Raw genomic sequence first — 66,774 nt, 5'->3', positions numbered from 1 at the left:
ACAATGAAAATAATTAAAAATAAAAAAGTGGCAATTTTAGCACAATTTTAAGAAAATGCCTTTACTCCATTACCATACTTTCTTGCATTAACAGTATTTCAAAACCATCCTCTTTGCTTGGGAATGAGAGACAATGGCAGTCATAACTGTAGTAGTTACTATGAAAATGGAAATAATTAACTTCGACTATTTTAAAAGTAGGGTGTGAGCATGTATTTTTAGGGAAAAAGCTGATAGTTGTGGGGAATATATACTTTATTGGACCAAAGCCTAAATCAAGAAGCTTAAAATTGCACGTGTGGAGCTTCATGCGCACCCACATGTCAAATAATGCATTGAATATTTATGAAAAGAGTATATTTATACTCTTGGATAGTTTATTCCGCAAATATTCATTTTGTGCTTCTGTGTATATTGCTCTGAACTTTCTGTTACTTCAGATGAAAATATCGTTTGGCTCCAAATAAAAGACAATTCCTTATTGTCTGAATGTAATACAGTCTTCATTGTGCTATTCGACTCTTTGTTTGTTTCTTTCTCATTTGGTGCAAAGCCTGGGTGAGTCCTACTTAGACGATTGCTTATTTACGTGTACCAAATCCCGCACATTCCCATGGCACGTCCCTTAATTCTTCCTGGTCATATAATATATTTCCATTGTATCATATAGTACTTTGGAGTATTTAAAAGACTCAAGTTTTAATTCAATTCCAGTAATTCTTTTATTCTTCTAACCTATCCTTTACAACCTGACCAGGTAAGATCTGTTATCCTTAAACTGTTGAGCCTGCTAATTTCTTGTGGGACAAATGTGAGTTTTCCACGTAAAATGAGAAGAATTCAGTCTTTTGATTGATAAAGTTGAGTAGGAGATTGACGGACTGGGATAACTTCCTGTTTTAATGTAGATCCTTTGATCATTCCACAAAGACAACCTGTTTGCTTTCATGGATTTCGGATGAGACCTATCATTTTCGCTTAACTTCAAAACACTGCTTTATGTAACATTGCTGACCTATCCACAGGTCAGTCTGTTTGTTAGATGGAATTGACAAGTTACCATGAAGTTTGCGTGGAATGAGTAGTATATGTGGCTAAGAGGCATGACAATGCTATTAGCATCTATGGTACTCCAAAACCTTGAACTTTTTAGCTGTGTTCTCTTGCCACGCAATTCACCGATCATCAAACATTTTGTCCACAAAGATGCTTGATGTATGGTCAACTGGGAAACCACTCATGCTCATGGACGTGGTAATGCAGTGCCAGGAAAGCATTGATAACGTTCTTTGGTATCATTGCACATTGCCACATCCTATCACATACAGCAGGGCAAGAGTTAACACCTGGGTAATGAGGTGGGCGGATATGTGGGTTGTGGTCATCTGGAAACAGCAAAGGTCTTCTCCCTTTTGCATGAGATATATATTGATATATTTAAACTCATCTGGAGCGCTATTAATTGACAACCATGCATGAAGGTTTACCTGAGATTTTGCGATTCAAGGTTCAGGGTGGTAAGACCTCTGGTACCTGACACCTGACGGGGATTACATGAATGCTGGAATTTCTTAAATGACTTAATTCTCTTTTGTTACCAGATGAATGGGAATTAAAGACAGATTTACTTCTTTGTAAAAATTAAATTTACCTTTCATTTAGCGCATATATTTGAAGACATGGGATTTGCCAAGTTCTATCTGTTTGTATCCATCCATCCACCTGTCCATCTGTCTGTCTATCCATTCATCCCATCCATCCGTCTGTCTGTCTGTCTGTCTGTCTATATATCTGTCTATAATTTACCTATCTACCTGCTGTTAAATAAAGAACTAACTACGTGGTCTTATTTGCTTTCAATAAAGGTTTGTGTTCTTTGTTTAAGAATTGCAAACCTCTCTAGAATTTAGTGAATTTTTTCCCATATAAGCATCTATTTAGACCATCAAGCAAGCCACTTCACAAAAAATTAAGAGAGTACCTAATTACAGTTAATACACATTATTTATTTTTAAATGATTATATATAAAACTGTGAGAACTTGTGGTGGTTAGATATATAATATACTTGAAAATCTTCTATTACTTTGAAAGAAAATGAGATTTTGCTTCAGATGCATATTGAGGTCATGCACTTAAGCTCTTTGGACACAATGAAAGTGTCATTTCTGCATTTTTGCATGGAGTACTACTTGTGGCATATTTTCAATGGAAGAAGAGACATTAAGCTTTTCAAAGTGATCAAGGAAAACATTTAAACATTTAAAGTAAGTTATTCTAGAAGAGAATAAACGTCTAGAGTACAATAAATCAGAAATGTTTAATAATATGAGTAAAGCAACCACTTCTCCTGAAGGCCATTCATCCATTGTTTTATAATAACAAGAAGGTTATAAAATCCAATGTCAAACATACCTTCCATTATTAAAATAGGATATTATGTCATAATAGAAGAGCAAAATGGTAAAATGTGTGTTCTACTCTTGAGGCACATGAGAGGGCAAAGTCAAACAATCAACACCACACAAGCACACACACACACACACACACACACACACACACACACACACACAGAGAAGTGGGCACCAGAAGTCAATCACCCAGATAACTGGGAAAACACAATACAAACTTGTAACACTGGTAACTAGCTTCTAGCTCAGAAGAATATTGAAAATGAAGTTTGAAAGCAATTTTTATTTTTTCCTAGAAATTCAATGTTATGTATTTGATTCTTTCTCTATAAATAACCTTAGTTGAACAGAAGGAAAAGAAAAGGTTGTTATTTAGAAGTATTAGATCAAATATTCCTTCTATGAGTTTGTTCTTCCATTAACAAACCTATTAGGAAAATCAATAGCAAAATCACTCCCTTGATCTTTTCTCTCTCTCTCTCTCTCTCTCTCTCTCTCTCTCTCTCTCTCTCTCTCGGCCATTTTGTACAGATACTATGTATAAAACTAGAAAAAAACCTTGTCAGTTTTTAAAAGAATTAAGGTGTATGTGGAATCCTACAAACTTCCACAAATGTAATCTGACTTCGCTTTCAAGTCGGAGAAACTGTGGTCAGGGCAAGCCCTATTGAAAAAACTTGTGCAGAGAGTTCAGAGTGGAACATGCTGCTATCTCAGGAAGTTCCAATTGTCCCCTGCCATTGCTTTATTTCTTTATGCTGTCACAAGACACCTAGGGTTTTTATCCCCTCCCAATTTAAAGAAGCACATGCACACACACAATGCATGCCCACACACAAGGCTTATCTTTGCACAACTGATGCTTTCAAACAGTCTAGTAAACCTTAAAATATATTTAGTTACATTATCAAAAGTTTTAATTGCAGCATACAATACAAAAGCTTTATCTGTGTACTCATTTATAACTAATAACTTTGAACTGGCAAGTAGCTTTCAATATAAACAAATGTGTTTTCACTCATTATCGGTGATTGTCATTAATAGAAACTCCACATTTTCGAGATTGGTCTGCATGTTGGAAAATGGAAATTTTCACATTGGTTTGTGTTTTTACATGGGAGGACTCACATAAACTTACAAGGGGTTCCTGATGGAGGCAATAAATGTCAGCTGTTATCTCAAGTTAAAACGGACGTTAAATTTGCACTGCGGAGTTGTTTTTACTTTCTTTCATTCACAGGCACCCCGACATCTGAAACGCCATCCACCAAGTCTCACAGAGGCTCATATGCAGGCACCCCAACATCTGAAACACCATCCATCAAGTCTCACAGAGCAACATATGTAGACACCCCAACATCCAAGACACCATCCACCAAGTCTCAAAGAGGTTCATGTGCAGGTGACACCATCCTCCAAGTTTCACAGAGGAACATATGCAGGCACCCCAACATCTGAAACATCATCCAGCAGGTCTCATAGAGGCTCTGATGCAGGCACCCCAACATCTGAGACACCATCCACCAAGCCTCACAGAGGAATATAACACTTTATGCGACTGAAGCAAAATGTCCATGAAAAGAGCATTTGTCAAAAATAAACTTTCTGTACAGTAGCTTTGGGTAGGATTTCTCTTTTCCTAGGTAGCTGGCTTGCAGCAATCACTGAATACCCATGTGGCAGCTGTAAAATCTCTATGGCATCACAATCTGTAAAGTGAGCTGAAGTGAAAAGCTGTGGCTTGTGTTTTAAATTGAAGGGTTTTCCAAAGCTTTATTTCCTATCCCTGTTAAAAGTGAGCTACTTGTCGGTTTTGCTTAAAGGTTGGAAGGGACTTGGGTACTGAGATTCACAGAGAAACAGCTCTCTATACTTCTGTCTGTCAGTTTGGTCCAGCAGGTGGTGAATTCCTATCACATCACACGCATCACTACAGGATCTACAAGGGTTGTCACAGACAACTATACTTCAGCTGCTCAATGGAGGCCCAGCGTTGACTTCCTGCTTACAAAGCATTCAAGAGAGACCGAAAAGCTTTTAACCAATCTCATTTCCTTATCTTTAAACCAGCAATGTGCAACGCAGGGACTTTACCTGAGTTCACCTACACTGATAACCCTATATCTTTAAAAAAAGGGTGTTGGTGGCACACAGTAGAGAAAACACTTTGGGGAGCACCAGATAAAATGGTCACTTGATTTTATCTATTGTTGATGGGATGATCACATCCTTCCTCAGTGTAGGGAAGAGACAGACACCTTCCTGATCATATGGAGGGAAGAAAGTTTTATACACAACAATAAGATGAGCGCACACAAAACCTAGGGGTGGGGTGCACTCAGTGATAATTCGTTTTTCTTCTTCCTTTATTTCTTGTAATTCTGTGGATTTTATATGAGCTATTGGGGCCTTCGCATAAGATCTGACCTTTTGGTTGTGTTCTACATAAAAGCAGAAGTATTTGAACAAGAAGCAGGCTAGTGTTACTGGTATGCCTCAGTCCCATTTATCCTGCCTGGGAGTTCCTTGAACATCATTGTTAGACACTCATGAAATTAGAAGAGGCTAGAAATGTTGAGGTCTAATCCACTCTAAGTGCTGTCCATGACCCTTTGCAATCTTTAAGTCAACATTAGAAAGAAGGTTTTCTAATATCTAGAAGAAAGGCTTCCAAAGCAGTGCGGGGGAAGCTAATGATGCATTGCGATCATGGCACGGGTGGTTTTGCAGTCCTGTGAATGACAGATAATTGAATGTCAGCAAGCAGAACTGAGCAAATTTGACGCTCGTGATAAAACAGCACTCTAGCAACCACAGCTGTGTCATCCCACGGGAGAGGAGGGGGGAGCTCTGCATTACTGTTGAAAAAGAGAAAGCCAGCGTGCATGCTGAAGGGTGAGGAAGCACTTCCAGTATTCAAGAAGTTAGTATTTTGATCCAGTTAGTTCTGTAAATTATTAGCAAGGCTATCCCGTGTTTAGGTTGACAAGATGCACAGGCATGTTCCTAAGAAAAGGCAAAAACCTAAGCCAGGCCAAGGAAATGTGAGCCCCTGATAAACTATCCTCCTGCTGAAGAGTTCACTTGGACCACCACGTGTTCCATCAAGGGTTTGTCATTACTTGGAAAAGATACTGTAGTAGGATTTATATATTCATTCTTGTCTTCTAAAAACAAATTTGGGGGACAAAGCTTTAAAAATGTTAGCACTCTATCTGAGGATCAGTCCGTCCTTTCAAGGCTAGGCCCACACGGATTCCTCACTCATGACTGGTTCCTTGAATCTTAGCATAAGTGGGGAAACATTTGGTAGAGAGTTTATTAATATTTAACCTTAAATAAGTACATTATAGTACAAACAAAGCCTTTGTTCTACTGAGAGTACTCAGAGGTAGCTTTATATAATAAGTATGTTAAGGTAAAGTTAGATAGTGTATTCATTGATCAGAGTACACAGAAGATTTTCTTGGGAAAAAATAAAAAAAAAACATTTACTTCCTTCACTTACGAAAGTGGATCTAGCCAAAGAATGACTTATCTGTTGCTAAAAAGTCCTTACTTTTCTTCTGAGGAAATTTTCCTTGGATAAAATAGACTCTCCATAGACCAGTGGGCATGGGGATGCTCAAGGTGTCTCAGTCACATAAAAATGGCATGGGTCACTTGCTGTACTGTTTGGTCACTAACTCAATTAGTTCATTGCCAAAGACTTGTGTGGCTTTTGTTTGTTTTTGTGTTCTTTTTCCTTCCCATATGGCTGCTTTGGAAAGAATTATTTCATTTTAAAGTATTCTCTTATCTCATCTCTAATTAGCGAGTACTGTATGAAGCATCTTAAATATACTATATATGCTATAAATGTGTAAAGAAGAATTGTTTCCTTTCCCATTATTCATTGGTAGTCAGGCTTTTTTTTTTGTAACTAATTGGAAGATAAAATTAAGTGTCAAATAAGAAACCCAGAACTAAAATGCCCAGTTTTACCATAATAGCATGTGAACAAAGGCTTAAATCCACCAGCAGGAATAAGCATGGCCAGCTTGAAGGGGAGAAGCTTCAGTGTGAAGTTGGTTTATCGTCTTTGTAGGACCACGGCGGGCAAACTCAGACCAAATTGGTGGTTGAAACAATGGAATGAATCACACCTGAAGATCTGAAGTCTTAACCCATTCACGCCAGTTGGCCTGTAAGTGGTTTTTAGAGAGGCAATTTTTCTCCCAAAGTCAATTTTCCTCCTAAAAGGATGCTAGTAGACCCTGGTTCCTAAGCTTTCTTTTTCAATGCCTAAGGATTGGTGTACTTGACATGAGAGCTTTCCATGCCTGGCCTTTGTGATCCTCGGGTCCACCTGAGGGGTTTTGCTCTGTCTTTCCCCATCAGAAGAGGCACACCCCTTTCTTATTCTGCCGGGTCTGGGATCAGACTTCACTCAACCCTCTCTTTAAATTGCTCATCTCATTTAAATGCATGCCTGCTTTGGCACATTTTAGAATCTGTTTTTAGCATGCTTCATCCAAGTGAATATCGATAAATCTAAAGCAGCATTTTTATTGTTTTCATTAAATTTTGTCCTATTCTGTATCATCTCTGCTTTAATTTTATCAGCTCCTCTCACTTAACTCTGTGTTGGAATGCCCAATGATGAAGTACAGGTCTTGTTAACACAGTGTGTTGTGACCCAACCTCCTCTCTTTGTTTACCTTAAAAAACACAAAAATCTCAGAAATTCGCTGCTATGACCAGCTTTTTAAAAATATAGTATTGCTAAAAAGCACAAAACGAACTGAAAGAATACACAGAATTGATTACATTAAGTCTTCTTCCTTTTCACTTGTTTTTTTCCCCTACTGCTTCAGATTTAGAAGAAAACTTCCTGGTCATCCAGTTCAACCTCACCATTAGGAAGGATCCTGATAGAGGAGGGTCATCCGTCTTATCTGTTGTTTTCATTGGTTAATAAAGAAACTGCCTTGGCCCTGATAGGACAGAAAATTAGGTAGGCGGAGTAGACAGAACAGAATGCTGGGAGAAAGAAGCCGAGTCAGGCAGTCACCATAACTCTCCTCTCCAAGATGGATGCAGGTTAAGATCTTCCGGAAAGCCACCACCTCTTAATGCTACACACATTATTAGAAATGGGTTTATCAAGAAGTGAGAGTTAGCCAATAAGAGGCTGGAACTAATGGGCCAGGCAGTGTTTAAAGGAATATAGTTTCTGTATAATTATTTCGGGTAAAGCTAGCCGTGTGGGAGCTGGGTGGGAACACAGCCCGCTGCTTCTCACAACAGGATCCTGGGGTTGAGCAGTACTACTATACACTGTCAGGTAAACATGGTGATATCTCAGTAGGACAGTGTCTCTGTGCAGCTAGCTGAGTCTTCCAGCTGTGAGAATCTGTGAAGATGTATTTGATGAAAGCAGAATCCGGTTGGTTTTAACACTACTCATGGGCAAGAATAACTGCTCAACAGCAGTCATGGTTTTGACATCATTGTAGGTAACCTACAGGTTCTGGTTACCTGTCAGAGTGCGTGAGGAAGACGTGGAGTATGCACTACAGCACTGGGCAGGCACAGACACATCCAAAGGCCACCTAGAGCTGAAGAATTCCAGTCCAATGGTGACCTGTTTCCCTGAGTTATCATTTGGTACTTTAAAAAAATAACCTTCCATTTAAATGCTATTAAAATGGAAAACTTAAAATACCATGGAAAGAAATACAGTCACCAACTTTAGTCTCATTTTCACAGATAATCTGGAGGGTTAACTAGATAAACCATCTTTCTTTAGCCTTCATAGTATTGTTCAAATTTCCACTTTTGATATGGTTCCATTGGGTTACAAGTGGCCACTGTCAGGGTCTTCTGAGAAGCATTTCCTTCCATGCATAGCAACTGCTGATAGTTTTCAAAGACAATGTGATCCACCTGAGGAGAAAGGGGAGATGGGAATGAGCTACCGACTAACCTTGACATGTGAAGATATAATAAGCAAATTATATTTTCACTCCCCCAGGAACTCTCCTGAATTAAATTAGTGACATAAGCACAAGGTTTAGAAAACATCGAATTTGTCTCTGTCTCGAACTAGCTTCTCTAGTTTTAAGGTTTTAATTCTGCAGAAAGAAAACAGCCATTTTTCCCCCTAGTGATTTGATTGATAGCTATATTATTTAAAAGAAAAAAATCTGGTTGGCACATAATATATTGGGTAACTACTTCATTGGTGGTGGCAATGCAAAAAAAAAAAAACAGTCATGTAGTATAACAGGAAAGAAGTCTGTTGGTTGATTAATCCAGCTCAGGTCTTAGAATGTTCATGTGTGTAAGCAAATGCTAAAGATGGTACATTTGATTTGTGATCTCCCCACCTAACTTCTGACAACATAGAATGTCAAGTACTCAGATTTAGTTAGAACAAGACATGGGTATTTCAGATAAACTTAATGTTGCTTAACAGTTATTAAAACTGAAAGATAATCTACCTAGAACCAATTAAGGCCTTATAATTTTTAACTCATAAATCTCAATTTTCCATAAATATGATCATGGTCATTTTAGTTATCTTTGAGCTACTTTGATATACTTATGGTTTTTTAAACCAAATGGGAGATTTTCATGCTAAAACAAAATTATGACTCCCACAGAACCTTGGAAGTACGATGCTTGCATATATTTAAGGTTGTGCAAAGTAGGTGGCCTTGAAGCAGATCCTTCAGCATGGTGTACAATGCTCTGTGCCAAATGACAAGCATAGATTGACTTAGGGAGCACTTGAAAATGCAAATTTAGAACTATGCAATTTTAACAAGTTATTGTTATCTAGAGGTAATCTCTTAAAAAAAGAGGTTCCTGTTTTTCACAATCTCTTTCTCCGTTTCTCTTGTTCTTTAAGACTAACATATATCTCAGGGAATGCTATAGTTGTATCTTAAATGCTATCTCCCTCCCCAAAGATGACATGTTAAAGTCTTGGTCCCCAGGGTACAACTGTTGGGAGATGGTGAAATCTTTGAGATGAGGCTTAGAATCATCGTTCACTGTGAAGTGTCTGTGATAAGGACTGTGTGATTGTCTTTCTACTCTTCTTTACTTCAGGCCATGAACTAAGCTGTGTTCAAACCTGTGGTCTCTCTGTGATGAGTTGCCTTACCATGGTCCCCAAACAACAAAGCCAGCCTATGGTGGACTCAGACCTCTAAAATGGAGCAGACTCAATCCTTTCCCCTTTAATTGTCTAAGGCAGTGGTTCTTAACCTTCCTAATGCTGAGACCTTTTTATACAGTTCCTCATGCTGTGGGGACCAGCCACAAAATTATCTTCATCGCTACTTCATAACTGTATTTTCTACTGTTGTGAATTATAATGTAAATATCTGTGCTTCCTGATTCTTGGGATCCTGACGCACAGGGTGAGAACTGCTGGCTTAAGGTCTTGTTATCAAATGATAGTCAGTTAACCCAGGGACTTGAGAAGATTTGTATGAAAACTGTCAAAAGAAAAAAACAAAAAGGAGAGATAAAGACAGAGAGAAAGAAAGAAAGTCAATACAGGCTATCCTTCTCTGTGAAAGGCAGAAGGCATCACAGAGAAATTCTTAGTTTCTATTATCTTAGTACCTTTTCCAAGGCAGCTTAATGGGTAAGACCTACTCTTAAATATATCCTTGTAAATCCTTCCCAAGATTCACTGCAGAAAGGAAAGGTTTTGACTTTCATTGTCTCTCTTTCCTTCTGTCCTCTTTGTTTCCCACCTTCAGTGCAGTGTTAAAGAAGTAGGAGGTGTGATATAATTTAGTCGATAGATATTTATGAAATTTCCCCAAAAGTGCAAGAAATAAAAAGAGAAGTTTATACACTAATAATTCTCCATTTGGCAATATTAACTGGCAATAATAATGCTTATCAGTAGGAGGAAAGTGTCTCAGAAAATTAAAAGGTGCAGTCGGGTGGTGGTGGTACATATTTTTAATTCCAGCAATCAGGAGGCAGAGGCAGGTGAGTCTCTGTGAGTTGAAGGCCAGCCTCCTCTACAGGGTGAGTTCCAGGACAGCCAGGGCTACACAGAGAAACTTTGTCTTGAGAAACAAAGCAAAGCAAACCAAAACCAAAACCAAACAAACAAAAAATTAAATAAATAAAATATACTACTGGAGAATGAATGGGTATCTTGGATCCAATTTGGGCTCCCAGTAGAAAGAGAATGACTGCATATGACAACAGAAGAAGGATAACCTAATAAATGGGGACACCCCAAAATAAAATGAGTTTCCTTTGGGGCCAGCTCCGGGCAGAATCATGATCTCTGTACTACCAGTATAAAATACTGAGAAAAACAACGTAATGGGGCAATACTTTATTTCAGCTCACAGTTGAGGATACACCTCAAAACTGTGGAGGAATTCACAGTGGCAAGAGATGGTTACACCCCACAACTGTAGAGGAGTTTACAGTGGCAAGAGATGGGGGCCTCGTCATATTTCATGCACGGTAAAGAAGCAGATATTGAGAGACGAATGTCACAGCACCCTCACTTTCTCCATGTCTCACAGCCCAGGATCCCCTTCTGGGAGAATAATCCCACTCAAAATTAAGATGGGCCTCTCTCACCATTTAACATAATGAAGACAGTCTCCCCTAGGCAAGCTCCGAGGCCAACTCTAACCACAATACCAATGGCTGTAAAGCATTTGGTGTGCTAGTGAGGTGGCAGAAACCTGAGGAGGCAGTCCTGACCTGAGACCAGTCCTAGCATCTCAAGATTCCACGACAAAGTTTATGACATCAAATCCCATGTTATCATGACTGAGAGAAACTGAAGGGGCTTGGGAATAAACACAGTCACACCGGGACGTTTTGTTAGGGTAACAACTGTGTCGGAAACATTCTCCTCAAAACTGCTTTTCAACAGGAGCTGTGTTATCACTAAAAGTAAAATTGGCAACACACACACACAGCCAGCCTCCTGTAATCGGCAGTCTTATCTGTGGAGCCACACAGGAATGAGAAAAAGACCCCTTTCCTGGACAAAGAGCAGATGCGAAGTTCAAACCATTCTAAAGAGTAGCACTTGCAATAAGCGCGCAGGTTCTTGCTTTGTCCATAGATTGCACCTTTAGGCTATTCTGGTAACCAACGAGAATAAGTTTCATCAATACACAAGGTGTTGTTGATTGATTTAAATGAATTTTTGAAGCTAACATGATGGTGGCAATAGAATGGGAAGAAATGGGTGCTTTCGCTTAAATGACTTATTTGAAATCAATTTTGAAAAAAGCAAACAAATCCAAAAATAAAAACAAAATATTAAAAATTTACCAAGACCCTGTCCCTGAGTGAACCGTCACACTGTCTCTATTGTGAGCCAGCAGCTTTAGAGACTTCTGGCTGATGGGACTGATAATCGGAGCTTTATGTCCCCTTTGACTGAAGTTGACTCTGTGGTGAAGGGATGGCACGGATGTTTGCTTACCAGTTCTGGATGAAAGCCCGATGCAGATTTGTGCAGCCACTTGAGGCTGGTGTTTCTGTTATCACATGGCTGGAGTCTCAGGGGTCCCTTATCAGTGCCGGGCGCCAGGCACCTCTGTCCATGTTTAATCAGTCTTACCCAGGTGTAATTGAATTGTTGACGCTGTAGAGAATGGGCAGAGGGAAGGCCATTCAGAGAGCGAGCAGAGGCAGGGGATTTGCCAAAGACTTTTATCAACAACAGTGAGACCGTGGCTGCCCGATCCGATGAGTTATGTTACTTAACCTGCCCCCTGTCATCTTTCTTTTTTTTTTTTAAATTGTTCATTTTATTTTTATTTTTATTTTTTTAATTTATTTATTTATTAAGGATTTCTGCCTCCTCCCCGCAACCGCTTCCCATTTCCCTCCCCCTCCCCGATCAAGTCCCCCTCCCTCATCTGCTCGAAGAGCAATCAGGGTTCCCTGACCTGTGGGAAGCCCAAGGACCGCCCACCTCTATCCAGGTCTCATAAGGTGAGCATCCAAACTGCCTAGGCTCCCCCAAAGCCAGTACGTGCAGTAGGATCAAAAACCCACTGCGATTGTTCTCGAGTTCTCAGTATTCCTCATTGTCCGCTATGTTCAGCTAGTCCGGATTTATCCCATGCTTTCTTATTGCTGTGGTGGGTAGTGCGACTATCGCTTTTGGCTTCAGCAATGACTTTCAGGTGTCTGGTTCTGTGACAGGTGTTAGAGTTGTGCTTGTCTTGCCTCTGCTTCCCTAACAGCTAGAGTTCCGGGTCTGTGTCACTATGACTGACTTTAAGTTGGGATTTAATTTAGACTGTAAGGTTGTATTAAAGAAATGGTGGCAAATCTTGCGACTCAAAGTGTAGTCCCCAGACCAAGATCATGTCACCTGAACACTAGTTAGAAATGCTGGATCTCAGCCCCATCTTGGATCCTGTGAGTCTAAGTTGACCCTAACAAACTCCTCGGGTGATCATCAGTGTTTGAGAACCAAGGACAGACAACGGAATAGGAGGTCAGGTATTTACTAAGACACACTGCACATCACCTTAAATACAGTCAAATGTACCTGCGAAGACTTCTAGTTAAAGCAAGGGACAGGGATTGAGGGGGAAACTGAGTGTTTCATTTCTTTTGAGGGTTCCAGATGAATATAATTCAGGTATTAAAACTTACTGGTTCTGTCCCTACCAAATCAACTTCCTCTACATTCCTGTTCTTTTTGTTATTCAAGTCGACCATGAGGAAGGAGCAACTCAAAAGGAGCAACAGGGTCAAAGTGCAAGGAAGGCAGTGACCCTATTATTCATATTTTGGTCTTTCCTTCCCAACTCATTGGTATTCAAGAGCAGAAGTTGAGTTTCTTGTGAAATACTGATTTTACAGGTATGCTAAGTTCCTACAGGGATGGTCTTAAAGAAATAGATTATTTTCATATATTTTTGACTAATTCTGCAGTTGTTCTTTCTCCACTGTGAAGTGTGAATAAGCAAAAGTCGTGTCTTTCCATTGATTCTTTAATCTTATCTCGTCTCTTTCCTAATTATGAAAGTGTTTCTTCGGCGTCAGGTTTACAATCCACAGAAGAATTGCACTGACAGCTCTGTCTTCTACTCTAGGGGAAGCTTGGGACTGAGGCGTAGAAATGGGATGCTCTTGAAAGTATCAGCCACAGTGCTTAACTCAGCACCAAGAAGTAAGACAGCAAGCCGAGGCCATCATCACAAAATGATCTGTCTATCACAGTACGATCTGCAATCTGGGGGCTGATTTGTACACATGAATCCGTGTTCCTATGAGTCCTATTTAGCATCCAAAGCAGTTACCATTCCCATCTGGGGTGCAGATGCTGGAGAGGGAGGTGTAATCACTTGAACCTCATCTCCTGCATGGCGGAAGTAATCCTCTGTTTTTCCTGGCCCCGCTCCCTCTCCTATCCACCGTGGTCTGATTTTGTGGTTATTTTGTTAGAAGATTTTTTTCATCAAGGATCATAGTTTAGGGGATGTTCATCACTCCCTTAAGATAACAGAGGGAGGGGAAAGTTGGGCAGAAGAATGTAATCAGAGAATAAAATGGGTTCTTTTGGATGGCTCCATAGAAACTTCATTTCTACTTTATCTGTTGATAAAGAAAAACTTTACATTTTATTATTATTGTTGTGTGCATGTGTGTGTGTGTGTGCATGTGTATGTGTGTGTAATGCTTATATGTAGGCATGGACGTCACAGATGGTTTGTGGAGGGCAGAGGAGTAGTATGGAACTAGTTCTTTCTGTACACCTTCACGTGGGTTTCGGGGACTGAGCTCACATGGACAGACTTGTGTGGCAAGCACCTTTACTCACTGAGTCATCTCACCGGTCATATTGTAGGCATTTGGTCTTTTTTTTTTTTTTTTTTTTTTTTTTTTGGTTTTTTCGAGACAAGGTTTCTCTGTGGTTTTGGAGCCTGTCCTGGAACTAGCTCTTGTAGACCAGGCTGGTCTCGAACTCACAGAGATCCGCCTGCCTCTGCCTCCCGAGTGCTGGGATTACAGGCGTGCGCCACCACCGCCCGGCTAGGCATTTGGTCTTTACCATCACAACCAACACTTACAGCGTACCACACGTTAGGTAGTGCTTACCAGCCCCCAGCTTGTTGCCAGTTCATTTCAGCTTTAGAGTTAGGTATGATCTGCACTGCTGCTTACAAAGGTTTAAGACTGCGTACATTAAGCCAGTTTTGCAAGGAAAGTCAAGACTAAATCCATCATGGAACAATGACGTCAATGCATAGTTTCCTCCCTTATGTTACTTCTCTGTCGAGTGGCACTTCCTTATACCAGACCATTGATTACATTGACATTTGGGCATCTATGGATGCCTCCTGGACAGAGGTCAACTATCTGAGCCTACCTGGCTGCTCCCATCACAGTCTTCCAGCATGGCTGTGGTGTTTTCAACGGAAATGCACTTGCCCAAGGCCACATTCACAAGCTAAGAAGCAGAACACAGAATACAAACATTCATTAAGAACAAACACATCTTGATGTATACGAAGGCATGCGGACACATTTGGAAACTAGAAGGTGGACAGCCATAAGGTTAATGGATAGTCGACAGTTTAGTTAAAGTTTGCAGAAGATGACTGTCTTGGTCACAGCTCTAGCAGAGACACAGTGCGATCCTGTCTCAGCACAGTTTCAATCTGTCATCGTAAGCCTGTGATTCAGCCACAGTGGCAACAGACATTAGCTTCTCATTAACACTTTCCTGGGATGCTGAATGAAAGGGAGCGAAAGTTGCTAGAGGAAGGAGGTGATTTTTGTCTATTATTATTATTATTTGGCTTGAGTTTATCCCAATGCCTACCTTAAAAGTCAGTGTATACACCTCTGACTTCATTAAGCCAAGAGTCATGGGCTACGTTCCTCGGCTGACCCCTCTAAGCAATCTGACAGCTTAGACACCGACTCCTAGCTAAATTGAGTCAGAGAACAGCAGATCCCAGCTGACTCCCCATCAGACTTTTCCTAATGACTCAGTCAAGCTACGACTCATTACAAGGAAGTCACGGAAAGCTAAGGCAGAGCCAAGCATCAAGGCCCTTCCTGGCAGACTCGGGATTTTAATGAATTTACAGGGTCAAATATGGAGGAAGCTTCCCATCAGCCACCAACTGATGCAGGGAATGTTGATTCCCTTGCCCCCTCTGTCATTCTGGGCAGGACTTCCAGGATGGGAGGTTAAGAATGAAATTTAGACTTTTCAATTTGCTGGAGGTGTTCTGTAGAAGAGAAATTATGCGTGTTTGAAAGCCTGCTAAGCTTGAAAAATGGTGACCATGTTTGTGATTTTTTTTTTCAGCTTTTATGGGGACCAATACAGAGCTCCAGTTTTGGGGTGCTATGACAATGGAGGCCTTGTTGACCCCAGGATCACCAGATTTTGTAGGAAGGAGGGTGTCTAGTGGGTTGGTGCCTACTTGTGAAAGAATGCTTTAGCTTGAAGATAAGTAGGGAGTGTTTTATGGAGTCAGAAAATGCAGAAAGAAACAGTGAGAGGGGTTACTGCAATCTCTAAATGGGAAGAAATACCCTCACAGATACATACGGGGAGTGTGAGATGCGGGCATATGCCAGTCAAGGAACTGGGACAGAGCTCTTCCGCAGAAGGACAGCACCTAAGCTGTCCTTTGGCTAGTGGGCACTAGGAAAATGGGTTCATCTGCTAGAACAGGGAGAAAACAAAGATGCTAGATTCTCTCTGAGAATCTGAAGCCACAAACTGACCTTCATTTGGGTTTGAAATAAAAATGTGCCCCACCTGTTTGAGCTAGGAACCCTCGCTGACCTTCAAGGAATATAACCAGACATCAGCAGTTTTACTGGTCCGTCATTTCTAAGATGTCTGACACAGGGGATACAGAGCAATTCTAGAGGGACAGATCTCCAGTAAAAAGATCTCCAGCATGCTCCATTCACAGGATTCACAGGTTCAAATGGCAAGTCTGGGCACTTCCACCATCAATAGGTCTGAGCAACAGTAGCATGCAGAAAACATACAGTGGTCCACTAAGCTCAAGAAGCAGGAGGAGACATGCGGGTGGGGGGAGGGGGGAGCGATTCCGGAGGCAAAGAAGGAAATGGAAATCCTCGTTACTCTTTGGATTTTATCAGAGAAATGAATCCCATGTTCTCATGGCTCATTCAGAAATTATCCTATCATAAAACAGATTTGGAAAACTGACTCCAACACAGCTGAGCCAGGTGCTTTCTCCTAGACCTCAGAGCCTTCCAGGTGAGAGCCCACAGCAGGCGCTTGGGACACACACATGCTCCTTTCCCAGGTCCGCTTGGCTGCAAACTCCTGATGGCAGAACCAGCACTATCCAGACAGTGTTTGGGAAGGCTTAGTTTAGATGGTTTCATTGTTTTATTTTGTTTATTCATTTTATTTATTTATATTATTTTGTTTTTTTTTCAAACAGTTCCTTCCTGCAGGAAGGCCTTGGAAGGCACTGGAGTATAAGCAAGAATTTCTCCTCCTGGGTCTTTAATGCAAACCATTTCAATGTAATAATAATAGTAATTGTAACAATAATAAAAATAACATATTGTGTAGATTTTATATTTTCTGTGTTGAATTATTTGATTTTCCCAATGTCAAAGGTAGAGATCTCCCACACTGGATTAGATAATTGTTAAATCTTAGGTGTAGGCTGTTTGCTAACGATGTACTTCAAGGGAAAAACAAAGCTTGCTGAGACTATTATTGATTTTAGATATTATTGACTATGAAAAACTACTCTCAATAAAAAAAGACTTTCACTGGTGTGCAGTATCTAGGCGTGCAGGCTGAATGATGAGAAAATGTGAAACGAGAAACAAAAAGATAGATTTTATTTTCCGACAACCTTTTCTGGCTATCATCATCTACTGAGTTATGTCTGATATTAATCGGAAAAAAAATCTCAAAAATTTAAAACGGTAATAACACTCTTGTCGGAAGGGAGCAGAGGATGGCTTCATTAAAATTTGTTTACATGGGGCAGTGAAGAATGGAAATAAAAGAAAAAGGTCTAGTGTGGTCGCTTTGAAATGTATGCCCAGCATTTTAGAGCTCTACATTATAGAGCAGGCATGTGCAGGCTTTTTTTTTTTTTTTTTTTTTTTTCAGAGCTTTTCAAAGATAGTAGTGACAACTTACAGGGAATCAAAAGATAGTTCCATTGCGCCCTCTGGTGGCTCATGTTCAGTAATGCTGCTGCTGAGAGTCTAGAGCGAACTTCAGGAACTTCTCTAGCCACCTTAGTTAGGAGGATGGAATTTAAACATCTAAGCGGTAGGTCTGATGTGTCTAAGGCCAAGCTGTTTCTTCTTATTTAGTTATCTAAAGTAGCTAGAGCTACTTTGACCAACCCCATATCCTTCTATTCTCTTGTGAACTATTCACAACATTTTGCTATAAATAAACCAGGTCATGTATATTCATTTACTGGTTAAATCTTATTAAAATAGCACAAATATTCAGACTACTATCCTGTTTTTGATCCCCTCCCTGGATTTCCTTGGTGAGGACAACAGCATTATTTTTATTACATCTTTGTTATCTGGGGATTTGACAGTCTGGGAGAGAGGCTAGTCTATAAATCTGATTCTCGGAAGAGTTAGAGATGGCTGTTCTAAAAAAGCAGACATACTGACAGGTACATCAGACATCTTCCTGAACACAATGGCGTAGGGCTATGACCGGAAACAAAAGAACACTGGGGATATTTATAAATAAAGATGAAAAGCGACTTACTTTAGTAAGAGATTAAGCACAAACGTAAGCATGGGTTTCAGTCACAGGCTGTATCAGGAAGCTGTACTCCTGGCTGGACTCAGGGTTTCCCCGCAGGGTCTCAACTTCTCAAAGCCTCATTTTGCACTGATCCCCATTCAAACTATTTGCCCTTTGTGAAACTTCCCTTAGAGCCTTGAATATTTTTATTATTTCCAACAAAATTTTTACAAAACCCAAATTAAAGCTTGTATTTTGGTGGATGTCCCCATTGGTGAAGGAAGGAAGGAAGGAAGGAAGGAAGGAAGGAAGGAAGGAAGGAAATGAGGAAAATCACCTGTGAGGACACGAACCCTCTCTCAGCTCTCCACCTACATGTCTCCATCCCTGCCCTGATGGACTAACCTCTCCATATCGTGGCTGCCGCCAGCCTGTCCTGAGTTGTGTAGGAGCTGAACCCCCACCTCTCAGAGCTATGTTGGTTCTGTGTCTCAGGCCTGGCTTCAGATCTTCTGAGAGGATCTCTTGACAGCAGGCATTTCAATGGAATCAGCCCTCCTGGCCTGTTCCTTTACAAGAGCCTTTGTATTCTATATTCATACTTCACTTACTTATTATCCCTGTCCTCCACTCAATGCCAATTTCCAAAGGAAGAGGCAAAGTCTATATCCTGAAGTCATCTTTAACTATCAGTCAACACGACCACATGATAGACTTCATCAGATTCACCTCTAACAACTCACAGCGCTTTGTTTCAGCGGCATTCAAGTCTGTTGCTTAAAGTATATTACGTCATTCTTTCCTAAGCATATTTGAGGGGGTTTTTGTGTTGCTTTTGCCAAGGAAGACTTTAAGTGGCCACATTAACTTACCACACCACTAGCTCTCACAACGGGTGCCTTCAGGTCAGGGAAGACATTGTCCAAGTACCACTTGAAACCTTTGCACTTCAGCTTCTTCCGCAACTCCCTTTGCTGGGTCAGGTTGCCCACATCCAACCCTTGGTCTATGAGGTGATCCCCGTGGCCGTAGAAGAGGTCCTTGTACTCATCCAGCCAGACCTCAGCCACCCGCACCAGGTTCCGCTCCACCGTCTTCATGCGGTCTTTGGGGAAGGAGTACGGATTGTCGTTTCGGAAGATGTGGCCCACTCTGGAACAGGGAACAATCTCGATTTCACCACCACACATCCAGACCTGGGGATGAGTCAGTGAAAAGCACCAATTATCAAATGGTGGCTCACAAATCATAGGCAAGGAACCATGCCATGCTACTGCCTGGAAATAGTCCTTCCAACTCAGAAACACTCTCACAATGGGGAAGAAGACTCAATAGCTTTATTTAGTCTTATGCATGGTGGTGGACCATGTTCATTTCCCCTTTAGATTCATCTATGTAAAATTTCTCTTTATCTCCTTTCCAAAGAATTCTTTATAGAATGCCAACCTATAAAATATATCACTAATTTTCCTGTTTGGGTTCAATCAGGAAGAGGCTATAGATGCCCATTTATTCACCTACTTCTTTGGGAGATCTGTAGGTCTGTGGTACCTAACTCAAAACTATTCTTGGCCAGGACCTCCAAACTTATACCCATCTGAACACAGACCTCCCAGTCACATAGGGAAGCTGGTGTTAGTGTTCTATTTTTTTTAAGCCTGTCTCAGCATGATTCAGTGATGACTAAGTCATTATATACAGTCTCCAAAGATGCCACACCATGACACACACTTGGCTTGCTGGTGGCCTGCAGGGCTTTTTTGTCATTTGTATTCTCAAGGTCACCCCCACTACAGATATTTCCACTGCCTCCAATGTATTAGGGAACTATTCCAAGAGAGTCATTGTACATTGCAGATGAATCCCAAGGTAATTTGCTTTAAGTGTGAATTTCATATGATTTGTTCAAAAAAAGAAGAGTAACTCCCCCATAATTAGACATAGAAACACTGTTGTGAAATATTAATTCCAATGGTTTTACAACAGTGGTTGATTCTTCCACATTAAGTCTGGGAAATGAGACAATCTATAGAACCTGTGCCATAGTGAAGTTTCTTCCCATTCAGTCACATATGTGATTGTGTTGGTAAAGTAAAGCCACTTGAAAATCATAAACACATGTGTATTTGTGTCCATATGTTGTGGTGCTTGTGTATGGGTGTTTACATGTATGTGTAGGTAACAGGTCAACAGTGTCTTCCTCAAGTACTCTCTGCCTTCATTTTTGAGACAGTTTCTCTCACTGATATAAAACTCAGTGATTGGACAAGAGTAGCTGCAATCACAGATACGAGTCTCTGCACTTGGCTTTCTACAAGAGATCTGAACTCAGGACCTCATGCTTATGTGCCAATCTCTTTAGCAGCTCAGCCTTTCCCCTGGCCCAAGAATAATGAATTTTTAACTAGAAAGAAAGAAAGAGAGGAGGGAGGGAGGGAGGAAAGAAAAAAAGAAAGTGTAGCGAATACCTTGAATGACAGCTCCATATTTTCTCCTCCCCAAACATCAAGACCAGGGTCATAAGTTCCAAGTTCATAAAAGTAACTTTTATCAATGGAAAATAATCCACCTGCCATGACTGGGCACCTACAAAAAGGAAAGATGATGTTACACTTTGGTGCCAGGACTACTTGACTTCTAGATTGGATCCTCTATAACTGCATGGGAGTCTGGAGTTGTTTTTGGATAGGTTCGGGGAGGTCTTGGAATGGAGCCTGCAGCTTGGCTTTAGTGAAAAGTTTCTGCTTCACAGGGGCTGAACTTGATGAGAGTCTGAGAAGACGTGGGCGGGGCTAGGATTCTTACCTGTCACTTAGGTTCTGACACAAATCCCAGGGTTATTGTGGATTCCTGTGGCAGCGCTAAATCAGGCGCATTTCCAATTGAATTTGGGGGTAAGAAGTAATGACCTAACTTCTCAGGAAACTTTGTTTGCTTTAATAAGGTCTCGAATAGAAGTATAATTTTTTTTTGAGACATGGGTATTACTGTAGCTGAAGCTACCCTTGAATGTACTATCTTCCTGCTTCTGCCTCCTAAGTACTGAGATTAGGGGTATATACCATCCTGTCTAGTTGATACCTACAATTCCTGCTGGTTTTCAGAATGATAGAGTATGCATTTTTTAACTTATTTTATGTCTTTCTCAAAAGACCTTGGACTGCTGCCTAGTCTCCAGTCTTCACACACTTACCTTATCACGTCAGTTTCTTTAATCCCGCTTTTTGCAACAACATCTGGAGGAATTGTTCTCCAGCCAAAGTTCATGGGCCACGTGAAGACACCTCTTTGGAAGTTGTCCACTGTCATGTAACTAATGCAAGACAAACAAACCAAATGAAGTTGCGAATGCTAAGGTTCGCTGTATCTCTATAGAGTGCATGAACACAGCCTCATGACTGGTCCGGGTATGGGACAGATGCTCACACACGTGATTCTGTACCCTCACCTCCTAATATTTACTCAGGGGAGCCGATGGATTTGCTTTTGCACTGCTGGTTAGCTCGTTTGATCGCTTGCTTTCAATTTACGCTCATCTTTTGGTCAATAATGGCCATTTTAGATGAAGAAATGAAAATATTTAGATTAAAGTTCCCAAAAGGGTCCGATTAGAAACCTGAGAAAAAGAAATACTCTGGAGTTCAACTGACAATCAAATGGGATGAAGTTGATAATGAGAAGTTGGATTTATTAATAGATGAAAGTTGGTGTGCTAGCCAAAAAGAGTACTGAGCTGGTAAGTTCTGATCCCAAGGTATCTCGCATGCGTTTCTCCCCGTTTGGTAAGTAGCCATGCTTCTTAAGTTTTATCACAGCACGGATGAGAACTAGTAGTCTCTGCTGCTTCCCAGTGTCAGAATGTGGCAGCGTTACCTCATGTCCTTGTCATTGATGACTTCAATTACTGGGCAGGCCACTTTTTTCCTATTTAAGTAAACTCTTTCCAGAAGCGGTTCCAGCCAGCCCACATTGCATTCCACATGAGAGTCTAGGAATGTCAGCACATCCCCTGTAGTGGGAAGAAAGGAAGACAAAACACAAAACATTGGAAAATATGGTAGGATACAGCCAGTCTATGTGCTTTGTGCTCAAAAGCGTTGGGGATTGCTTGAGAAGCGTGACCGTGAACACGGGTGTCTTCTATTCTCACTGATTTCCTGGTTCCTAGAATTTCAGTTTGTAATATATGGGGGAAACTTTAGGAATAGAGATTCTGTGGAGCAATCACCACTCACATCTAGAAACAACCCATACGCTACTGCCATTTGCCTGCTATTTTTGCTGTGCTGCTTAAACCGTGACTGAAGCATCTTCAGGAGGAAAGAGTTGATTTGGCTTAAATGATCCAACCATGGTCTGCAGTGATATTTTGTTTGTATTTTAATACATGAATCTTGCCTGAAGATCAGAGAATAAATCAGCCACCCTGGCCACACAGTGGTGACACACACCTTTAATCACAGTAACCACGCTAGTTTGTCATAGAAACTGGGCGGTAGTGGTACACACCATTAATCCCAGTCTTAGAAAGGAATATAAGAGGGGAGGAGAGGAGACAGTTCTCAGACACAATTCTGAGGATTCCTGGAGGCAGGATTGCCATTTTGGACTGAGATAGAAGTGAGAGCCAGTGGCTGGCTGTTTTTATTTGCTGACCTTCAGGTTGAACTCCAATATCTGTCTCTGGGTTTTTATTAGTCATGTCCCCATTAATGAAAGCCAAGTCATGAACCCAATGGCAGAAACTTGAAGCAGACACCATCGAACATCACTTACTGACATGCTCAGCTTGCTTCCTTACACAACCCAGGGACGATGCCCAGGGGGGCACCATCCACACTCTGCTAGCTAGTCTTCTGTCAACTTGATACATAACTATATATAGTTATTTGAAAGGAGGGAAACTTAATTTAAAAAACTGTCTCTATAAGATCTGACTGTCAGGAATTGTCTTTATTAGTTATTGATGGGGAATGGCCCCCAAAATGGGGGGCGGTGCCATCTCTGGACTGGTGGTCCTGGGTTTTGTAAGCAAGCAGGATGACGAAGCTATGGGAAGTTGAGCAGTAAGTGACTTCCCTCCATGGCCTTTGCATCAGATCCTACTCCCAAGTTCTAGCCCTGCTTCAACTGTTCTGACTTCCTCCAATTACGGACTATGATCTGGGGTATAAGCCAAATAAACCCTTTCCTCCCCAACTTGCTTTTGTGTGACGGTGTTTCATTGCTGCAATGGAAGCCCTGACTAAGATGCACATTAATCATTCATCAAAAATGCTGTACACACATGCCAGTCTGACAAACATAATTCTTCAGATGAGGTTCCCTTTATTCTGGCTATTGTTTTCACTGACCATTCCAATGTGTTACTGCACAGGTAGCATTAAGCCTTACTGCTCAGTGCCTGTGTTCTACCTGGATGTCTTAACGGTTCCTTGCTACAAACCTATTTGTAGATCTATTCTCATTTCAACTTAAGAGATAAAGACTGGAGGAACAAACAATAACCAGAGTAACAAACTGCCCAAGGTAATTCACCTAGGGTGCCATGTAATATTATGAAGCAACTCCTTACATAGTTCATTATGGGGATCCGAATCTGCATTCACTCCCAACCTGGCCCAAATTTTACCTCATTAATATTCTCATTCATTTATTGCCAAGACCTGAGGGAAGAAGCACCTGCTGAAAACATATTTTGGAATTTTACATTGTTGTATTCTGGGGAAGGGGAGACTCTCCTACGCACGGCTGCCATCGCTCCACTTTCAAACATTTGTTTTAAAATAAAATCTCAGGGTTTCTTAGATAAGCAAACAAAGAGCTCCCTGCGTAGCTGGCTCCTGATGGTGTTTCTAATTGTGGCGGGATCATCTGTGGAAGTGTGCTGCCGCGTTTGTGCAGAGAGGCTGAGAGGCACGAGGGAATGGGGAGTAGACGGACGTTAAACACAAACAATGTGCGTTTTTTGACCTATGGTACACTCCTAAGATCTACCTAATACTCAGTCTTTTGACAAATGGCCTTCTATTTTTGTGAATTGTTCAATCTCAAATTCAGCGCAACTTAATCCAATCTTGGTCATAATCTGACAAATTCTCTGTTTTCTAGGGTGAGTATTAGCATGCCGGATTGCTTGAAGATGGACTTTATTAACAATAACAGCAATAAAATTAAATGATAAAATAAAATGAAAATGGCCAACCTCAGAAAAAGCAAGTGCCTTCTCTCCACACTCTTTCCCGTTCCTTTCACCCTTGCTCAAAGACTGCCTATGCACCCCCATCCCCACCCCAATAAACTTCTCACGAGAGCTCTGGTGTGCAGTGTGACTTTGTGGTGCCCCTTGGCTTCAGTCCCCCAAGGTGCCTCCCACTGTTAAATCATTACACTCATCTCTTAGTAGCCACAAGGCACTGGTTCCAGGCTTCCTCCTGATACCATTCTCAGGTGCTGATGTTGCTTATTTATATATGACAGTGCAGTATTTCTTTACTTTAAACCATTCCTGGATTGAATATGATAACTCATCTTATGTAAATAGTTGTGAGACTGAACTGCCGGGGGAATAATGACAAGAAAAACAGCCTGTGTACATCTAGAACAAATGAATTTTTCCATATTTTTTTAATCCAAAGTTGGTTGAATCTATGGATGCAGTGCCTATACATAAGGAGGCCTGGCTAAATACATGTGTGTGTATGTATAAATATATATATATACACACACACAACTATTTTCTAAGTGTTAAAATGGAGCTACGATTTTATATTTGTATTATGATTTAAATGCAGGCAGTCCTTCAAGAATTAGAGAAGACAAATGAGTCTGTTTTAGGTTCCTTGAGCAGAATTTCTTCTAGTCAGTAGTGAGCAATGAAGATGCACCTAGGAGGGAATCCCAGATGGAAATATTTGGATGGAATGTTCTATAGATGTCTGTTAAGTCCATTTGAGCCATAACATAAGTTAGTTCACTTATTTCTCTGTTAATTTTCTGTTTGGCAGTCCTGTCCAGTGGTGAGAGTGGGGTGTTGAAGTCTCCCACAATTAGTGTGTGGGGTTTAATGTGTCATTTAAGCTTTAGAAGTGTTTCTTTTGCATATGAGGGTTACCTTGTATTTGGGGCATAAATGTTCAGTATTGAAATTTCCTCTTGATGGACATTTCCTGTGACAAATATGAAATGTCCTTCTTTGTCTCTTTTGATTGATTTTACTTTGAAGTCTATTTTGTTAGATATTAGAATAGCTATGCCAGCTTATTTCTTAGGTACATTTAATTGGAAATCTTTTTCCCAGTCCTTTACTCCGAGGTGATGTCTGTCTTTGAGGTTGAGGTGTGTTCCTTGTACTCAGCAAAAAGATGGTTTCTGTTCTCATATCCAGTGTGTTAGCCTGTGTCTTTTTATAGGTGAGTTGAGCCCATTTATATTAAGGAATATTAATGACCAGAGATTGCTAGTTCCTGTTATTTAAGCTTTTGCTGTTAGTGATGTTATTGTCTGTTTTTTTTTTTTCTCTTCTTTGTGATTTGCTGCTGTGAGATCATCTATTGTCTGTGTGTTTGTGGATGTAGCTAACTTCCTCATTTGGAGTTTTCCTTCTAGTACTTTATGTAGGGCTGTGTTTGTGGCTAGTATTTGTTTGTTAAATCTGGTTCTGTCCTTGAATTTTGTTTTCTCCATCTATGGTAATTAAAAGTTTTGCTGGGTATGGTAGTCTGGCCTGACATCCATGGTCTGTTAATGTCTGCATAATGCTTGACCAGGACTTTCTGGCTTTTAATGTTTCCATTGAGAAGCCAAGTGTAATTCTGATAGGTCTGCCTTTATATGTTACTTGATCTTTCTCCTTTGCAGTGCTTAATATTCTTTAGCCACTACATTTAGTTTTTTGATTTTTTTGTGACAAGAGGACTTTTTTTGTACAGTCTGTTTGGTGTTCTGTAAGCTTCTTGCATACATATCTTTCTTTAAGTTGGGAAAGTTTTCTTCTATGACTTTGTGGAATATATTTTCTATGCTTTTGAGTTGAGCTCCTCCTTCTTCTACCTACCCTTATTATTCTTAGGTTTGGTCTTTTCTTTCACGTTTGATTGTCTTTTCTTGGTTTTTCTTAAGGAATTTGCTGCTTTCTTCCATTCTTTGTTTGCCTTTTCTTCCTTTTCTTTGAGAGAATTTTTAATTTCTTCTTTAAGGACATCACTCTTCTAAAGTTATTTTTAAGTTATTTTTTTTTCTGCTTCATCTGTACTGCGGTGTTCAAATTTTGCTGTTGTAAAGTCACTAGTTTTTGGTAGTGTGTTGTCCTTTGTGGTGTTGAGTGTGCTCTTACTTTGTCTATCCATCTTTTCCTAATTGGTGTAGCTGGGGCCGTGTCTCTGGTGATCAATCTTCCAGGTGCCAGAGGATTCAAGGTTCAGATAGTTGGTCCTCATGATGGAGTTGAGGCCATAGTTTCAGTCACCCCAGAGGTGGCTCCGTGTTCCCAGAGGTTGCTCTGCAATCTTGGATGTCATTTAGGCCTGCTCCCACGGAGGTCACTGGCTTGGCTCTGGTCCCACAGAGGTTGCTGTCTCAGGCCTGCTCCAGTGGAGTTCGCTGGCCTGGGTCTGGTCGGACAGAGGTCACTGGCTCAGGCCTGGTACTGCAGAGGTCACTGGCTCACCTAACCTTTATTTCTTAACAGAAGTCACTGTCGAAAGAGTTTGACATTTACTATATCAACACCGAGTCAATGTTTTCAGGGGTACTGATGAACTTAAGACACAGTTTTAAATTTTTACATTTGAATTTGTTAAACATTAGTTTATGGGAAGAACTGCAGCCAATTGCTGTTGTTTTAACCAAGTTCACCTGAAGAAAGCCCGATCTCCCACACCGCTATCTAATAGCTGGGCTATTTGTGAGATCCTTGCCGGCATGATTCTCCCAGCATGTGCAGGCATGTGCAGAAATCTCATTGATCAGCAGCATGGTTTTCATGATGTATTCATTAGCTTTCTCCACATGGACATCTACTTTTCATTTTAAAACAGGAGTTGCGGAAGAACTCACAGCAGTCTCTTCAGTCAAGGACCCAACATCCACCTGATTCCAGTTCCAGGGTTTAAGGGTTTTTTTTTTTTTTATTTCTCTGATGCCCTATCTCATTCTGTTGTATCTGACAGTGTGTCCTGTAGCCTCTAAGCCCAGTGTAAATTATAAAATTATGAATTTGATTGTTCCTCCAACTGGCCTTGTTCTTTTATTTTCTAGGACAACTGTAATAGCCTCCTAACTGAATTCCCTACTTCTCCTCTCTCGACTTTCTGATATCTGCTTTCTATATGGAGACCATTTCGCTCTCTATTCACTGACCTTCACTGATTTTCTAACATTTCTTACTTGGCACACAGAACTGCCCGGAAGTCTTGTTTTTGTCTTTTCCTCCAAATGAACTTCTTACCACCCATCTTTTCTGGTCAGTTCTCATCAGCACCTATGAACTCCTTCTCTGCTTTGAAATTGCCAAGCTCATAGCTGCACTAGAACACTGGCACATGTGATCAATCTTCAGCCACATACCAGCTGAGCGCTTCCTTTCCTAAGTTATTTCTTAACCAGCATATTGTTGCAGTATTCACAGATTTACTTTACTAAGGAAATTCGGCTCGGAAAACACAGTTGGCCAGCTGAGAATGATGGGGGAACAAGCACAAGCATTGGAAATGACATAGATGTATAAAAATTTTGTAAAGAAACATTATTTTGTCCAATAAATGTATGGCAAAAATGTAAAGTCACTGCTGGGCACACAACTCACTGGTTACACATGCACTTAGCATGCTCAGGCCCTGGGTTTAATCCTTAATATATAATATTAATATATTAATTTGTAATATATTCATAAATGAGAATAAATACCAATATAAAAAAATTTGCTACCACCATACTGCCAATTTTGTTGTGATACAGTTGCTGCTCCCTTAAAATTTCTATTACGAACTGTCATGGTTGATCTTGGATGTTGACTGGAACAGAAATCACCCAAAAGGGTTCCAGGCACCTTGCAAGGCAATTTCTTCAACAAGTTAATTGAAGTGGGACTATGACCCTAATGTGGACATTAGCTTCCAGTGGCAGCCCAGATAAAAGTGATAGAAGAGAGTTTTGTGTTTTGCCTGATCACTCTACTCTTGATAGTACGTTTATAATCTGCTGCAGCTGGGACATTTCTTTGCTAATGTCAGAACCCAGCTGCTTTAGATTTCTACTGTGGGCTATAGGCCAGTCTTGTGTAACAATTTCTTCTGAGATTAAAGCATGTCCATCTTGAAGGAAAATGTCTTAGGAGAAGATTACACAAGGAGGTGAAATAACAGGATGTTCTAAGGGGAGGTGAAATAGACAGGAAGTAGACAGCTCCAATAGCTTCAGGATGTTCCGGAAACTGATCAGATTCACTAGGCCTCTCCATTACTGAGGGTATTCAAATAGTGAAGACTGCCCAGTAGAGACTTTTAGACAAGTCCAGCTGCCTGGAAGATGGAGAGGACAGAACTATTGAGAGACAAAGACCAGCTGAGCTGCCTGGAAGAGGCTCAGACCAATTGAACCACCCTGGAAGGACACTCTGCATCCAGTTGAGCTGCTTGAAGGGTGTGCAGTGTATTCCAAGTTCCTAGCTTTTGTGAGCGGTCACTCACACTGGGGTAAGTGTGGTGCAGCTCTCTTTGAGTCATTCTGCTTCTGTAAGTGACCGCTCACCCCCAGCCCTGTAAGGAAACCGAGACAACTCATTCATTCACTAAATTGGATTTTGGTGGTATCTTTCATGGATCCTCTATCCGAGGTGAGTAGATTCCGTGTTTCACCTCCCCAGGAAAAGTCAGTAATATAATGCTATTCCTCAGTAATTCTCTAGACCTTCAGTGACAGAGTGAGGTCACCTAAATGTGCTCAGTCTTGTAGACTGAGCGTCAACTGTTCTCAGCCTCTCCTGTGTGTGTCAGCCATGGTTGGACTACCAAGACTGCATCGTGTAAGGCAATCTAATAAATCTCGCTTTCCTCTACATTTACACTATCAGCTCTGATTTTCTAAAGGATCCTGACTAATATACAAAGGTATCAAGTTTTATTTTAGCAAGCCAGTGGGATGATGAGAGCATTTGGGAGGTCGAGGTAGAAGAACATAAGACTGCAGTGAGAATCTATTTACTCCAAGCTGGAGACTGGCAATGCCAAGGCTTCTAGAGGCGGGGTGGTGCCAACAAGCAACAAAGAGTGGTAGTTGTTGAGAATGCTGACTTTGGGCTCAGTGGTCTGGGTTCAGATGCATACGTTACCCTGACCTGCACGAGACAATGACAGCACTTATCCAATGACTGTACCTGTTTCACAGAGGCACTGTAGGGATGAAGTCAGTTGGTATGGAGGTTAAAAAGTACCGTCTGATTCACAAAATCGGCTTCTACTGTGGAGCACAGAACCTTCCATAGAGAGATGTAAAATTGATGCTGAATGTTTTAGCATTTCTAGAATACTCACTGTCAGGAAGGATTCACCTTCCAGTCACTCTAGAACACTAAAAAGAGACAAGGAAATTGGTGTAGTGCTCTTTGGAAACAGAGAAATAACTGTGGGAAAAAGAGAGGCAGCTTCAGAAACGAGAGATGAGAGGATCCGAGAATTAAACTATGCTGAAGTCTTCAACTACTTAGGGATTCAGCTAGAAAATCTCTTGTTTTCAATTTGGTCAGAGTGGTCAAATTCTGGACAACCTGAGCACTCTAGAAGAACGATGGTCAGATATTCCCATGGAATTTCCTCAGAAACAGTCTCAGGGGGATTTGATGGGGAGAAGGTTAGAAAGAGGGTAGAAGAAGAGAGGGAATAGCAAAGGAAAAAGGAGAATGACAGAGACAAGGTCTCAGAGGATCTCTACTGCACATGGATAGCACCGTGAGAAAGAAAGAGTTATGGAAAAGCTGTTTTGTAAGCTCTCATTCCAATTACTGCTTCTAGAGAAGGCCAGAAGTTTATGTTCAATCACTGTGGAACATGTGTGAGCCTTAGGTTCATCTTTGGAAGCAGAGGATTAAACCACAAGTTACTTCCAACCACAAAAGGCAAAGATCTAGCTGCCAATATCTTAGTGTAACCATGAGTAAGACAGCTTGACAGTACAGGAAGAATCAAAAAGTGGGCAACCGCTGTGACCGATAGTCAAATTGCATATATTGATCACACTCAAATCATTTATCCTACAGCTAACATGAAGACTGAAATTTCAGAACATGGTCAGTTGCACAGGGAGTCATGGAGTTGGCCTGGCCTAGCTGCTTTGAGAGGCATGTGTCATAGGTTTTTCAGGTTGGAGTCAGGCTCCTGGGGCACACAATGTGCCTTCCCGTTCCTGAGAGACTAATGGACTCCCTCATGCAGTGATGTGTTCAGGCCACGTTGTGTTTCTCTGTGTATTTCGTTAGTGGTCAAGCAAGCATGACAGGACAGTTGGTCTCAGACATTAATTTTGTGTCCCCTGTATGACTTGCAAATGTCACTGTATCCTGGCAACTACAACTGTATTGATCCTGGCAATTGCCACTATCTTCTGTTTCTGATAAAGGCATAAACATTCTGATTGCACTCAATAATATTGTCATAGCCTCGGTTGTGCTGTGGCCCCTCCAACCAGCCAGATCAGGTGATCTTGACCTGGTAAGTAAGTACAGGCACTTAAACAACTGTACAATTATATTGCCTGAGATTTGAAAATAACACACTATGTCAATGCGGTGTGTGAGGGGCTGAGTAGACTGGGAGACTAAAAGAACAAACTAACCAAAGCACATGAAATTTTAAAAAGACTTTGAAATGGAAAATATTAGGAATAATGAGAAAAGTTGAAAGGATATTTATAGGTATTTGTTGTTTTTCAATGTGAAAGTATGCTTTTTTTTCCCTGTAATGCCCAGTGTAAACTCAGGTGTATAGTGTCATGGTGTCATAGTGTCTGTAAATCCCTTTTCAAAGGCCCAGAAAATATGGCTAATGTATCTATGACTGTGTGTGTGTGTGGGAGACAAAGCATGCATTTTTCAAGAATTAAAAATCAGTAGCCATAAGAGGTGAACAGGTGGGTACTCCTGTTCTATTCTTTCAAACTCTGCCTATTTTGAAAATGTCCTAAATTAAAGCAGACCTATGAGGAAAGCGAAAGTGGAGCAGTTCCTTACCTGTTGCATTCTGTGCCCCTGCCAGCCTCGCTCTGATCAAGCCGTGTCTCTCTTTGAGGCGAAGAATCCGCACTTTTGGAAACTGAGACATGTATTTATCCAAATCAGCTTTTAGGTAGTCTGTATCAGAGTAAGAACAAGCACAGGATACTTTAACTAGGTTTACCAGCGGTGTCTTTGCAATGTCAAATTCAAAGCTATGATGTCTTTTTTTTTTTTTTTTTTTTTTTTTGAGAGTGGATTTCACTATATAGCCCAGGCTGGGTTTGAACTCTTGATTCTCCTGCCTCTGCCCCCAGATACTAGGATTACAGGTATATGCTACCACATCAGATTTTTTCAGAATATATTTACAGCTCACTTTTCACTAATTTTGTGGATGTGAATTTCGTTTTTGTTTGTTTCGAGACAAGTTTTCTCTGCATATCCAGGCTGGCCTTGAACACAGAGGTTTACCTGCCTCTGCCTTCTGAGTGCTGGGATTAAAGGTGTATGTGTCCCCACCACAAACTGGGTGTGTATAGTTTTCTTAAAGAGGACCCAGAAACTGTACGAGATTCAGGGTCCACAAAAAACTCATCCAAAAGAGACTTCATCAAAGGTCTCCTTTTGCTTGGTAGCCTGCTGCTATTTCTCTGTATGTTATTTAAGATCACTTACTAACGTTTTCAATTCTCTTCTGGCATCTTATTGCTGCTTGAGTTCACTGTGATTATTGTAGTAACAACAGAACCATAGAAAGCACATGTATCACTGGCGTTACAGATCAAGGCTCAGCTGTTTCTTTGACATCACCATCCATTTGCTGTTCTTGCTAGTTCAAAAAATGGGTAAAAATTTGGGAATTCCCATTGTGGCATCACTAGGCCTGTGGGACTTCCTATATACAGAGAAAATTTGGTAATGTAAAGAGCAAAATTCTTCGATGTGGGAAAGAAAACAAAACTTAAAAACTGTGGAGACTCCTGCTTCCAGACTGCACTAGAACCATTATCTTTCTGATCCTTTGAAAATGTGTCTTCTCCATGCTTAACCTCACATGGGATCTTCCTTATTCTTTAGAAGAAGCCAGGGAACTTCCATTTATTTGCTTTCCATAGAGTTTAACTTGGCTACTGACAGTAGAAGAATAATTCTATTAACAGAGTGGACTTTGTTCATTACAGTCCATGAAATATGACTTATTCATCATCTTCTAGACTCAAATGACCAGCTCAGGGAATGGCAGCACTAAAATCACCCCTACAAAGCAGAGGACTCACAATGGGAATGGGTAAGACATTCCCGGGATGACCAGTGAGTGATATAGTCTTAAAGATGTGTTTGCGGCATGCATGGGTGTTTTACCTGTGTGTCTGAGTACTGTAAGCATGCAGTGCCAATTGAGGCCAGAAGAGGGTAGTAGCTCCCCTGAAACTGCATTTACACAGTTTTGTGCTGGGAATTGAAGCAGCATCCCTTGAAAGAACAGCTGGTGCTCTCACTTGCTAAGCCATGTGTCCAGCCTCAGTTAGTAATATGTGATCAGCACTTAGATTGGTTTCTGTGGCTCCACATGAAACAATAATTTGGCATTTACAAATACTTAAGCTTCATCCAATTGTCTTCTGACCCCCAACTACTGTTGCCCTCCTTCCGTCAAGCTTTAATGTCCCAGGGGGATCCAAGGCAGGCTTTACCTTTGGTGCTGAAGTCATCCACCAGCAGAATCTCCTTGATGAGATGTGGAGGGGAGCGATTGAGGACGCTGTGCACGGACCTCAGGAGAGCGGACCACACCTCATCTACAAAGCACATGATGATGCTGGTGGTGGGGAGGTCATTGTGAACCAGCTGCTCTGCACACCTGGGCCAGGGAATAAGCACAGCTGAGGAGATACGCCACTGAGATCACAAAGGGTCCTAAATAATCTCTCTGTGTGTGCACACACATGCATCTATCGTCACCGGCTTATATGTGTACCAGGATCATTTTATATGCCTCAACAATAGTGTTTGTTGAAATGATTAACAATGACAGACTCGATCTCTTCTTTGGTGGTGTAGACTGCACTGAAGAGGATAGGGGCTTTGTAGGTTAGATTCTATTTTAATCCTACCACCAAGATACTAACCTCAATACTAACCTATGTATTCTTTCTGTGCCTCAGTTTTTCACATCTGCCAAACAAAGTGATGGCCCTCTAAGAGAGTCTAATGAACTGTATAGAAACCGCCTACCATAGTTCCTGGCACAGGCATTCACTGAACGGTAGCTATTGCTACCATTATTAAATAATATACCAGAAGAAAGCATTCTGAGTTATTTAGTGTTACTAAGTAGTTTAGGACTGCCTGTATACATAGCCATCTGCAAATGCCAAAAGAGATATCCTTCACCCGACTCAGCATATGAATGTATTTATGGTACAATGTACATGTGCCAAATAATCACACTCTTTCCCACTTCTCTATTTGGAAGCTCCTTGCTGTGATGACTGCAGAGTGGCCATACTTCAAGTCGTTTTGCTGGCACAGAAATGAGAGCCAGTCTAAGAAGGAGCAGGTGCTCCATGGGCTCCACCTGGCCATGGTTTCCTACAGGCTCTGCAGCTCACGCTGCCTCACTATGGCATTTTCTGGGTCTGGTCTGGGTCACTGTTCCAGGACAGCTCCTAGCAGGACCTTCCAAATTATATTAGCCATTCTGCTAACACGCCTCCTCTTGGTAACATAATAATCAGTGATGAAGGTCAATAAATACTCAAGTGCTCTGACGTATTTCACTGTAAGATTCTGACCTCTTTCCCCTTTAACCCATTAATGGCTGAAGTCACGGACAGACTGGCTCTTGATTATTTTAGTAAGTTCCAGAGCTGGGACGGCAACTCCGCTTCACCCAGGCTCTAGAAGTAACCATGGAAGTTTAAATCCCCAGAGTAAAAATAGCTAGCAGTCGATGCAGCATTTGTGAGAACCAGAGCTTTTGCTAAGTATCATGGCTCAGTTCTGTTTACTTAATGAATATGAAGACACAGATAAAAGCAAATGCTATGGTCAAACAAACAACATTTGCTCGTTTTTTTGTTCATGGTTGCCAAAGTACCATTGTGAACCTAATTTAATTCCATACCATGGCGATTGCCTGAGATGCAGTTGTGTAATGTATTGTCACATACTTCTTTAAATGGGGCAAAATGAAGCATGAGATGATCAATGACTCACCCAGTCTCATTTACCTAGTTAGACCATACATGGGAATGTAAAATGATGTAGTTTTCATTTCATTGGCCTACAATGCTCTTCTGCACTAATAGAGTGTGGATCAGGAATCAAATAAACATATGGTCACATATCACTTATCTCCAATTACTTGCTTGGAGAAATTGCATAACTTCTTTGAACTTTAACTTGCCAACTACAAAGCAGGGATTAAAAACTTTTCTTACTTAAATATATATCTGACACAGAGCTTTCTCAGAAGAAATACAAGCAAACCCACCATGGTCTATAATTTCAGTCTTTCCCCAAGGCAGTTGGTTAGCATAATAACCAAAAGACCTTGGGAAAACATACATCCAACCTTCCGCCCCAGAAAACAGACTCAGAAAGTTTGCACAGAAATTGAGAATCTTTGTCATAAACAAAATAAGAGACAGAGGAATGACTCACAAGTCACTGATCCGTCAGTGGGGGAATGCAGGTTCTTACGTAAAGCTAATTCAGTACCCTCATAATATGTGATTACACTTAAGAAAACACTGGAGAGCTGAAATGAACATGTACTATATTTTCAGGTGCTATAAAGTCAAAATAACACATTTCAATCAGACGTCTTAATATGATTCGAACGCTAATGTAAAATAACAGCCTGCCTAAATTAATCGTATTCTGCACAAACAAAACCTGCATTGGAATTTCTATAAAGAATGAGCATTTCTGACTACATTTAAGGATTATATTAATTACCCGTGGTTGCTGTAACACCTACGATTTCTGCTCCACAGCTTCTCCTGATTTGCCTAGCCTCTCTCACATTTTGCTTCAAGGGGAAAGAAGCTACCAGGCCAACCCTTCAAAGCTGTGCTTGCTGCTCTCCTTAACAAATGTCCAAGTTCATCACTTTCAGCTTCTGCTCATATTTATGACAGAGGACACAATTCAGCCATGCTCCCTACTGCTATGTAACAAACATTACGTCTCCGCAGTTACCCATCACCAGCTGCTCAATCCCTGCAAACATTCAAAAGAAACACTTCCAGTGCCCGTATTTTGACCAATATCTTCTCATGATGACATCATGTTCCCAGAGGTGATAGAAATGTCCTCTGCAGAGAGCTTTGCTTTCTTCCGGACCTCGCTGGCATTCTTAGCATCCATGTTGTTTCTACTGACAGTTTCATTTTCTGTTATAGTTTCAAATTCTGCCAGTCTCTGCCCTCTATTTTCCAATTAAAAGTTTGGCCACACAGTATTCAACTTTTTATTATGTAGGGAACTGTTGCAGACTGTGGTAATTAATAAGTAAATATGCCCCTGAAGAACCATTGCCATTGGTCCACCCCAAGGACTTAAGAGGCTAAAGCAGGAAAGAGCTTTTATTTGGGAGGGGCAACATGCCTATATATCTTTAAATATGGGATTCACCTTCCCTCCAACTCAAAGCTAGGTTTACTTATAAGTAAGAGAAATGTTGAATTAGTCATTTATTCCCTCAATTTTCTTTCTTTCCTTTTAAAAACCACGTTTGGATCTTCTTTAAAGTTTATAATTTTTACAGAAATCCAATAGAATATTAATTGTAATACTTTGCCATGAATTAAGTATTGATACTCAAATTTAGGAAAGAAAAAGGAAAAAGAAAGACACCAATTACAGGTTTGCCAAGTACTGATAAAAAATGTAGTTGACTGTATAATTACCAACAGTTGAAGGAGAACTTTGGAAAAAATGATAAATTCTGGATTTTATTTTCTAAGGTAGTTTATAGCTCTAAGGTCAGGTTTCAGCTCTCAGAAAGTGTGGCGGTGAGCAAGAATGGTTGGAGTGACAGTGCAGTGAGTCCCTAGGAGGGAATGAGTGGCGCTGGAGTGCAGTGATTAGTTCAAGCCCGATACCGTGTAGCTGGCTGTGTATGAACAGGCAGTGCTGTGTAGTCGGCCGTGTAAGCAATCTGTAAAATGGAAGCAGGAAGCAGCTATGAGGGAGGGGGTGAATTTGTCAGCCTCTTTTTCTCCCTTCCCTGAGAGATGAAACCATATGTATACGTGCGAGGGATGGTACAGGGAGAATTAAGAGCTGGCCAAAAATACCAATGATTGTCAAAATTTTCAGTGGGGTGGGCTTTCCTTTCATTGGTTAACAACCTTAAGTGCGGTTGAAGCAACTGACGTGTCTAGTCTCTTTAGGTCATTCAATATTTTCCTGCTCTCCTGAGATTGTATACACTTCTGATTTTCACCCCCTTTTCAGGCTCATTTTTCTTCAGTTTCTTTCTTAGCCCCCACCTCAGTTCTTCATAACTATTAAGAAGGGAGAGCTGAGTGGGTGACCCAGCATTAGGTCACATACTTTTAGGAACCTGATCTTCTGCATCAGTTAAACATGTGCCAAGTGTCTACCAAGCAGCTTTCTTGTTGCCTATTTCCAGGCACAGTGGGCCAGGGTAGACAGCTTTCAGTACTAGTAACATCTGTCCCTGATACAAGTAGCCACATCCACCCAGTTTCATGGAGATTCCATAGGTTGCCAAACCACTTCAAACTGTTCTCCCCTGACCCAAGGAAAGCGAATTATCTTTGTTTCTGATTTGTCAGAGTCTTGATTTCTGCTACTTTTGCAGGCAAGGGAATAGCCACAGAAATCCAACTTATATGCATGGTATTTGGGTTTGTGGGATTTTTTTCTGAGACTAAGAATTGATGATTTTATTAAAAATAGTTTATTACACAAACTAGGTGTTTAGAATCTACAAGTCCTGGTCTCTGCTTGAAATTATTCAGATTCATTGTCTTACAGGGTGTGGGATCTAGGTTTGGATCAGTGAGGCAATCCAAAGACTAGAGATTATGGGGACCTCAAATGTGACGGCTCTCATCACCTGAAGGAGCTAATGCAAGACTGTGGGAGGGGAAAGGCTTGGGATGCAGAAGGACAATGAAGAGATAAGTTTTGGTCCCCTGTGGTACCGGCTGGTGATGTAAGTATCAGCATGGCACCTAATCTTCAGAACCTCAGATCATTCATATTTAGGGTGAAGATTGTGACGCTTGCATCACAAAAAATTTATGCAGGTTTTATGAGACAGTGGGTATAAAAATACTGGGCAGGCATCACTCAGAAAAGTCTGTGTGAGAACTTGGAAGAGCTCTCTCTCTAAGACTCACAGTTTCTTTCTGACTCGAAGCTCTGCCCTGCCTCAAGCAGGCTTTAATCTGAATCTACCAAGTGCCCGTTCATTTATCAAGAGACTCCAAAAGTTGATGGCTCACCTTCTCAGCTTCTGTGTGCTCAGTCCTTAGCCACCGACTTGATTTGAATGGAGCCTATCAAATCCGGACTGTTTCACATCAGAACACTGAAGGAACGATAACATTCTCTCATTTCTATGAATTTTTCATTTTATTCCAGCAGAGGCAAAACCGCATCATGTGGGTCAAATCTCAGTCTTTATGGGTTTGAACAGAAGGTCGGAAGAATGTGTTTCAACTTCCATTTGCAATTCAACTACAGCCTCCATGGGAGCCTTGAGCGGCCTTCACTCCCCACACTCTGCTATCTTCCGGAGCATCAGGAGAATCGCGCAGCCAGCTGCAATGCACGCTGTCAGGAATTATATTCTTTCCTCAGACCTTAAAATTATTTGAGCCTCTTTGCCTCTTGCTGATAAGAGGGTATACTGATATGAGGATTTTACTTTTGTGTTTTGTTCTTTTTTTTTTTTTTTTTTTTTTTTTAGGGCAAATGATCCTTGACATTTAGTTCAAATCACCTGACTGAGCGCTAGCAGGGCAACTCTTCCGCTTCCCTCTAAAGTCTTTAGCCAGACGATGCTGCAGTCACACAGGCAAGAATGTGTCATCAGAAGGAATGGACTCAGGCTCAGAAATACACCCTACCAGCACCAATGCTTGCCATTTAACAATAGTCTATTTTGCCCAGGCAGCTGGCAGAGTGATATTGGATTAGAGGCCGGAGTTAAGATGGCGGAGTTCTAGGTTGGAAATAGTACTGGGTGAGGGCAGGGCACCTGGGGGCCATGTTTCTTGCCTGCCCTGCTGTGTGTGACCTTGGGCAAGGTAGCCCTCTCCTCACACTTGCTCTGCGGTATAAGTACTCATCTTGAACTCTTTACCCATTCTTGTTATCTTGTGAGATTCCCTATGCAATGTTCGTCTGCCTTCTTACCTCTGACCTATGCGTGAAGAAGAAAAAGGTCTTAATTTCTCCAAAAGTCATTTGAATATAAAGAATCAGAAGGAAGTTATGGAACCTATGGAAAAAGCACTCATATTAGAAGTTGGCAGTTCCCATGAATCCTAAATCTGTTAGTGGGTTTGCTTTTCTCGCCAGTAAAGTGTGCAAGGCAGGTTCTTATCCTTAGTGATGCTGGGTGCCTAGTATAAAATGCACATGCATGTGTAACATATATATATATATATATATATATATATATATATATATATACATATACATATATGAATCCATCACTATCTGGAGTATAATATAATAAGAATGTCTTATGAGCAAGGGCTAGATTGCTCTTCACAAAGAACCTTCACCGACCAAGGAGGCCTAGACATATCATTGTGAAGTAGACTAGCTGAGATCAGAGAAACCAAGACTGGTGAAGGGTAGTTATTGTCTAGTGAGGGCAGATCAGAAAACTTAGCATTGGTATCCAACCCATTGCTTCTGAGCTATGAGCCCTTGTCTTTGTGTGTGTATGTGTGTGCATGTGTGTGTGTTCCGTCATTTGTTCATAAGGAGATGCAATACTTTATCAGTCTGCCATGGCTGTTGGGGTGGTCAAATGGGATAACAGATATGAAGGATAAAAGGTACCAGCTGCTTTGGCCTGGTGTGCTAGCTCTTGGCAACAAGAAGAAAGTACGGTATGCAACGAAGTCAATGGCTACTGCCTGATTTACCTGCCTCAGTGCCAACCTCCAGCTTCTCTATAGGTAACACTGGGATGATGGAGACCATATAAGCCTTAAACAATTGTTCTTAGGATGAATAAGAATCCCAGTGGCAAGAACTTTGCGAATGTTGAGTTCTCTGTCTCAAGTCTTGCACATGATGCACAGCACATTTAAAAGGCAAGCTCATTTAAAGGTGCTTGGTTTTGGCATCTTAAAGACAATTTTCCAGGGAAGTCTAAATAGCTCTTTTTAGTTTTGAAAAAAATAAAATAAAGCAGCTAAACATTACTATTGTTTCTTGAGTTTTCTTACTTTTGGCTGGGGGAGGGGAGGAGAGTCCTTCCTCTCTTTGGAAAGTTCCACTGAAGCAGGTCAGCCAGAGCACACAACAGGAAAGTATGTCCTGGGACAGGAGGACCCAAGGAAATAGTGCATGAAGAATTTGATAAAATGAGGGTGATGATGAATATGGGTTAGATGTCTGAGACAGCTGTGAATAGGTTCATAGTCCTGTACTTGCTAATTATGATCTCTCAAGTGTATTTCTAGGTCATGGGCAACATTTAGGAGGATGGAACCTGATCTGTATTAGCTTCCTCAGGTTTGTGCTAGTTAGGACCCGTATTGTAGCTTTCTCTGCTTCGAATTAATGACAGGATTGTGTTTCTATTTTCTCCTCTGGCTGTCTTTCTCTTTCTAGTTAGAGGTGAATGACAGAGAGGGGCACCTGAAGGCTTCGGAATTATTTCTCGGCCATATTTAATTATTGCTATGTTATATGGTCTAGCTTCTGCATCTTAAATACATTTTCCCACTTATTTTCTTTTACATATGACTTTTTAAAATTGTGAAACACATCTCTGAGCCGTCTTCTATAGACAGGTCTGCTCACCAGTGCTGACGCTTGCTTGCACTGATACACACACTACTGAAGAAGCAGCAGCGAGTGCTTTCTCCCATAGGTGTATACTCAGGAAAGACATCATGCCTTTTAGGTGATGATATTCCTTGCCACAGATGGGCTCTTCCCTGGCTGGGAAATCTCACCTCTGCTCCAGTCTATTGTAGGTGATATTCTCCAATCACTATTACCCACAAAATCACCCCACTAAACAAATTCATCAGACATAGATGGGTACATTATGACCAGGAATTTTCAAGGCATGTATTATGTGTATAAGTATTTTATCTGAATATATGTATTGCACCATGTGTGTACCTGGTGTCCCTGTAGGTCAGAAGAAGACATTATTCCCCAGGGCTTGAGTTATGGATGGTTGTCAGACAGCATATGGATGCCAAGTTTTCAACCTAGGTTTTCCATAAGAGCAAACAGTGCACTTAACTGATAAATCATCTTTCCAGCCCCAACTCTTATTGTATTTTGATAACTAAATGTTGGCAGCAAAACTTCTTTGAAGTATTTTTTTTCTACAAGTCCAAATTCAGGAAGTGCACTTCTAAATAACTTCATTTTTGGAGCTCCATCTTAACCATAGCTTTAGGCCTAAAGAAAGCCTTTTCCAAACAGAATTAACCTATTTTAGATGGAGAGGGCTTTGGTTCAGCAACATGTTAGTGTGTATGTGTGTGGTGGGGGCTGTATGTGGTATGTGTATATGTGAAGTGTGTATGCATGTTCATTAGTGCTAATGCAAACACACTTCAAGAACTAAGCAGGACTTCAATGGTTAGGTTAATTTTGCTTTTTGGTTTGCTTGTCTCTGTTTTACAGTTTAAAGGGACTATCAAAAGAACATCTGATTTCAGGTGTATTTGATAAATAAGTACTCTAGGTGAAAATGAAATTCTATTTTGTTTCTTGAAAGGAAAGATAACCTAAACAAAAGCAATTGCCTCACTTGAAAGTCAAAACATTAAAATTAAAACTAAAGGAATAAAAACTGAGCTAATGAATAAACATGAATTAATTGATAGCTCAGTGAAAAGCAGGATATAGTTACCTTAAGTCAAATGATAACACGCTCCATATATTCATCATGAAAAATCAGGAAACTATGAATTTGTAGGGTGATTAATATGCTACCCTTGAATTAATGCTTCTCATTCATTTCACAATAGCATTAGTTCTAAACCCCATTTCAGAGAAACATATTTTCGAGTCAGCATTGTGCAAACCTTTGTCTTTGGAATGCTTAGCTCTGTGCTATACCCTAGGGGAGAAGCAAGTAAAGCTTAGAACAGTTTCTGCAGAAGCTTGGAACTTCAGCACGAAGGTAGTTCTTGTTGTTGAGGAACCAAAGTGCTTCAGCAAAGAGAAGGCTGCATCCATCCGATGCCAGTGGAATTTAGTGGTCATAGCTATGTCGTGGCCCTGGTCCAGGTAGGCTACACTAGGATCCAGTGTAATGCTGGATTAACGTGTGAGGCCATGGGAGTGGAGAGCTGAGGGAGACTGGCACGAGATCAGCTATTAAAACCAACAGGGGATCGTCAGGAGCAGAATGCATAAAAGACATAATCGTGGGAGCTAGCGAGAGGCTCAGCCAGTAAAGCTCATGCTCGGTAGGCATGAGGATGAGAGTTTAGATCCGCAGAATCCACCAGGCAGTGGACACGTATAATCTCAGAACCGAGGAAACAGAAATGGGAGCCTGGGGGAGCTGACTAGACTAGCTGGGTCAGTGAGTTCTGCTAAAGAACCCAATTCAATAAATGAAGAAGAGAGCAATTAAAGACACCCAACATCAACTTTAAGCCTACACACACACACACACACACACACACACGTTCACACTCATGTAAAAATGCATACACATACATACATACACATCATCTCACATCACCTACAATTTTTTTAAAGTGTCATGAGACTGGCGTTTCCTCTGCTGAGGGCCCACCTTGGGAGACACGGCCTGTGTCCCAGACTAGATATCAACTGTGAGGCAGAGAAACATAGATAGCCCTGAGAGCATAGCCCAGCAAGGCTGGTTGCAGAGAGGCATCCTTAATTTTTGGATAAGACCTCAAGATTGTGAAGCATCTTAGACATTTCTCTGTGGAGTTTGGAAAAAGCTGGAAGAGCTGGTTTGGAAAAGAGACTCCGATTTTAAAGCTAACGTAGGAGAAGTTGTCCTGGCAACCCTGCCTGTCTCTTCATCGTCACGTCAGCCTTGTCCTAGCATAGCAGTTAGTTAATTTAGCCTTCAATTATTAACTAGGAACTAGTCATTATTTGCACTGAGAGTAATGAAACCAAATGAACATTGCAAACCTGTCCTTTAATCCCTCTTCAGTCTATATTCAACAGAAGTTATGATATGGCACTTATTGTGTTAATTGATCTATAATAGCAGTTTTGTTTCCAAATGTAAACATCAGGGAGCTATTCCTAAGGTTCTGAAATCCGAAGGTTACAGTAGTCTGCATTTCAGCGAATTACAAGTCCTTGTTCTTATACCACTCTCCCCACATACCCATGCAAATCTGCACATATAGTCCTACTATATTTTATAATAATTCCCTGAAATGGATTGCCTTAAATATTATTATAGACATGAGCAAGACATTTCAAATACATTATGATCAAAGTTGAAGAAAAATAATATCTAAGTTTCGAAAAAAGAAACCACAACAAAAAAATCCCTTGCTCCAAGTCTTGCCTACCCAAAAAGTCCCACGTGGTTCTCATTTGTATTTTCTCATTTGTTCTTCCAGACCCTCATGTGAATGCATGATTCATACTCAAAGTTGGAATAAAAGGAGAGAAAACTTATTTATCCTCCTTTCGGGAAGAGTATCACAAAAGGACAAGAAATCCTTTCGGTGGTCTCACAAATAGGCTTTCTGATGGCTGGCTCATCTACGTCAGATTGGGGCGGCAGGCAAAGCATCAGCCAGGCAGCTTGCCCAGAGACACACCTATATTTAGCCAAGGTGGTTTGTGTGGCAAGAGGGAGGAGATTTGGCCCTGCGCTCTCTGACTCATCTTGGGCACACGTGTCAGTTTCAGGAACAGCTGGACAATCTCCCACAGAAGACAGAGTCTGATTGTAGCTTTCCTGGGCTTCAGGACTCTCCTTCCCCTAACTAAATTATCAATGAACAAGCTCCGGGAGCCCTGGAACCTTCCATCAATCAGCCGGGTGATGACATTAGTGCTTGCTTTTGGCCTCGCACACTGTTTCTCCTACTTGGAGCCGGAGCCTGTGCTCTATGCCCTGCCTGATTCTACCCCGTGCTGGTAGAAACACCAGCTGAGCACATTTAAACAACGTTGCCTTCAAAGAGACTTTTATTTTCCTGTACTCCTTACACAAAGTTGTAGTTAGCATGCAATACTGTGACACGCAGGATTTCAGGTGATAGCTGGGGAAACATAATTTTTAGAATCCCTTTTTGAAAGATAATGCACAAGAGACAGAAGGGGGTTTGTGAATGTGAATTTTTCTGAAGAACTAGGTCAATAATCAGAGACAACTGAAGTTCCTAGGACCTTGGCTTAGTCCTCTGGGACTATTACTGTGTTCTTTGGGATGAATCACTGAGTTGAGGAACGTGAGTCTCAACTAGACAGGTCAGTAGGACCGGCCAATAGTGATGTGACAGTAAGTAAGAGTCTGAACTGTTTTCTTTGGAACTGAACTCACATTGAAGATGCTACTTTTGATACCTAAGGCAAAGGTTTATCTGTGCCTGCCTTCTCTTTCTGATAACCCTGTCCAAAAGCTTGCCCCGACTTCCTATATTCAAAAGAAGCATTTTCTGAAGAAGCCAAAGAAAAACCTTTGTTTATGAACCACACAAACTCAGAGTCCTAATCTTGCCATTTGTGATTTCAGCTTCCAGGCTGGCTAGCTTAGGGAACTGAAAATCAAGTTGTAATCAGAGCTATATTATTAATTAGTGGTCAATAAACATATGGCTACAAGTAGCCTCATTTGTAAGTGCATCAAAGAGAGTCACAGCCTGCATTCTAATCATGTCTATGATTGCATACACCTCCTGATGATGGAGCTAAGGAGCTTAATTATTTGATCATGAGGGTCCATTGGGAACCTTTAGAAGGCAGTACTATGGGCAAGTGATACACTTTTTTTTTTGAGACAGGGTTTTTCTGTAATATATAGAATCTATCCTGGAACTCGCTCTGTAGACCAGGCTGGCCTCCAACTCACAGAGATTCACCTGTCCTGCCTCCCAAGTTCTGGAATTAAAGGTGTGCACCACCACTGACTGGCAAGTGAAACACTTCTAATGGGAAGAATTAGAAAGACCCTAATTGCATGAGTATCCCCACCTATTGTCAGGTCATAGTGCCTGCCCTCTCTTTTCTCAAGCTCACGAAGTTTGCCTACATATTTGTAGAATCCTGTCAACGCAGAACCTCTGTTAGCGGGATTATTCTTAGCCTGCTCTTGAAGTTCCTCCTTGATGGACTTTTTCCAGCATTAATGCTTTCAGTGACTGAGTGCACAACAGTCTGCTATTCTCATCAACAAAAGGACTTTTAAGTTTAGAGATTAAGTCATCTCCTTTCTTGTCCTAGTTATCATTACTCATGGTTATTCATATTTTACAATTTAATTTCAGGAAGTCTTAGGAGACCCCCTTATCAGTGAATACACCAACCCAGCCACACTCCTGATAAGCTTGTAACCAATGAAAACTTCCAACATGGTAATTTACTCCACTGTCACTGCAGGCATGGAATCACTCTGTGTGTTTTACTACTTAGGTATAGATTATCATGAATTGAATGCTTCCACTCATCTAAAGAGATTTTTGACAAAGGGAAGGAAATGGAATCTAAGGAGGAGACCTGAGATGCGAGCATAAAAGGAGAACCCCCATGCATTTCTGATATAATTTTTCTCTACTTGCATGGTAGATTATTTGGCTAGCATCAAATAATAACTGTCAAATAAATTCTCTACATGGCCGAAATTCACACAAATAAAATTTCAGAAAACTCTATACAGGAAAGCCCAATACGGGGTTCGAGAAAAGAGACTAGAAATGGGTCTTACCCCACAGGCCTTGTGTCTTCAATGGCTCTGTCCACTGGAATCAGGTCACTAAGGTAGACATTGAAGTTTCCTTCTTTCCATCTTCGTTCTGCCTCCTTCTTCTTTCCAGGCGGAACAACCACTGGGCGCCCAAACTGACCCGGAGCATTGGGATCCCTTGGAGAAAGGGTCACATCTATTCTCAGTACACGATGCCTTCCAGAGTTTTCAGGGGTATTTGTGTGGTTTTGATGGTATTGCACAGTCTGGGCCTTGGCAGTCAAGTTTCTTCTTCCTGAATGGAGTCCCCCTGCTAAGGATAGCTTGGCTTGAGACACTGCTCTCTGTGGAGCTAGCAGAGAGGAAGATGTCTCGCTTTGATTTCTGGGGAAGTGTTTCTCTTGGCTTCCACCCAGTAATTTAGGGACGATAGTTTGGGTTTTAGAATCAGGTCCCTCTTTGGTATCTGTTCTCAGGTCCTCCTCTTTGGTTATAACCACAACCTGGCTTTCTGAAATATTAAGTTTCTTCCCTGGTGCCACTTTGGCGCCATCATCTTCTGGCAAGCCTCCCAACTGTGTCTCATTCATAGATTGCTTCTTTAAACGACTTGTATCAGCAATAAACTTAAAAAGAGGTAACACTTTATGGGCTTTGTGTTTTAGTTCTTTGCCCTGAGCCTCAGTTTTCTTTATGGCTATGTCTTCCCCAGATTTCAGGATTGGCGAGTTGGCAAAGTGTGTCTTCGATTTTGTTACTGTCTGTGACTGCTGCTTTGAGCTGTCAGTCCTGACCCTGATGGTCACATTCAGGGTCCTTTCAGATGTTTGCTTTGATGCCTGCCTGCTGAGAGTGTGATTCTCTGGGGCCTCTTGTTTTGTAGTAAAGGCTTCTGTGTGTACTGATATATTGGTCAGTAACGTTCCTCTTGATGCCGCAGATGGGGTCCTCTGTGATGAAACTGTTGTTTGCTTAGGAGTCATGTGCTGGGAGGAGGCTTTAGGTTTGCTGTCTCTCCCATCTGTCTTCTGTACAGTAAGAGGCTCTGGGAGGGTTCGCAGATGTGCAGCGTGCCACAAAGGTACAGCTTTTCCCCTTCCCAAGGGGATCTGCATTTTCCCTCTCCTCTGGACTTGGTCCATATGCTCGTCAACCTTGAATGCATGGTCCTCTGCCTTTCTAAAGTTCTCCTTTCCCCAAACTCCATTCCGGGGCAGCCTCATTCCTGGAATGTTGTTGTAAAGGATCTTCATTTGGTCTGGCTGGACTCTGATCCCTGTCTGCTCCCTCCTCCTGATGTTTTCTTTAAGTATCCCAGTGCTGATCTCACTGAATGAGAGGCGGAGAGCTGCCATGTCAAAGAGTAGCCAGATGACAGAAGCTACAAATATAAATGCCAAGACTCTCCCACTTCCTCGGAAAAACTTTCGGATCTTGTTCATCGTACAAAGGCGTGCTTTGCAGCGTGCCCTCCCTCTGAGTCTGCTTACCTGGAGTGGAGAAAGAATTCAGACAGCAACAGCAGCAGCACCACCACCACCAGCAGCCAGTCCCCCCCTCCTGAACCTAGCAGGAAACAGACGTCCAAGGGGGAAAAGCTCAGCTCCTACTGACTGCCTGTCACTCTCTGCCTGCGTGGCATTTCACTGCAAAGCATGGATGCCTGTTCACTGGCCCTGGCTAAACCCTAGTAAACACTGGCCCCAGGTGACTCCCAGAGCAGTCAACTGCAGCCACAGGATAGTTCACTATATCTTGTCTGGGAGGGCCCATGTCCACCTTCCTTCAAGTCCAAGAAAAGGTGGGGCTCGGAGGGTGCTGCCTGCTGCCGCCTGCTTCTCTCCTCCCAGTTCCCTGCACGCTGTAACTCAATACCACTTCTCAGAAGGAAAACATTTCAAGCCATTACCCAGAAAACTTCATTCAGCTCTCACCTTCTGGGTTATATGAGAGAGTGTGTGTTTTAAGGGCAATTAAACAGAAGGCAAACTAACTTAGAGGGCATGTGTTCCTGGTTTGTAACCCCACCTACCCCACTCGTACTTATTAACCCTGTGGTACCCAGACACTGAAGTGCTTTGCTGGATCAATTAATTCTTGACCTTAATATTTCAGTTTCAGAGGTTAATGGGGGCATCTTATAGCTTCATTGCCAGAGAAGAGTGTTTAGCTATTCAGAAGACTTTCACAAACACACAAAGAGGTACAGAAAAAAAAATTAAGTTCAGTTACTCTTTTTACACTGGTACATCTTTATTTTATTTTTAAACTTAATATACAAACACAATTTGTCATGTTCCTATGGAAGATTCAAGATACTTTGCTATGATCTGAATGCTTGTGTCCCCACCAAATACAATGTGGAGACCAATAGGGTGATATCAGCAGGTAAAGTCTTTGGAAGGTGGTGAGATAAGGCAGAAGGAACCCTCATACACTAGATATGTGTCCTTATAGAAGAGTTCAGTGATCTACCTTGCCCCTTCCACTATGTGAAGGCACAAAGAGAAGGAATCTTGAAGGAACGAAGTGATAAAAACTTACTAGACATCAGGTCAGCTATTCTGGACTTCTCAGCCTTCAGAACCATGAGAAATTAACTGATATTGATTATAGACTATTTAGTCTATGATATTTTTTTTATAGAAACTTAAATGGATTAGGACAGTCACATGCTGTGGGACAATGGTCTATACCCTGTCAATTGTAGTATAATAAAATGCTGATTGGCCAGTAGCCAGTCAGGAAGTATAGACAGGGCAACCAGGGAGGAAATATAGGTGGAGCAATGAGAAGAAGAGAATTCTGGGAAGGGAAAACAGTCAGTCTATAGTCATCACCCAGACACAGAGGAATCCAGACACAGAGCAAACAAGATATAACTGCCTTGCCGAAAAAAAAGGTACCAAGCCATGTGGCTAATACAGACAAGAGTTATGGACTAATATAATTTATAAGAGTTAATAAAAAGCCTGAGCTAATAGGCCAATCAGTTTATAATTAATACAAACCTCTGTGTGTTTATTTGGGACTAAACAGAAGTGGGACCTGGTGGGACAGAAACCTCAGTCAACATACACATGTATTTACTAAGTGATGGATCAGTCATGGCTTTATAATTGTTTCAAGACTTTGACTAGACTCTGAGTGACCCTGGGAATTCAAAATGCCAGTAGTTTCCATGTAGATTTGGCCGTAAAACTACAGGACAGTCCTCTTCTATCTTGTTGCTGTCGCCTGACAAAAGCCACTTAAAGGAAGAAAGCCTTATTTTGGCGCCCAGTGGAAGAGTGCAATCCATCATGGTGGGGAAGTCATGGCACAGGAGACTCAGTCAGGAAGCATAGAAAAAGGTCAGTGGTGGGCTTAGCTTGCTTTTTTTGTCTTGACAACCCAATATAACAGTTTATAGAATGGTACCACCCATGTTTAAGATGGATTTTTCCACTTTAGTTAAACAAATTTAGAAAATTCCTCAGAAATGGGCCTTGTCTCCTAGATATTCTAGACCCTATCAAGTTGAAAATATGGACCATCACCACCCCCAAATTTTGAATAACTTATACGAAGTAGAAATGGTTTGTTTTCTGCTATTATATTTTTTAAAAAATTCCCAGGTCTTTTCAATGTACAGTCAAACTTGTGACGTACTGGTCTACTAGTATCTACCCTTTTCTGACTGTAAGTACTGTCTACATGATAGTTAATTTCAGATATTGGCTTGACTGGCTTAAGACACAGACAGCCAATACACTAACATTTCTGTGGATTTTTGTAAAGATACTTCTGGAATAGACTGGAACTTGAACCAGTGAACTGAATAAGGAAGATGTGAGCAATTGCCACAAGTTCAGAGAAGGCAAGTTTACTCCTCCTCTTCCAGAGATAGGATGTTCATTTTCCCCATAACTCAGAACTTCAAATTCTCTGGCCTTCGGTCTCCAAGACTTACTTCATCAGCTTCTTCAGTTCTTAGGCCTTTAATGTTAGACTAACAATTACACCATTGGTCTCACTGCTCCTGGGGGTTTCCAACTTGAATGGTACCACACTGTCAACCTCCCTACTTTTCTAACTATGGCAGATATATTGTGGGATTGAGTCTCACCATCCATAATTGAGAGCCAGTTCTCTCATTGCATCCTTCATTGTCTGTCTGTCATTTATCTCTCTTATCTGTTTACCCTATTGTTTCTGTTTCTCTGAGTAACCCTCACTATAGTCCCTGGTGGTTAGTGCTAACTGGTAGTTTATTAAAACCTGGACTCACTGGGAGAGGAGCTTGAGGGAGATTTTCATAGCTTAGCTAACTGAGGTGGGAAGACCCACTGTGTGTGTGGGGGGGCATCATTGCATGGGCTAGAACCTGACTGAGTGAAATGGTGAGGGTGAGCTGAGTGCCAGCATGTGTGCAGTTACTGATTACACTTCCCACTAGTGTGGAAATAATGTGACTGTCTTATGTTTCTGCCACCTTGACTTCCAGACAGTGATGAGATTCGCTGCAATTGTGAGCCAAACAAACCCTTTTTCCATTAAGTTGCTTTTGTTGGGATGTTTTATCACAGCACCAAGAAGTGAAGCTATGTTACAACCCTATCTTTTCTGTGAAATTGCTTGTCAGAGTAATGCCTAATAATAACTATGCTTCTCAAGACAACTGAGCAAGGATGTGCACTTTGTCATCGCTAATTATAAAGATTGTGCAGCAGGTCTGAAATTACTGCTCAGGATCTATTTTCTAAGAAATTCTGAGATGGTATGATACCACTTTCTCCAGAGAGCCAATCATCTATCCTTTGAACGAAACATGTGGAGAGGAATTCTGTATTCTTTATTTTTAGGCACTGCCTTCTACACTGGTTGAACCAAGCTTTTACTTTGCCCCTAAGGAGGTAAAACTCTCATGTAACAGTATATTTTTAGCCCCCGATTTTCCTTACTGATCAATAACAGCCTTACTACTCTATGTTAGAATAGCCACATGAGTGGTCACATTAGAGCTGAGATATTTCTTCCTTATAAAACTGCCTGTATTCATTTGTCCTTCTTATGTAGCTTAGGCCCTATGTAATATAAAGACACATAATTACTAACGTTATGGATATCAAAGGTTGTAATGAGCATGGAAAGATAAGTACATTCTGGGTATTGATATACAATATCTAGTATAAAAAAACTCCTGGATTGTGTGGTGACATAGTTCAGTAAATATGGATGGTTTTCTAAAGTCTACCTATAGACTTGAAGGATAAAATAAGAATATAATTATCTCCTCTTGTTATAGTGTAGTCTAGAGAAGAAATATTAGTTGAATGTGCAAAACTGATAAATTAACAAAAGAGTAGAAGTGAAGAAAGACTGCCATGGCTGTGGAAGCTCTTTGTCTTTCTGTGTCTAGGTTACCTCTCTCAGGACGTTTTTTGTTTTTCCTAGTTCCATCCATTTGCCGACAAATTTTCAAGATGTCATTACTTTTTGCCGCTAAGTAGTACTTCACTGTGTAAATGTACCAATTTTTCCTTACACATTCTTTGGATGAGGGGCATCCAGCTTTTGGTTATTACAAATACTGCTGCTAGGAACATAGTTGAGCAAATGTCCTTGTAAGATGATTGGGCATCCTTTGAGTATTGCTGGATCTTGAGGTAGATTGAGCCCCAATTTTCTGAGAAACTGCCATACTGATTTCCAAATTGGCTGTACAAATTCGCACTCCCACCAGCAATGGAGGAGTGTTCCCATGATGCCACATCCTCTCCAGCATAAACTTTCATAAGCATTTTTGATCTTAGCTATTCTGAAACGTGTAAGATGGAATCTCTGAGTTTTTTTTTTTTTTTTTTTTTTGTTTTTGTTTTTGTTTTTGTTTTTCGAGACAGGGTTTCTCTGTGGTTTTGGAGCCTGTCCTGGAACTAGCTCTTGTAGACCAGGCTGGTCTCGAACTCACAGAGATCCGCCTGCCTCTGCCTCCCGAGTGCTCTGAGTTTTTTTTTTATTTGCATTCCCCTGATGTCTAAGGATGTTGAGCAGTTCCTTAAGTGCATTTTGGCCATTTGAGATTCTTCTGTTGAGTATTCTCTGCTTAGAACTGTTACCCCATTTTAAAAATTGGATTATTTGATATTTAATTTCAAGTTTCTTGAGTTCTTGGAGATCAGCCCTTCATCAGATGTGGGTTGATGAAGATTTTTTTTTCTCCATTCTGAAGGTTTCCATTTTATCTTGTTGACTGTACCCTTTGCCTTGCAGAAGCTTTTCAGTTTCAGGAGGTCCCATTTATTAATTGTTCTCAGTGTCTGTGTTATATTCAGGCAGCAGACTCCTGTGTCACCATCCATTTATGCCAGCACTATTTGTTGAAGATGCTTTGTATATTTTTGACATCTTTGTCAAAAATCAGGTGTTCACAGGTATGTAGATTTATGTTAGTGTGTTTGATTCAATTGTATTGAGTCCTGTGTCTGTTTTTATGGTATATAATCTTAGTAATAGAAAAGTAACTAAGACACTATCCAAGTCAGTCTTTCATTGTTTCCTATCTATGTGAAAATATTCTTGGTAACTAATTTCTGCTTTTCGTTTATAATATTTATCCAACTGCTCAACTCTAACTATAAAGCTATAAATGGAAATATATATCTCAGATTGATCATGCTGTCTATTAGTTCTCCATAATTATTTATGCTACAATGTTACATGTCTAATTCATGCTACAAAAGAAAAGCGAGTCTTTTTATTCTTCAAACATGTTCCTATACTTTGCAGAGTCTCTAGAAATCACCACTCAACTCTCCCTTTCTGATTGTCTCTTGGATTCCATATGTAATATCATGCAGCATTAATCTGATTGTTCTGCCTTGTTGAATTCAGCATAATGTTTTTCAGACTTATGCACATTGCTATGAACAGTATAATTTCCCTTTTTTTCAAAATAAAACTAATATTCCATTACTGTGTTTTCTTTATTCATTGACACATGATGAATTCTTAGGGAGATTGCAGGTAGAACTGTGAAGAATCTGAGAATGCTGGTTTTTCTTTGAAATATTGATTTTTATTTTCTTTAAAATAGCCAGAAATACAATTGTTGGGTCATATGGCAATCTGACTTATCTTTTCAGGAGCCTGCATAGTGTTTTCCAGAACTGACTTACCACTTTATATTTCTCCCAGCAATGTACATGGATCTCTTTCTCTCCACATTCTCATTGATACTTACCTTTTATTTTTATAAGTGTTCAGTAAGTATAAAAAATATCTCATTATTGGTTTGTTTTGTGCTTTTTTATATTAGTAATTTTGGGCATTTTCTTTGATACCATTGGCCAGTTAGAAATCTTCTGAGGTATGTATTTTTAGGTCTTTTGCCTACTGACTCACTGGGGTATTTTGAATAGTTTGTGTGCTTTATTTAAAAAAAAAGACTAGGTGCTTTTAATTTTGAAGTGGAATCTGTTTGGAAACAGATAAGGATGAGCATAGATGGAAGAAAACAATGTTTAGGGTTTGTACTTGATGACTTCTGAACTTTCTCCTTCCTTCCTTCCTTCCTTCTTTTCTCTAGCCCTCTCTTCCCCCTCCCTCCCTCCCTTCCTCTCTCCCTCCTTCCCTCCTTCCTTACTTCCTTTCCTTCTTTCTTTCTTTTGGGAAGAAGGTAGACCCATTACAAACAGTGAAGAGTGGGGAGTGGGCGATAACCAAAGGCAGGATTATGACAAATGTTAAGACTGCATTGGCTTCTAGTAATGATTCATGAACTGGTAGGAGTATCTCTTCTGAAAATTTAGAAAGTTGCTTGCAATGGCTATTTTTGGTTGTCAGGACTATATCCGGAATTACCTAAAATCCAAATGACTAGATACACCTGTGAGGGATGTTTTTCTTAATTAAGTAACCAGCAGTGGGAAGATCCCCTTCTAATTAAGATCTTCCACAACAAACTCAAAAGAACATAAAGAATCAAAAGACAATGGACATGAACAGAACTATCAAAAGAAGAAAAAGAATGGCTAAGAAACACCTGAAGAAATACTCATTATCCCTAACAATTAGGGAAATGAAAATCAAAACAATTTTGAGATTTTATGTTGCCTCAATCACCCTGGCAAAGAGAAGCAAATCAACAGACAACAAGTGCTGGAGGGGATATGAGGAAAAAGGAGCTTTTGTTCACTGTTGGTGGGATTGAAAACTGCTGGAACCACTATGGAAATCAGTGGGAAGAATTCTCAAAAAAGAAAAGAAATAAATCGACCATATGACCCAGATATCCTATACCTTACCATAAGCCCCCCCAAAAATTAGGTTTGCAGTTTTTTCACAATCTACATTTGCTTACATTATTGCATATGGGCATAGGTATTGGACTTTTCTGTTGTGAAGTGCCTGGGTGTTTGCTTTCACCCTTGAAAGGTTACAGAGATCTGCTCAGGACTGGCACACATGACAAAGAGTGTGCACACTGCTCTGACTGAGCCAAGCAATCTAAATACAGCTCTAAAGCACTCACCTTATTTCTGGAGGGATGAAGTCAGCCTGTAGTTAGGTAAATGAATGGGCTGAAGTGAAGCCAGGCAAGGAGGGAGCATTTGAGGGGGAAGGAAGGACTTACAGCATGTAACTTGCATACATATGCACATGGCTACTGTGTCTGCCTATTTGTATATGGATATGAAATCTATGTGTTTAGTGTTTGGCTGTATGAATTCATCTTTATACACATGTGCCTTGTGGAGTTCACAGAGATCACACACATGGCATACCAACTTTATATACACATATATGTATATATAACATTGTGTGTGTGTGTGTGTGTGTGTGTGTGTGTGTGTGTGACAGAGAGAGGGGGGAGGCAGAAGGAGAGGGAGTCGGGGGAGAGTACAATCAAGGTGGAAACAAAGCCAGGCTTCTGAAGACATTGAGACATTGGCCATGCAGTCAGGCATATTGCCTTTTGGAGGACAGATCATATGTTTCACATATGTTTATTTGGGGTAAGGGAACACTCAGGGGCAAAACAACTGCTTCAGAATTTTAGAGGGATCTCATGTGGGAGGATTTAACTCATTCCATATGGTTCAGAGGGTGGGACAGAGGCTGAGACATAGCAGATGTCTGATCTAATTGAGACGCCTTTCTGATAATTAGTACAGAACAAAAGAGATGTGGATTCCTTCTAAAAGTAGCTGATGATCTGCCTGCTCTTGGGAGTGGAATGTGGCAGAGGATGATCAACCATCTGTCACAAAAGTTGTAGGGGCCATTCTGCAATTTCGTGGGGTTTGGATGTGACCAACAAATAGAAGACAATCCCATCTCTTCTCCTTTGGGAAATGCACTGTTTCTCTAAATTATAGAAATAAGCATTGAGGTAGGATGTGCCAGAGAGTGGCGTGGCTTTATCCACCTTTTTCATTTATTCATAAAGGTAGATGTAGCTCTATATGTATCTTGAGATAAAAAATGAAGCTGACATTGAACCTCAGGACAGTTCCATGGTACAGAATAGAGTGATGAAGCACATGCATGGTGATCTCTGACCTTTTGAGCTTCCCCTTTTAGCTCATGGATTCAGGAGCAGCTCTAGAGGCCCTATAGTAGCTCTTCTTTCTGTCATCTCTTTTCCTTCTGTTTTCTCCACTTCTTTCTCTCACACTTAATGCTTGGATTTAACGTTGTCTTTCATTTGCTTTCCTTTATTCTGCCTTTTGTGCATAAGGACTGAAGCAAAAGAACATTTGTGAAAAAAGTGAAGAGGAAGTAAAAAAAATACAGTTATTCAATTCTTGGCTATATATGATATACATAAACTTGCTGATGTGTGTGTGTGTGTGTGTGTGTGTGTGTGTGTGTTTGCACAGACGGACCCTTGGTGGCATGGAATATTGCCTGTGAAATCTGGTTTGCAGCATTTTTAATGTAGACAATTGCATTCACAGCAGATGTTTAGAAATAGTGGGGGTTGGGACCAGTTTTGGTTCTCATTATGCCTGGGTGCTGTTACTAAACATTAGTGGGAGAAAAAATGGAATCCTCAGTATATTGCAAAGTGTTGGTTGATCACACTCCATCAAATATCATGCCAACCCAAATAACTGTAAAATTCCAGTGTAGATCCTAGAGTGACTTATGGAGATAAGCTCTGTGTTTCTGAATGTACCCCATTTAGTACTATGACTTGAATAAGCACTCTAACCTTAGTGTAACAAGGTTAATGTGTACCCCTCCTTACAGTGCCATAGAGATAAATGGCTTCCTACACATAAGAGTTTAGAGAAGCACAGATATAGATGTTAAAAAAAAAACATTGGCAAGGGCTTTGACTTTTTTGATATTATTGAATACAGGATGACTTAGATTAATATTTCATGTTTACTGTGAAACTTCTCTGCTCCAAATAGAATACAAATAAGATGTAAAAAAAAATAACAATTAACAAAAAATGTATGGCAGAGCGACCCTTGAAGTTATGAAGCTGCTGAGCTGTATCACTACAGAGAGAAGCACACACTGACATCAACAAAACTGAATCCAGCAAACGTTCTCTTTCATCTCTGCTTGTATATGCAAATAGATACCAAACCTTTCACCATTCCTCCCACTCTTGACAAAGATGCATGCATATGCAGATTCTCAGAGACTGTTCTAGCAGTTGAGTGTACACCACTACATCTACCATGAGTGAGGAACTATGGGAATTAAGAGCATTTCCCTGTCTTACCCTTATACTGGTAGTGAGTATTTTATCTTGTTTACAGATTGACTCAGGAGGTATTTTAAGACTGTGATATTGTGAAGTCATAGCCTCAGACTTTAATGATTATCCTATCAGAATCCAGTATAGAAGGTGTGTTTGGTTAAGTGGAATCTGTTAAAAGAAGGTAATGCTGTAAAAACTGCCTTCAGAACAAAAATCCCTGACATCAATTTGTTTACTTTTCATTTTTAATTTGTTTTATGAAAACAGAGTTGAGATTCTTCAAAATTATGTGTACTTTGGTTGAATGACAATATTTTCAATTGATTTCCCCCATATGTTTCAATAATTTCCCCTTCCCATTTGACCAGCCCATTTGGAAGGAAACACAAGTACATATGAAAGATAAGAACTGAACCATACAATTCTTTCATGTTATGATTATTGTGCTTTTTGATGACCATGTATTGAAAAGTGTCAAAACTGTTCCTACAGCTCATTGTGCATTCATCAATCAACCTTTACCATGCATAACTGTTTTGTGCTGAATTGACTTCATACAGGTATATGTGCATACTGACAACACACACACACACACACACACACACACACACACACACGTGCAGCATATGCCAGCTATGGTCACCATATTTCTACAGGTTGGGAATGGGAAGCTTGGAGTCATCTTCTGTGTTAGGTATACGAGAATGTCTATATGCTTACATTAGATTTCAGGAAACTGTAGTAAGTACTCACAAGTTCTATGGAGAGGATGGAAGCGACTTATATTAAAATATGATCTTTCAACCTCACACTCTAATTTAAGATGCTTATTACAGAGAAAGATGTGATAATTGCAGATGAGCAGCACACAGTTGCCTGCCTCTGTTACAGCAGGTGCTTATGAAATGCTAGGTACCAAAAAGTAGCAGTAGCTATTTATTTGTAGTGGAAATTTTGAAAAATGAATTTTGTGAATGTTGTAATTTGTCTTTACTATTTGCTATCTAATAAACAGATAGACATTTACCATTCTCAGATAGAAAAATACCACCCACATGAATGAAATATATCCAATTCTCTCATGGCAGTTTAAATAAGAAACATCCCTCACAGGCTCAGATATTTGATCACTCTTTTCCCAGTAGGTGGCACTGTTTGGAGAGGTTGGGATGGTGGAATCTTGTGGGATATAGTACAGAGGTGGGCTTTGATGTGATCCACTCTTTCACTACTTCCAGTTAATTATCTCTGCTTTGTGTTTGTGATGGAGATGTGGCCTCTCAGCTCCCAATTCCTGCCACCATGCTTGTCACTTGTTTTCCTTTGTCCCTGCCATGATGCATTCTAATCCCTCGGGGACCACAAGCCCCCCCCCCCCCCCAAAAAAAAGCCCCATCTTTTTCAATAGTTTGTTTTATGTCACAGCAATGAAAAAGTAACTACTATAACTTCCTCATATGCACACACTTGGAATATACTTCAAAGTTTCCCATGAGTAACCCATATTACTTTGGGATTTGGCTATAGGTGGCCAATAAGGTTTAGTATTTTTAACACATAGTTAGATGGAACCATACGTGTAAAGACAAGTTGTCATACACTTCTAGTCTTTGGTCTGAGCACCAGAGAGGCTAAGACAGGAGCAAGGTTAATTTGGGGTTAGTGAGACTCTGTCAAGAAGGAAAGGAGCATGAAATTGAGGTGCTAAATTAAATAATAAATGATGCGTTGTGTTCATGCAAGTCCAGAAACATGGGTGAACACATTTGTGCCTTTCTACAATATCAGAATTTGAATAACAATGAATTAACAAGATTTGAAGATTTTAATGACAGAAATTTATTACAGAATCTCACATGCCTTGGTAGTCTGCCTGAGGCAAATGTAGCTTCTTTCATTTCTGTTTTAATTTCTAGTATTAACTTTCTTGTCACACAACATAATAATATTTATTGTATTTATGGCTGTGTATGGGCTGTAGAATGAATATAACTTAAAGAGGCTGCAGTGGCATTCCAAAGGTTTCAACAGTGGACTGAGAGAGTCCGGAATGACAAGAAACCTGACCAGTGGTTTGAGAGAGAAGCTGCCAAAGCTTCTGGAGTCAGGGTTTGAGAGTGAAACTGCAGAGTTCAGCTACCAGATGAAAGAACAAACTATGGTCTTAGATCAGTAAATGGCTCCATGGCAGATCCAGATGTGTGAATAGGTAAATTATTAGTCAAGTAGCTTACATCATCACAAGGGTCCAAGCTTAGCCATAGTTCCAGGGAAATCATGGAGTCTTCTGCTTGTTGGATACCAGGTAGGTCATGCCCTTGTAGTGTTTCAGCTCCATAACCAAGGGGTATGGTGTGGGAACAACACCACTTCTTTAGTTGGTATGTCCAGCAAGTTCTTGTGCCCTTCAGTGATATTTTAATATACCCCTGTGTCCTTATAGTCTTAATTTATTCTTATGTTCTCAATTGACTTATATGATGGCTCTTTTTCTATTCCCAAGGAATAGATCATTTATTGATATGTGCTTTATTCTTCAAATATTTAGAAGGGACCATGTTATTTTAAGAATGCAAAAATATATAACATAATTTCAAATTTCTTAGAATGTCTCTCATTCTCAGCTATGAGCCTGCAGTCATCGATACCACTACAAGAGAAACTTCCTTGCCCATAGAGCCATGAGCAGTGCAGATCACAGACTTCCACACATTTTCAGGCAGCAGCATGGATTGTGAACATCCACTTCAGTTTCTGGTGGCAGCCCAGATCACAGACACCAACCTCATCCCCTTTGACTTTGTCACTCTTCAAATTCTTTTTCACTGTAACGTATTTCAGATGTAATGCTTAACTTTCTTGCCCACAGTCTTACATAGCCTTGCCAGGGAATGTTCTTTGAGGGGGATATTCATTACACCATTCCAGAGGCACAAACCACTACATTAATGTTTAAAGAAGATGTGCTTGGATTTGTTTTATATGTTCATAAGCACACAGGGTTTGTCTGCCTCATCTTGGCTGTTATTATTCCACACTCCTTGACCTGTGCTTTCTCATGATCTCCTCAAGCTGATGTTCATTACAGGGTTTCTTCTGTCAAGCCACACTGACCATGCATGCCCACAGTAACTACCATAAGATGAGATCCTGTTCTTCACGGGAGGCTAGTCTTTGTGATGCTGTGGAGAGTGGAGGTGCATGGGAGGAGACTATTGGGACTACTTGTACTTGATAATTGTGCTCCAACTGCATGCACTCATTTGTAGAAAAAGGAAATTTTATGCACAGATTAAAAGCTATCCTATCTTTTGGACACCATGGCCCCTCCTGAAGTCAGATAACTTATGCTCTAGTGGATCAGCGTATCCAGTGAATATCAAGCTCCTTGACATGAGAAACTTGTTGTCATTTATTGTTGTTCTTTTTGTGTGATATAAAACACTGGGTCACTTCAGTCATTACTAGTAGGAACTTCCTGCACCATTCTGAACATTCTCATATTCAAAGAGCATATTAACTCTAAATTAAAAACTATCTAATTCTAGACAAAGGCTTCTTCCTTCTTCCTGTATATGATTTTGGTCTGGGTCTCTATCAGTGATCTGCAGTGATCTATCAGTGATCAACCTTTAAAGTCTCTAAAGGGAAAATGAAAGACCAAAACAACAATTCCTCCAGGACTATGATAACACCACTAAGCTGAAAAATACCACCTAAATATTAACTTTGAACTACAAGGAGCTCAGAACAATTTCAATATGACTAGCTGAGATGATCCAGCCTCACAGGCTACTCTAGTCAATTCTTGAGACAAGCCCTGCACTTTCCCATTATGCAAATTAAATAAAAAATGATAATGCTACCTCTCCCAGAACTTGATAATTAATCCAAATTTTTCTTTTCAGGATCCCTTAAAGATGTTGTTGTCCTGAAACAGCACAAAGTAAATTTAAGAATATGATACCCACATTCCTGAGAGGTGGGGTGAGTTGTTTTTAGTCATTCAATGGGTTGTGGATATTTGTCATTGTTTCAGGGGGTTGATTACAAGTTCTTATTGGTTATTGTCAGAGGGAAAGCTGAACAAAAAATATTAGGTTCAGTGTTCTTGTTTTGAAAAGAAAAAAGGTAGATACAGCTATGATAGGATAAAAGGGTAGAGTATTGAATGTACACTGGAAAGGAAAAGGGGGAGAATATAGATATGATATGATTAAAAAGGTAGACTATTGAATCTATTTATAAATAGCAACTACTAGTTTTAAATATTTTACAATGAGTTGGACTTTTGTATATTATATACTTTTGTGTATTGATACAAATTTAAGATTAATTCAATTAAAACATAATATACATACATTTCTAATCTTATTCTAGGTATTATACCTATATAGTTTATTTAACAATTTAATGCAAATTTCTAGTACTCGTAAGTTGTTATTATTTCCAACTGTTTAGGATAATAAGAAAATTTAGGTTAGTAATTAGTCACGTATTACAATTAAACTTGTAGTCATATTAGGTATCTTTTCAAGGTCAAACCAAGATATATTTTAAATAGACTGTTCATATTCAGACACTTGAGAAATTTACAGATATGACATTTAAGTTGTTTTAATAACATAGGCTCTTTTTTAAAGTGACTATTAGACTTGTGTGCTCCTGGTAGCACCAATCTACTTTAGAAAAGAAAATGGCCATTAAAGAAACTCCACATGGAATTTGCTTTCTTTGTGGTAAAGGCAAGCCACTGGGGAAGAAAATGCCCTTTCCTTGACTGCTGACAGTATGCTGTACTAATTGGAAAAACAGAATACAAAAGAGAGTGCCTGCCAAGTCTTGTTAAGAAAAGTTAGGACAGTCCTTCAAAAATACCACTTCATAGAAAAGACTGCCAAATATTCTAGGCCTCAAGGTTGAAGATAAATACCCCAATGTTGCAGAGGACTTTGGGTGACTGTTCAGGCAGCCAACTGTTTCTGTCATTTCTTACATGTTTTGAAAGTCACTTGCTTGTTCTTCCTGCTTGCCCAGTTAATGTTATTTCCTCCTCAGGTCTTTGAGGTAGTTGAAGACAAGATAGTTATAGTTTCCCTTGTTTACAAGACTCAGAAAAGAAAGTCACTAAAGAAGTGCAAAGTGTATAAGGTTGAGCGACTTTAAAAGATGGTTTGGGATGGTAATGAACGTTATGGTAGAAAGTTAATTAGGCACAAGACTTTGGACTTACCAAGGTAGGATAGATAATGGAGTATTTTCTCTGAATTTGTTAAGTGCAAATGTACTAGACATTTGTTGATATATTTATTGCCTCTTTATATTGTATATGGTTATAGTATTTATTGTATATAGTTTTTCTTATATAAGTTATAGCCTTCTTTTTTATTTAAAAAAAAAGGGTAAATGTAGTGATATTTTGTTTATGTTTTAACAAATAGAGCTTGCCTGAAGATCAGAGTGTAGAGCTAAGCCACTAGAGGCCAGGGAATGGTGACATATACCTTTAATACCAGGACTCTGGACATAGAGGCAGAGGGATCTCTGTTAGTTCAAGGCCATCCTGAGATACACAAGATTGAACCTATCTAAAAGAGAAACAGAGCTCACACAAAGGTGATCCCAACACTTAGGATCACACATCTTTAATCCCAGAACTGGAGAGGAGGAGACAGGAGTGATAAGACTGAGGAGAGGAATATAAGGTGGGAGGAGACAGGAGCAGTGAAGTCTGATATGTGGTGGAGACAGTTGCAGTCTGAGCTTTGGAGGAGAGCACTGTAGTCTGAAATCACATTGAGAACAGGATTGTCCCTTTATCTGAACCTTGAGAGACATAAGACCTCTCTAGTTGCTTGGCTGCTTTGCTTTTCTGATGCTTGGCTTGAAGGTCAATATTTTTGAGGTTCAAATTTATTATTTGTCCTACAGTGGTGGACAGAGGCATATATAGTCAAAATATATTAAGTAAATTGAACAGAGGCACTACCAAAAAGGAAGAGAAGCCCAGTATCTAGATTTACCTTCCTTCTTACATTTTTGTTTTAATTAAATGTTTTCATACAATATATTTTGATCATTCTTGCCTCTCTCTCAACTCCTCCCAGATTCTCTGTACCTCTCTACCAACGCAATTTCATGATATCTCTCCTGTTGTTTCTGGAAGATGCTCTTTCTTTGGAGTCATACATCATCCCTGGCTCTGACAATCTTTCCACTTCTGCATTGATCCCTGAGCCTTGGATGAGGAGATGGTTGATGAAGATATCCCACTGATGGTTGAATTCTTCTATATATCTCACTCATGAGACATTTTTCAGTGATTTGTCTCTTTGTTAATTCCCATCTATGGAAAGAAGCTTCTCTGATGATGCACTGGTGTATGGGTAATAGTAAAATATAAATGGGGTCATTTTGTTACTATATTTCTTTAGCAGAACAATACTGGTATGTTTTACCCCAGGACCTATGACATAAGAAAGTCCCACTTTCTTAACCACTTCAGCAATGTCATGTATAGGTTCCATCTTATAAAACAGACCCTAAATCCAATAACAAAGTCGTTGGTTATTCCTGTAATTCTAAAAGATCCGAATAATAATCTATTGTATAAATATACATTTTAATCATCCACTGATGGCTGTTTGCAATATGGCTATTATGAATAGAAAAAACAGGATCTCTTTTTGCTTCCTTAGAAATTAGGCTTTATACCAAAAACCAAGGACATCAAGTAAAATATGTCATTCACACAGCTCTCCATCCCTCTAATATGGATGTATTTTCAAAATTCAGGTTTATGATTATGATTCATCTATGCACACATATTGTCTAAGGACCCCATAAGCTTTCTCTCATACACCATGAGTGTGAAATAACATTGCTAAGATATATGAGATCCATCTCCATGGTGACAAAACCCAGATCATTTGGATTAAAATATTTAAAAAGAAAATTTTCCTAAACGATTTTGAATTCTAAATCGGGGCTGGCTGGGTGACAAGAGGAGGTAAGGCTGAGGGTAGGTGGTGGGAGTAGAGTGAGGCAGTTTTTAGGGATAATTTTGGAAGGGAAATTTGCCCCTAGAGAAGCACTTTAGATGTCAAAGGTGATGAAATAATAGAATTCACTGAGAATGCAAAAGGACTAGAGAACACAAAGAGAAGGGTTAACAGGTGTTTAATCTGCGACAGAGAAGAAAGGGTATGTAATGAATGACAGAAGATATAATATAGGATAATTACCAAAATGATAAAGTTCATCAAGCAAAAAGTATAAGAAACTGTACAAAATGCAAATAATGACAAGAAACAGTCAAGCAAAACAACAGAAAGTGAAAGACAATAAAAAAGTCTTCAACATAACCCAAGAAACAACTGTTGTTTTCTTAGGAAAACAATTAGATTGACAGCTGAATTCTCAAAACAAAACAAAAACAAGCAAGCAAACAAAATAACATCATCCCAAGCAAAATTAGTAAGCTATGGCACGGTTTCTTTAATTAAACCATAAAATAAAGAATTGGGAGCATGAAATTTTATAGCTCATGGAAAAAATCTTCAAACATTAGCTCAGGTAAACTGTTTCAGTGGGTGTCCCCATCATGGTCTTGACCTCTTTGCTAATATTTTCACTCCTCCCGCTCGTCAACTGGATTTTGGGAGCTCAGCCCAGTGCTCTGCTGCAGGTCTCTGCCCCTGTCTCCATCAGTTGCTGCATGAAGGTTCTGTGGGGATATTTAAGATATTCATCAGTCTGATTACAGGGTAAGACCAGTTTGGGCACTCTCTCTGTTATTGTTTAGGGTCTTAGCTGGGGTCATTCTTGTGGATTCCTGGGAATTTCTCTAGTGCCAGGTTACTTGCTAATCCCATAATGGCTCCCTCAATGAAATAACTTTTTCCTGTTCTCTGTTATTCCTCCATCTCAACTATCTCATTCCCTCAAGTTCTCCTTCCCTCTCTCCTTCTCCCCTTCTCCTCCCCTTCTGCCCTACCTTCTCCCCAACTCCATGTCCATGATCCCAATTTTGCCAGTAGAACTTATCTATTTCCTTTTCCCAGGGGTGATGTAGGGTTTCCCTCTGTATTCTGTAAATATGTTTTATTACCATTGGTTAATAAAGAAGATGATTTGGGCCTATGGCAAGTCAGAACATAGCCAGGCTGGAAGAGATATATAGAGTACGCAGAATCAGGAGAAACACCATGTAGGCGCTGCAGGAGACAGACCCTGGATGGAACTTTACTGGTAGGCCACAACCACATGGCGATACACAGATTAATAGAAATGGGTTAATTTAAGATATAAGAATTAGCCAGGTATATGCCTAAGCTATTGGTCAAGCAGTGTTATAATTAATACAGTTTCTGTGTGATTATTTCTGGTCTGGGTAGACAGGAAATGAACAAGCAGTCTTGGCCTACATAATGGGATCTATATATGTTTTTCTTAGGGTTCACCTTGTTACTTAGCTTCCTAGAGTGGTGGACTATAGGCTCACTATCCTTTGCTTTATAGCTAGTTTCCTCTCATGAAGGATGAACTAGCTCATGTTCATCCTTCTGCATCTGGGTTTCCTCACTTAGGATGGTTTTTTTTTTCTAGTTCCATCCATTTGCACGCAAATTTCAGATGGCATTGGTTTTGTTTGTTTGTTCATTTGTTTTTTGTTTTTCTACATTTTGTTTATCCATTCTTCAATTGAGGGACATCTCAGTTGTTCTCAAGTTCTGAATTGGTATGTAAAATGACAAAAAAATAGTTTGTTTTCTTTTCTTAAAAAATAAAAAAAGTGAGGGAATAAAAAGAAAAAAAATTTCAATCAAGTGAAACAAAACATCTTCAGAAAATAAACACAAAACCAAAGACAACACAAGAGAATTATGCAGAGAAAAGTATCCCAATAAAGCGTTACTGAAGATAATTTTGAGAGAAGAAAAGAAAACATGGCTGACTACATACTTTAAGATCTGGAAGAGAACAAGGGGCCAAGAAAATAATAAGGCTGTAAAAATGTATCTAGGCCTTATGTGATGGAGGAAGGTCATTGGCTAATAAAGGAACTGCCCTGGCCCATTTTCCCGCCGCCCTTATTACTACACTTATGGAAGCCAATTACACAGTACAGTAGGAATAATAATGCTAACTTAAAATACAAGGAGATTTATGATATCAAAAAACATTGCTATACAAAGTGGAGGAAAATTGAATTAAATAGTTCAAATATCTGACATTATTTAGAAGATGAGAAAAATGTGAAAAGATATTTTGCTACATAAAGAATGCACATTGTAATTTCTAGATAAGCACAAAATTATGCAAAATTTTAAGTTAATAGATTAAAATATTTCTGAAAAAATATCACACCATTTGTTGTGCAATAATTAGGACACCCATACCTTGCTCATGGAAGTGGAAAATAGTTTAGGTGCCATGGAAAACAATAATTGCTTTAAAAAGCATATCTGATGGCAGAGTTTTATTCAGAGTAGCATTTTCTGAGCATCCTTTATAGCAACTGTTCAAAGCAGCTGAAACACGGAGAGAGCTGTGGTTCATCAATAGAGGGATTGATAGGAAACACATGATATAGACACACAATGGAGTATTATTTAACCTTAGACAAAGAATCTTGTCTGCTGGCTCAATTGGTAAAGCACTTGGCTTGCATACACCGGAACTTGTGTTAAAGTTCAGAATTTACAAACAAGTTCTAGGCAGGGTGATAGTAATGCTTATCAACCCAGTGGAGACAGGAGGATCCCTGGGACTCACAAGGCCAATTTAGCCTAGTTGGTAATCTCCAAGGCATTGAGAAACTCTGTCTCAAAGAAGGTATACAGTGTTCCTGAGGTTCAGGCCTGGACTGGACTCTGCATACATTTCTATCTACATGCGCATGTACTTGCTGCATACCCCCCATGCTCAGACATGCACATATACAAGCATGCAAAAACAACAAAAGAAACCCTGAGGTTAAATACTAAGTTAAATAAGCCAGCTACAAGATGTAGAAGTATTATGGGATTTCACTTAGTTTTTAAATACAGAATAGCACAGAAAGTAGAGTAGTTGCTGGCAGGACCTGGTGGGAAGAGACAGAGGGGTTTCCATTTAATGGATATAGAGTGTAAGTTTTGCAAGATAGAGTCTGGAGAAATCTAGTGGTGTTGACTTAATAATACAATGTATTTTAGTTTAAAACATATTTATTTTTATTTTTAATTACGGTTCTGTGGTGGGGGTGAGGAATGGGGATTATGTGCACATGAAAATCAAAGTTAGGTCTTCTAAAAGAGTAGCAAACATTTGTAACTGTTGAGCCTGCACATATATCCATGGTTCACATAATTCATTGTATTGTATGTGCATTTTGCCACAGTAAATTAAATAAATGGGTATATCCTGTCTCTCTTTTACTCTTCCTCTTTCCTTTCCTCCCTCCCTCCCCCCCCCACTCCTGTGTGTGTGTGTGTGTGTGTGTGTGTGTGTGTGTACATGTACCATGGTGTATTTGTAGAGGTCAGAGGACAACTTGTGGGACTTGGTTCTCTCCTTCCACCATGTGGGTCCTAGAGATCAAACTCAAGTCATCAGG

The 66,774-nt window shown here is 40.3% G+C and overlaps 2 protein-coding genes across 2 annotated transcripts in view; one reads left to right on the top strand and one right to left on the bottom strand.

The window, feature by feature from the left end:
- Ermn (ermin) overlaps positions 1-1,818 on the top strand; it is a 7,916-nt gene extending 6,098 nt beyond the window's left edge. Inside the window, exon 3 of the mRNA XM_041631398.1 lies at positions 1-1,818. This exon is cut by the window's left edge and continues 1,244 nt beyond it. The gene's annotated coding sequence lies outside the window, so the exon portion shown is untranslated.
- Positions 1,819-7,137: 5,319 nt separating this feature from the next.
- On the bottom strand, positions 7,138-47,259 carry Galnt5 (polypeptide N-acetylgalactosaminyltransferase 5). Its single transcript, XM_041631565.1, has 10 exons — positions 45,494-47,259; positions 33,060-33,226; positions 31,381-31,500; positions 22,032-22,167; positions 21,352-21,471; positions 20,627-20,744; positions 19,031-19,354; positions 14,790-14,870; positions 11,883-12,044; positions 7,138-8,338 (listed from the first exon to the last, which is right to left on the bottom strand). Exons 1-10 carry the CDS (start codon positions 46,912-46,914, stop codon positions 8,198-8,200), a joined length of 2,790 nt encoding a protein of 929 aa, XP_041487499.1. The 5' UTR covers positions 46,915-47,259; the 3' UTR covers positions 7,138-8,197.
- Between the last annotated feature and the right edge of the window lie 19,515 nt (positions 47,260-66,774).

Source organism: Microtus oregoni, unplaced genomic scaffold (genome assembly GCF_018167655.1).
Source record: "Microtus oregoni isolate MIOR12 unplaced genomic scaffold, Mior012 000037F_ref0000500, whole genome shotgun sequence".
Lineage (NCBI taxonomy): Eukaryota > Metazoa > Chordata > Mammalia > Rodentia > Cricetidae > Microtus > Microtus oregoni.
The sequence above is the reverse complement of the archived record's forward strand: the minus strand, read 5'-3'. Positions and strand labels throughout refer to the sequence as shown.

Bases quoted from the DNA above. Each gene is read 5' to 3' on its own strand.
- Galnt5 (XM_041631565.1), bottom strand. From the start codon at position 46,914: ATGAACAAGATCCGAAAGTTTTTCCGAGGAAGTGGGAGAGTCTTGGCA. The intron at 20,745-21,351 runs GTAAGTGTGTGA...TCCTTTTTGTAG, and splicing joins AAAGAAACTGACGTGATAAG to GTGCCCAGTCATGGCAGGTG. The intron at 8,339-11,882 runs GTAAGCAAACAT...CTTTCTCCTCAG, and splicing joins CGGGCTTTCATCCAGAACTG to GTGGATCACATTGTCTTTGA.